Source organism: Mya arenaria, chromosome 11 (assembly GCF_026914265.1).
Source record: "Mya arenaria isolate MELC-2E11 chromosome 11, ASM2691426v1".
In the NCBI taxonomy this organism is placed as follows: Eukaryota; Metazoa; Mollusca; class Bivalvia; order Myida; family Myidae; genus Mya; species Mya arenaria.
In genome coordinates, this window is record NC_069132.1 from 70,460,050 (window position 1) to 70,511,428 (window position 51,379).

At 35.1% G+C, this 51,379-nt stretch overlaps 3 protein-coding genes across 3 annotated transcripts; all 3 read left to right on the plus strand.

Moving 5' to 3' along the window:
• Positions 1-3,453: 3,453 nt before the first annotated feature.
• Positions 3,454-4,793, plus strand: LOC128208744 (uncharacterized). Its single transcript, XM_052912290.1, has 3 exons — positions 3,454-3,459; positions 3,670-4,137; positions 4,179-4,793. Exons 1-3 carry the CDS (start codon positions 3,454-3,456, stop codon positions 4,791-4,793), a joined length of 1,089 nt encoding a protein of 362 aa, XP_052768250.1.
• Positions 4,794-20,898: 16,105 nt separating this feature from the next.
• Positions 20,899-22,528, plus strand: LOC128208745 (uncharacterized). Its single transcript, XM_052912292.1, has 2 exons — positions 20,899-20,904; positions 21,116-22,528. The coding sequence occupies exons 1-2, from the start codon at positions 20,899-20,901 to the stop codon at positions 22,526-22,528; spliced, it is 1,419 nt and encodes a 472-aa protein (XP_052768252.1).
• A 1,391-nt stretch (positions 22,529-23,919) lies between these two features.
• Positions 23,920-26,136, plus strand: LOC128208746 (uncharacterized protein K02A2.6-like). Its single transcript, XM_052912293.1, has one exon. It carries the CDS (start codon positions 23,920-23,922, stop codon positions 26,134-26,136), a length of 2,217 nt encoding a protein of 738 aa, XP_052768253.1.
• The last annotated feature ends 25,243 nt before the right edge of the window (positions 26,137-51,379 follow it).

The window sequence follows — 51,379 nt, forward strand, 5'->3', positions numbered from 1 at the left end:
AATTTAAGAGAGATTGCTCTAAAACTTGATACATCTTGTCACATGACAGAGTGTACTAGTACATTCTACTACCGCTTGGTGTATTTTCAATGAGATCTTGTACTGTCTTATAATTTTTGATTGTCAATATTTAGTCTATGCACAAGAGAGTGTTCACCACTTTACAATATTAACGTCATCTACCCACAAGATTATATTGTCTGTTTAAAGACTTCTTTTTGTGGCAACAATTTTTTCTTAGAAATAAGTGAACAATATGCAATTGTTGTTTTTCATCTTTCACTATTTAATCTGGTTTCTGATAATTAGAACACACAAACAAAATAAAGTTTTACATCTGTAAACATGTATTACCGGTAAGTGATGAAATAACACATTAAGGCAGTGCAATAACACGTTTAAAAGTAGCAGTTATGTTTGAATGTAAAAACTTTTTGAGTGTTTTGGCAACATGCCAAATTGAGACATTGTCTCCGTTATGTATCTTCAATATTCTGCTGTAGCACATCCAAGCATTGCATGTTATGAAACTCAAGTCTAAGAATGGTTAAGGCTGTGTCAATGTGGATATCAGCTTTGTAAAAACTGATTAAGGATTCTGGCTGCATGCCAGATGGAGACATTGTCTCTGTCATAGATTACCATTGATCTGTTGTAGCACATCCAAGCCAGGTCCTGCCTGTTCTGAAGTTCAAAGCAGTGGCCCAGCATATTGTGGGCTGTGTCAATATGGCCGTGTTCCGTCCCCATTGTATACACATGTAGGTTATGTAGGGCTGTTTGTGCTCTCTGGGGTTGGTGTAGTTCCCAGTATGTGAGATGCTGTAAGTAGTAAAGGAATGGGATACAGTCAGTGACTACATTGTTCTCCCACATCTCAGATGGTAATCTGTCTTTACCTTCTATACCTAACAGCATTTCAAATGCAAGATGTTGTGGAATACAGTTTACTTCTTCCTTTGTGAAGGATATACACATCATTGTGTATTTCTTCAGCATCTCTGTGTTTGAGTTGACTATCAACTTTTTCTTATACTCAGTGATAGGTTGAAGGCATTTCCTCCCATGTTTACAACATTGGCAAACTTCTGGTCTCAGGAGCCCTTCACAGTAAGTCAGTACTTCTGCAGCTTCCTCATACTGCCCTCTGCAGTACAACATGGAGGCAAATTTCAACCTACTGGACATAAGGTCTGAGTCAAGAGACCGCTGGTACCAGTTGAAGATATCCTGTGTGATTGGTTGTCCCAGATAGATGCACCTTGAAGCCAGCATGGAAGCAAGGGTGCTACATAGGAATGGGGTCATCAGAGATACTACTTCCTGTTCAAGATCACTTGAGGAATCAGACATACTCTGTAGAATAAAAAAGTGCCTTCCAATGTTATCAGCTGAATAATCCGTTATCAATCTATCTAAAACAGAAGTCAAATTATCTAATTCATCAAACAGTACTTTCTGTAGAACAACACTACAGTTTTGGGTTCTTGTGCCCACATGCTCATATGATACATTTTCAAGATTTGACCATTGAAGCAATCTCATATCAATATTGTCCATATGAGTGCAAAATAAACACTGCAGTTTTGTGTTGATGAGATGTGAAATAATGCTGCATAGGTTTGGAAGTTCCCAATTATGCAACTTTCCAACAAACAGATTAACTCCAGATATTGTGAAATGGGGACAGTATTTTTGTTTTAACCATCTTTTCAGTGTTGTCAGAAGTAGACACACACATTTCACAATCTTGTTTTCCCTCCATATTTCTGTAGGATAGTTTTCTATTGTAAATAGCATTGCTGTTTTAATATGAAATGTGCTGAATCTCTCATCAAACCAAGGTTTGAAACACGTTTTTCTCAATATTTTTGTCAGTGTATATACCTTCACTTGAACAGTGTTAAAATCAAACATTAATAACCGTTCCATTAACGAAGTTGAAAACCTCCACTGCCATTTTGAATAAGGGTAACTTGTTAACTTTGAAGGGATCATTAATGCATTAGATCTACACAATGATTGTTTAGATGGGCTCTCTGTGTAGCCCTGTGGCACTAAGAATACTCCAGTCTCCCTGGCACTGGCCAATGTTTCAGGTCTTGGCCAGTGTCCAGGGCGTGGTCTGTGGAACATGAACTCGCATTCTTCTGGCAGTTTGCTACAATGGTATCCATTGACTATGTCAATCCTTTCATCATGTGACATTGATGGGCCATGTCTTATTATTTCACCAGATTCACTTCGTTGCTGTGCAATGTCCTGGTATTTGACTCTTGTATTAGTTAATATTATTCTCCCTTCCCCATCTAGAACATCATCAGGTCCTTCTGGTTGTACTGCTGGCAGTGGGCAGTCACCTCTAAGTCTCTGTAAGTAGCAGTGTTGAGGAGGAGTGAGCTCATTCTTTAACACCAGCAGATTTGGCTTTCCATACTGCCAGGTTGCCCAGTTAAGAGCCACATGTTTCCTGTTATCACAACACAAAAGGTCAGTGTCAGATTCCATCCCAGGTGTTGAGGTGCCTTCACTCTGACTGCCAAATATGTATGAAGTTATATTTATATCACTTAACAAGCCACCAACATTGCGCATAGTCTCAATCCTCAAATGTGTTCTCCTCCTCCTTCTTATCATCCATCTGTTGACCCCTATATCCCCCATCACCCGGGACAGCCGCAGTGAAAACAGTCTCTCACTCTCCCTATCACTATCCATAGCTTGATGTTTTAAACTTAGTTTATAAGAGTCCAGCAGCAAGGCACATAAAATCAAAAAAAATATTTCATGTTCATCATGTTGCTGACAAAATGTAAACTATTAATTCAGAAAGGTCTACTTTCTTTTTTAAACACAATATTTAACCCATCCCACTTCATTGGCTGTTAACCATATACTGGAGAGGATCAATTATTTACATTGAAATCATAGTTTCTTATTTGCCATTGAAATTTACTTTACGGTTCAGAATTTAAACAATCTTGTACATGTCTATATATACATCTGTCAAAAAGGAAGCATTTAAGCATAGTAACTGTTATGTATGTTATCATTTATAGTGCATGTGTGTAGGTCTTTCTTTACATACAAATCATATTTCTTATTTGCCATTCAAATTTATTAGACCTGGTACCATATATTTTCAGTATATTGTAAAATAATTACTTATTGGTCATCTTTATCTCAATTTCAGCTTTTCTTCTTTAAAGTATATGACCTACAATTACTTATATGACACCCCATATTATTTTTAAACACGTCATTTCATGTCCAATTTTAGTTGAAATCATTGGCAAAAATACCAATTACAACATGTAAAAATTAATTATATTAAAATAATTTTTAGTCATGTATCTAATATAAAATACACCAGCAAGCAATAATAGCTTTTTAATTAATTAAAAATTAAAATGGCAAAAAAAATTAACATTGTTCATAAAAAAACTAGCTTATATGTTGGTCAGATTATTAAGAACATAATTTTATTGCAAGTATTAAATGTAAAATTAAAAATTTACTAAATTTAAAGAAACATGTACATTTATCAACTTCCCATTTAAAATTCGAAAAAAAAAACTAATTTGCATTGGTGTTTACCCATATACTTCCATCAAACTGGGCAGCGACAGCGAAAACAGTCATCCCTACCCAATACCACGATTATAACAGGCAGCGATAGCGAAAACAGTCATCCCTACACCAATACCCCCATCATACCAGGCAGCAACAGTGAAAACTGTCATCCCTACACCAATACCCCCATCATACCAGGCAGCAACAGTGAAAACAGTCACCCATACCCCAATACCCCCATCATACCAGGCAGCAACAGTGAAAACTGTCATCCCTACCGCAATACCCCCATTATACCAGGCAGCAACAGCGAAAACAGTCACCCATACCCCAATAGCCCCATCATACCAGGCAGCAACAGTGAAAACTGTCATCCCTACCCCAATACTCCCATCATACCAGGCAGCAACAGCGAAAACAGTCACCCATACCCCAATACCCCCATCATACCAGGCAGAAACAGGGAAAAAAGTCACACCTCCCCCAATAGCCCCATCATTCCAGGCAGCAACAGGGGAAAAAGTCACACCTCCCCCAATAGCCCCATCATACCAGGCAGTGACGGTGAAAACAGTCAACCATACCCAATACCACCATTATAACAGGCAGAAACAGGGAAAAAAGTCACACCTCCCCCAATACCCCCATCATACCAGGCAGAAACAGGGAAAAAAGTCACACCTCCCCCAATAGCCCCATCATACCAGGCAGCAACAGTGAAAACAGTCACCTATACTCCAATACCCCCATCATACCAGGCAGAAACAGTGAAAACAGTCACCTATACTCCAATACCCCTATCATACCAGGCAGCAACAGCGAAAATAGTCACCCATACCCCAATAGCCCCATCATACCAGGCAGCAACAGTGAAAACTGTCATCCCTACCCCAATACTCCCATCATACCAGGCAGCAACAGTGAAAACAGTCACCCATACCCAAATACCCCCATCATACCAGGCAGCAACAGGGAAAAAGGTCACACCTCCCCCAATAGCCCCATCATACCAGGCAGCAACAGGGAAAAAAGTCACACCTCCCCCAATAGCCCCATCATACCAGGCAGTGACAGTGAAAACAGTCAACCATACCCAATACCACCATTATAACAGGCAGAAACAGGGAAAACAGTCATCCCTACCCCAATACCCCAGTCATACTGGGCAGCAAAAGTACAAACAGTCACCCCTATTCATGATTTATTTTAAAATGGGTTAAATTTATGGAATTAATAGTTCCTTTAAGATGTATATTGCATTTATATATCATGTAGTGGATTATTGTTTACTTTTTTATTCAAAATATACACATGTTTAAATCAAGCATTTATTTGACTTCATTTCTGATACATAAACTACTTGTGTGTAAGATCATGAGTTTCAAAAGGTAATTGTTAAATGAGATCATATTTCAAATCTTGTATTCAAATTATTTTAAGTATAATAGGCATGCCCATAATGTATATAATGATCTGGTTTCAAAGGGAATTCCCCATACTTGGTGCCAATTAATAAGTTGAAATGAATGCAAGATTTTAGAATGCTGGCTTATTGCTCAACTTTGTACATACAAAATTGCTTTTCGTTTGTGCTCTTTCAATCTTTGGAAAAACAAAGATTCCAGCCTTAATGATTCACCGAGTGGTTTTCAACATTTTTAAACGTGACTGGGATCAGATAGAAATTAAGACCTCTTGCAAATAATACAAATATGGTTTTTTAAATACATTTTCCCAATTAAAGGGTTATAATTATGCAGTGCCAAAGATGAGGTTTATCATACTTAGGGATTTTATGCCTTTTTAGAGAGTTTCTATAGTCAAAGGGTGATAACTCTCGAGTAACTTGAGCAATATGGCTGTGTGCCAAATTTTCCAAGTTATGATGTCCATACACATTCTGATCAAATTTGGTGATGATTTAACAGACTTCTAAAGTTATTGATCGTACAAGACTGAAATTAGGTTATTTCTATAATCAAATGGCCATAATCTACAATTGCAGACATGTGAACTCTACCGGCAGTATGTAAAATCAACAGCATGTGAGACCCCCTACCGCTCTACTGCTCACCCGACGGAAACTACCGCTCTTGACAAAAATAATCTGATCAATTTTTGGCCTTAAAATTTCATTTGAAAACCCTCAATATATATCAACCATGCCTAAATACCGCATAATCTGTCATTTTAAGAAAATGGTGCAATAAACAACCTGTCAAATAACTTGACACCTAGGCCGAGATTGTTGCTGAGTTACGGCACTCAGAACCACCGGCATCCTACTATTCAGCATTCTTTGTTAATTGGCATCCTACTAATCGAAAATTAACATACACAATTTTGCAGTCGTCTACTCTAGACCTATTTGGCAGTCTGATTGAATTATCAAGAGCTCTACTTAATATAAACTTGAGATTTCACTAGCCAGACGTAAAACACCGATATTTGACAAGACTCTGAACCAATTTAATTATGGCGTATTTAATGCGTATTTTCCGAATATCTAAAAATATGAACAACCATCAAGTTTTTGTTAACATTATGTCTATCATTGTCTTTGACTTCAAAATAAAAGGGATTAAGAAATTCTATCGCTTTTGAACCCAATCTACCCACTTGTAGACCCAAATGTACCTCTCTGTCATTGCCAGAGATTCAAATGTCTGCAACTGACCTAGGCAATATGGCTTGATTTAACTTATGCCATATATAATGCCCATCCACATTATGACCAAATTTGGTGATAAGTGGACAAATGCTCCTCAAGACACAGAACATACTGGACTCCAATGATTCAATGCCTTCAATGCAGGTGAAACTATATGTCCTGTTATATGAATGCAGGTGAAACTATATGTCCTGTTCTATGAATGCATGTGAAACTATATGGCCCGTTCTGTGAATAAAGGTGAAACTATATGTCCCGTTCTGTGAATGAAGGTGAAACTATATGCCATGTACTATGAATGCAGGTGAAACTATATGTCCCGTTCTATGAATACAGGTGGAACTATATGTCCAATTCTATGAATGCAGGTGAAATAAAATGTTCTGTTCTATGAATGCAGGTGAAACTATATGTCCCGTTCTATGAGTACAGGTGAAACTATATGTCCCGTTCTATGAATGCAGGTGAAACTATATGTCCTGTTCTATGAATGCAGGTGAAAAAATATGCCCTGTTCTATGAAAGCATTGCATAAAGGAGGATATGAAGTTACATGTATGTTAACTTATTGTTTAATGGTCCTGAACAACTGTTCTAAGTATGAAGTACAAAGTAACTTAGATATCATCTTGAAAAGTAAATCATCATCATTACGGTCTTTGATTAACTTCATAGTTGTATCTAACGCTTTAGTTCACGATTGCTCGATCGCTGCCTTGAAATATCAGACACCATTTCTGAACATCTGGAATGAAAAGAGTTAGTTTCGTATGGGGCCCTAAGGGCTGATGATTAAACTAACTTTGATTGTAATGTACAGTTTTTCAGTTCGAAAAAAATCATTCAGTAATGGTCATCTTTCTTTAAGTTATCAAATTAAGTACAATCCTGAAAGCTTTCCACTCAGAGGGATACATGTTTGACGAATCTGCAACAGTTTAAGTCAGGATTTTGTGTCTGAGCTGCAACATTGGTGCTAAATGTTGGGAAAAATAGATATTTTGGAATATGTTTTCACCTGGTAGGTGGTATATATTATATAATATGTGCACCTCCCTGAGTGTAAGGAGTGCAACCTATAAATTGTGATTATGGTCGATTAAGCCTCAAGCACTCCTATGCAAACACGGAGATCTCACCCTTTTTTCACGAACTTGCATGGTATTTTAATTTTCAGACGTTTTATTAGTTGTAACCTATTGCCGCCATCTTACAACTCAGACAAAATAAACACTCAATTAAACCGATGCAGGTCGTAAAATGTTTACCCCCTTGACACTGGTAAATGCTTTTGCAGACAAATTCTGTATTTCATATAGGAGAGCTAGTTGACAACAAATGTCAAGCTCGAGTTTAAATTGAGGCGTGTTATTCCAGTGACAGTCACCATTGTACGTTGACAAATTTGCAAATGGGGTTTCATTTACATTTACATTCACCTTGGTTTACAAATGAATGTCAAAATGTAAATGGTGATAATTGTCAATAAAAGCCTTAAGCATTCATAGGCCAACTTGTAACATTATAAATTGAGATCACACCTAGTTTTAAGCGGGGGTGTGGCGGATCCGTTGTCTTGTGGTAACGCACTTGACTATCAATCCAGGGGTCGCAGGTTCGATTCCCCGTCGCATCACTAAAAATACTAATCGTCTTCCGGGAGGGACGTTAAATGGGGGCCCCGTGTGACAGTGCTGTACACTGGTGCACGCTAAAGAACCAGGGTAGCTCTAACCAGGGTTACATTCTGTCTGTGCAATATGCTTCAAAAACCTAAAATTACTAACAATCTTATTGGAGAACTCGCCGAATGGGCAAGGCCCGAGTGTGAGTATAAATAAGCTTACACGCCAACCCTTTTAAGCGGGAATTTGCTCTTTGGCAGATAAATAAGCGTAGTGGTTTCAACTCGGCTGCGTGGGCAAAACCATGCAGGGCCCTTTTCAGGGTTATCACATTGCCGGCTAAACCCTGAATGGATGATATACTTGTTAAGTGAGTATGAATTTTTTGACAAGTTTTAAAGTGGAAACAACAGCTATCCGATGAACATGACAAATAAACCTCACTAAGGCTAGTCTGTCTTGATATAGAACAAATACAAAAAAGTATGATATTTTTCTATTTATATTTGTTTAAGGATAATTACGCGGGAGAACGATCGATCGTTGTGTAGAAAACGAACTTGAGAGCGCACGAAATAAGCTTTATTAGGCCTAGTAAATCAGCATACGAACACTTTTTATCAACCGCTGTTCATCTTGAGTTATATTTAAAACAACTATGTACTAAACTGAACTTATTGAAAAAGGAATGAAATTAATACATAGTTTAGAGCAAACAAATGCATCTTTATCTTGAGTTGTAACAATCGTAACAACTCGGCCATCTCCAGCAAGTTTATATATGATTCGTTTTTGTAAAATACAACTCTTGAAATATCTTGATACTAGCCGAGGATTTCCGATTGGAATTGTATTTAACAAAAACGAATCATATACATATTTGTTTGGACGAATAACTTATCTCCGTATTCCGCATCACGTTACAGCAGTTATTTCCCTTGCTGTTTATATCAAATTGACTTCATTTATCTTATAAACAGGCTTTTTGTTCACATTTCATGGTAACTTTGGTAATATACTCTATTAAAGCCGTAAATGGAAATGAACGATCAAACTATTGGCTAGATATGTGTTTGATTTAACTAAAATCAAATGATTACAAGTAAATCTCTAAAATATACAGTCGATTAATAGTTATTCGCGCTGGCATAACGCTGTACCATCAAGGTTTAAATTTAAAAATGTCCATTTTATAATGTCCATTTTAGAATATATCAAATTTTGAAAATGTTTTCGTCTATCCCAGAGTACGTTTCCGCTTCCTAGTCAAATAGCCCCCAAGTCAAATAGTCCCCAAGTCAAATAGCCCCCCCCGTTTTGGTCAAATAGCCCCCACTCACATTTTAAATTGGTCAAATAGCCCCCCAAAAAACGCCCCCACATTTGTATGTATGCATACTTATTTATTCTAAAGCATTTTTAAACCTATGTATATTAATACATATGATAATTTTACCAAGTAAGAATATCAAACGTTTCAAAATATTACTTATAAATAATATATTAGTACATCAAATCTACATTTTAAATGCCATAAGTTTTTTTGTGATTTTCTTTATTTTAATATTGATTACGCATCGAAATTAAGTAAAAACAAGAAATTATATAAAAAAAAATTTTTTTTGAAATAATTTACATTTTATTCACATCTATGAATCAAAGTTTCCTCTTCAGACAAACAGAATGTGAGTTTAGCTAAACTCCTATGTATAATTCTTGTTTGAAACCATTGAATGTACTGGATGAGTACCTAAATAGGAACACTTTCGGTACTATTTTTGAAATATTTTTAGTTAGACTTGAACCACAACTACAAAATTTTCCATCAGCATACTAGGATTCAAAACCAATTGGTTGATATAAATGACATTTTTTCAAGATATTACCAATCTGCATGAAAAGTACCTTATTAACCGCGAAAACAAGGACTGCCATTTTTGTCCTTGGAGTACCTAAATATGGAACAGTTTTAATTTGTTTTTATGTATTCTTTTAAAATTATTGCACCATGTTCTTTTTAAAGCTGCACTCTCACAGATTTACCGTTTTTACAACTTTGTTATGTTTTTGTCTTGGAAAAAAAAAAATTTGCGTAAATATCTGCACACAAATGATAAACGATTGCTGACAAAAGATCAGACCGCAGATTTGCATATTTCCGTTCGAAAATCAATGTTTTATGGCTTAAACCATTACTAACGGTTTAAGAAAAATGCATAAAACATTAATTTTGAACTTAAATATAAAAATCTGCGATCTAATTTTTGTCAGCAGTCTTATATAACTGGTTTCATTGGATTTTCGCAAAAATTGGCTCGTTCAAAGACAAAAAATAATCATGTATCAATATGTGACTAATTTCATTGTATTATGCTACAGGCTAAGAGAGGTGTACAACTACTAACAATTGCATACTGATCGCCATGAAACTCAGTATATATTGTAACTTTGGTGCCATCTCCCGCACTACTTGCATTCCACTCCATGCTGCCTAGCCCCCCCCCCCCCCTTTCTCACAATCTACACAAGGATAGTCCATTTTGCAACCAAACACTCATAATTAATAAATATGACTTAATAAAAAATAAAAATCCAATATACACTTAAAAATTTGTCAATACGACTTAACAAACATGAATAATCCAATATTCACTTTAAATATTGCCATCCAGCACCACATTCATTAACTCAATTCCACTATGAAACTTTGCTCACAATCAATAATTTTAAACTAAATCAAAAGTAATTATTTGAAGTCAGTTATAAAACTAAGTGTGAACCCACTTTAATCTTTCTTCAAAGGATTATTGCACAATGTGATAATTTAGATGCCCTACCTTCTCTAATTAATAAATCTTTAATATGTGCAAATTATTTTTTATATTTTAACATTTTAATTATCAAACAAATCCTAGTGTTTGATTAGCAATTATGTAAATGCAATATATCTTAAAAATGTTACAACTTACCTTCAAATATAAATACAAATATCTTAAAATTTTATAACTTACCTTTAAATAAACATTCATTATGATTCAAATATCTTAAAAATATTACAACTTACATTCAAATATCTTAAAAATATTACAACTTACTTTTAAATATAATTTCAAATAAAAAAGGAGTGGGGGGCTATTTGACCAAAATGGCGGCGTTTTGACCAAATTGGGGTCATTTTGACCATTTTTTCCAAGTGGGGGCTATTTGACCAAAAGTATGGGGCTATTTGACCAAAATGGGGGCTATTTGACTTGGGGGCTATTTGACCAGGTTCCATGTTTCCGACGTTTCAAGATGGCGGATCGCATTTCCTTTGAAATGGTTCTTAAAGCTTGCCTCTTTAATGCAACAAGTTAGATGGAATGTTTAACTTCATGCAACAATGTATTATTATTAGTCTTATGACAATGAAATTTTGAAGGATATTGACTAGAGTATTGCAAGCAGTTGCCAATGTTTTCTGTTTGTAAAGTTGATCAAGAAATTGCTACATGATCTTCATTGCATGATTCGCGAGCAAGACAAATGTATAATAAAGTCAAAGCGATGTAGTAATTTATAAACTGCACCCAAGTGCACTTCAAGTGGGTGCAAAACATATTTTCTGTTCAACAGCTGATGAAGGGTCATAACTCAACATGTATTTCAGTTAGAGTTATGTGTTTCATGAGTGGCTGGTAGGGATTGTACGATGATCAGGTATTGTCGGAAATCATTTGTTTGACTTCAGAGCCTGTATAATCCAATACGTTGTGTCTGGCGAGTATGTGCATACTTGAAATTGCATGTGGATCCCAAGTTAAAGTTCAACTAGCTTCAACATTTTTCAAGTCATGATCAACTCAGACTCTATCCCATGACTATTAGAATAAATAGTTTTCACAAACTAAAAACAATAAAAACTATTTCAATTGCATTCTTTATAGCGATACTTTATTAACAGCTGCAAGTCAAAGATAGTACGTTTAGCTAATAAATGTAAAAGTAAGAGCAATCTTTATATAGAAAGTCATATACAGTAAAAACAAAACAAATACATGAACAAGTAAGGAAGCAATGTGCAATGCAAAGAATTACAACAAATAATGTTCGAACATTATACAAGGATAATAATGTAATATTTTGATACTATGCATGTTTTTGTGTACATTTCGCAATTATAATACCGAAAAATAATTTCAGTAGGTCAAGTGGTTGATATTTATCAGGCCTTCTGCTATTCTGAACTACTATAATCAGTTTTGGGCAGGTTATTTAATTCAAGTTGTTCAAGTTATTCATAAAAACAACGAATAATATTAACATGTTTATTCACAAGTGTGCATCCAATCTTCAATAGACCTAATAAGATACAAATAATTGAAACCCCTACTAAAATGTACAACTTATATCTTTAACTTAAGTACTTGTCACACATGTGTGTGTGCCTCCATTCTATATTTAGCCACAGAAAACTGGGACTCGGTGTTTACCACTATCACCATCATTATCATGTGACTTGATTTATGATATTATCAATTATCTTTAGGTTAATCAAAAATATACATGTAGAAAATAGTGTACCGCAAACTATATAGATTAAGAAAGCTTTTGAATAACGACTTTTGATTGCCCATATTGTTTGAATACACAGGTAGCTAATATTATAACTCAAGGTAAATGATCAGAAAGCTTTTGAATAACGGTGTGACTTTTGATTGCAAAAAATAATAGAATATACATATAGTTAATATTATATATATTAGTTTTCATATAGTATGTATAGTATAGTATACATGTACCTTATATTGTACCTCAAAGCATAGGTTGAGAAAGCTATAAAATTATGACTTATGAATCCGAAGAGCCTCAATTTTTTACTTAAGTAATATAAACATACTCTTTATTGTTTTCTTTACAAAGGCATGTCATAATTTGTATCAATAGAAGTTTACATACAAAAGTCTCACATGACATAATGTCATGGCAAATGACATTAGATGGCAAAGATAAAGTTAGTTTTGATAGTGAGGTCCCAGCTATTGTTCACATATGGACAAGAATTTGGGCCCATCTATTGTTCACCAAGGAATGGTAATTTAGGACCAGCTCTTGTTATCAGTGGGAATATTTCCTTCACAACTGCAAACTTGATGTTGTTTTTGATGAGTCGTTCAATCAGGCTTGTTTCTCGGAAAAGCATGGCTGTTGTGTACACACCACCCCTGAAAATATTTAAAATACATCACATACTTATCTGTTATAAGGTCTTAATGGCTTCTATGAGAATCTATATAAGAATGAATAGAAGTTCCAAAGTTTTAATACATTTTACAACAGTGTTGATCGTTCATTGCTTTATAAAAGGCTTTTATATGTTTGCTTTGCCTTAGATAATAAACTATTGAAAAATACAAAAAAATGCAAAATATTAAATGACTGGTGGGTCCATAAAGATTAACAGCGATCAACGATAGTGTCATAAGGTAGAAATATCGTGTCCTATGCACCTTTCTTTTAACTGAATCTCTGTATTCTTTATAAGAATTATTGTTATCGATACTTATTCATCATTTCTAATATATTTAAACAGTTACATTAATTACGGTACTGTTTTTTTGGCAGAAAGAACGCAGCTTTAATCATACCTCAATTTGTCTTGGGAGATTTCCTTTAGCAGAGTGCAGGCGCACTGAACCATGAAAATGGACGTGGCAACATATCCCGCTTCCGGGCCCGACACCCGCACAATCATCTGGGTGTCGGGGGCTGTGTCATGCTCTGTGTCGGCATCAGGAAGCTTCTCCTTCCAACCCTTGCCGACCACAGTGATGCTAAATGTCCCTGTCTCCATCTGTCGGGAAAATTTAAATCAGTTTCATAACAAGAGAACACCCTAGAGAGATGCCAACTCTTGTCCATTATCCTTTTTAATTCAAGGTGGTAAATTTACCAACCATTTCAGCCAGAATAAGGGGTATTGCTGCACATTCTAATGCAGTTACAGCTGTGGTCCTCCTGATATTAAGCAGAGGTTATGCGCAGTATATACTGATAATCATGACAGACTGGTAAGCTACGATTAATGTGAGTTCATGTTTTTACAACATCTACAACATTTAAACATAAGACAATATTTTGAAACAGATCAGTGATCATGTACATCATCATCATCATCATCATCATCATCATCATCATCATCATCATCATCATCATCATCATCACTATCTTCATCATTATCATCATCACCACCACCACCTCATCATCATGTTCATCATCATCATCATCATTGAATATTGTCCGGTTATCCGACCAACATGAAAAACATTAAAATATGAACACAGGAGAAGCTTTAAAACAGGTTCAGGGCGCCTTAAATAAGCAACTATTAATAAATAAAAGTTATAATAAGGCAGGCTCTGATTTCTTTAGACAAAATTTAGGCCTAAAACTTTAACCTCTATAACTTGCATAATATACAAGTGATGCCTTAAAAAATGGATGGATTTTATAATGGATTTAAATTCAACCATTAATGTTCTGACCTTGAAATACAAAAGGTAAAGATATATTTTAGGATAAAGTCATATTCACAATAACTCATTGTTTCTATTACTGTTTCACTGAAATGGTCATATCCCTCATTGTTTACTTATATCACACTTTACCTGTTTCTTGGAAGGTCCTCCTTGTTTGAACACACCGAACGTAAATATGTGTGGATACTGTGGAAAGAAAATGAATTAATGCATAAGCATAATGCATTATCGTATACTTTTTCATGACTACTATCTATTCATACATAGGATAGGACATAGATACAGCTGACTAACCAAGTATTTTTTCTTTCAGTAAAAACAGGGATCTGACTCAACAGTTATTAAAGCTGGAGATATGGGCTTTGCTATACTTGTGCATATATGTCTCTGTCAACATGGGTATACAGTTGCATTATAAAACCTAATTTTAGAGCTTCGACAACAAAGACGATAACACCAAGATTATTTAATGGTTTGATGACATGCTTTTAAATCTTAATGATAAAAAATGGGCAGAGTGAACGTTGCCAAAATTCGCGCAAAATCGGATTTTAAACACCTGTGATAGTTAAAGGTTGAGCCTAAAACTTAAAGATTGCCTATCTGCAATTTCATTCGCTGTAAATTTAGGTTGTATTCTAAGACAACATCTTAACTCTTTCCTTTAAAACACACACAAGGTAAGAACTGAATTGCTCAATATCTACCTTAGACAGGGAATGTTGACAGTGCAGTATTTCAAGAAATGTGTCAAAAAGAACTCCTCTAATCGTTCATGCCTAATTTGAGCTAATCCAACACAACGTTGCAGCTTTACGCCATGCTGCACAGTGTCCCTTACAGCTTAAGACTACTTACTTTCAGAATTAGAGCTCGTCCAAAGCTGAACTTTGCCAAGATGCCAACGATGAGTCCAAACAGCAGGGTGACCGCCAGATAGAAGAAATTTGGAACACAGGCATAAGCTGCCACTTCAAACTGGAAAATACGAACAGTCTACCTCAATGTATACATGATCTGTTATAAGTTGTCATAAAATACACACAATTATGTAACAAGTTCAAGAAATATTTATTAAGTGAGCCTTTAGCAAAAAATTAACAAAGGGCAATAACTCTAAAACTAAGAAAGCAAGAGTTACTGTTAATATGCACGGCACTTGCACTCCATGAGATCTATCTACATATGAAGTTTCAAGTTGATAACTCTCATATACTACAAGATATGACCCCGGACAAAACTTAAAACATGGAAATTAACCAAGGGCAACTACTCTGAAAATATGAAGGCAAGAGTAACAGTTCTTAAGCAATGCACTTGCCCTCAATGAGATCTATCAACATATAAAATATGAAGATGATACCACTCATAATTTACAAGATATGCTCCGGAAAAGTGAAAACGGGACGCGACGGCTTCCGCCGTGGACAAAAGTAACCCCTTTATGTCGCCTAGTTAGGCGACTCAAAAATTAATGTACTTGATCATTGCTTCACTTAGTATGCTGCAATTATTAACATGGACCTTGTGCAACTAACATTGAAAACTATATACATGTTTGCAGTACATTTAATCGGGTGACTTAGCGTCATTCCAATTATCATAAGTCAATCTGTTTTAAGTGAGAATCATGTAAGAATTACCTTTTCGTTTTACATTAGACGCTTTATTCAAGGCAGAGTATGACCAGTTTTAGCAAACAATGCAAATTATCGATCATGAATTCTTTAATGTGATTTAGAACAAATGAATGTATTAGTATTAGAATTTAGTATATCGCCGTGTGAATCAAATATTATGTTTAAAAGTATGGCAGTCATTTTGAAAACAGCAACAACTTTTGTTTGAAAACAATGTAATACAATCTAGATCTATGGAAAATCGAAGCATAATCTTACACCAAGATTAAGACAAATACAGGCTAGATTACATTAAGCAGGAAAATTATGTCACTTTACGGCTCACTTGGCTATTATACAAGTAGCTATCTAAACTTGGGGTTATATACTAAGTGCTTTAATATTGGCTATCAGATAGCTTTTATGCTTATTATGAATTAGTTGTAAATTAGTCATGATTGCTGTGTCATTAACATGAAAAGTTTTGTCTTTTTAATGATTTACTAATATTACTTCAGGATTGATCAGGAGTTCAGATACTACACAAATTTTTTATTAAAGAGACATTTTGTACTTATTGACCAATCATACAGAAATTTGTTTCTCTTCAGTATCAAAAGAAATCAAATTATATATAATTTCTCTTTTAGATGATCAACTTCAAATATCAGAAATGCCACACCATTTTGTTTATTTCATTGTTTTAAAAATTGCATTTTCAAATCAAACCTTTGATAACATTTGTCCATTGACAATTTAAAAAATCAAGACAAAACAAACTCATTATAAGTGCCTCATATGTGAAGGTCAGTGAAAGGCAAAAGTGTGTGTGTGCGTGTGTGTGTGTGTGTGCGTGCGTGTCTGTGTGTTTATGGGGGGGGGGGCGTACGCGCGTGTGGGTGCGCATTAACGCACGTGTGGGTGGGCGTGTTTATCTGTTTGGCAGTTAGCATTTCAGTATGTCGGCCTTACATTTGTTGCAAACATTTGTTGAGCAAACTACTTCTGCGAACAGATTGAATGGATTGTTGAAACAAATTACAAAGAAGCATGTGCATTGAACATTTGTGTTAGTTGCATGACAAATTCGCTTTAATACAATACAGGTTTTTTAGGTTTAATTCCATAAGAGATGGTCTGAAACTTAGTACATAGGCTCACCATGCAGTATATTAGTGTCTGACATTGGTCTCATAAATTGCGGCAATTCGGTTTAAATAAACATGCCCTTGTAGTTGATCTACACATTTACGGCTATAATTATGAGTGAGTGACTACTTCCACAGTTTAGAAGAGTTGTTTCTATGCTTTGTACACTTGCTCACCTTGGGTTCGAGTGCTAAATAAAGTTTCAATCAGTTTCAGCAAAGCCATGAAAGAGAAATGTGCCCCTTAACTTAAGATTAATTCACAGATTATTATTGAAGTTTCTGGAGCAAGCGACTTCTACAATTTAAGAGAGATTGCTCTAAAACTTGATACATCTTTTCACATGACAGAGTGTACTAGTACACTCTACTACTGCTTGGTGTATTTTCAATGAGATCTTGTACTTATAATTTTTGATTATCAATATTTAGTCTACGCACAAGAGAGTGTTTACCACTTTACAAAATTAACGTCATCTACCCACAAGATTATATTGTCTGTTTAAAGACTTCTTTTTGTGGCAACATTTTTTTCTTAGAAATAAGTGAACAATTTTCTAAAATGTTGTTCTTCATCTTTCACTATTAAGTGGGGTTTCATACAATTAGAACACACAAACAAAATAAAGTTTTACATCTGTAAACATGTATTACCGGTAAGTGGTGAAATAACACATTAAGGCAGTGCAATAACACGTTTAAAAGTAGCAGTTATGTTTGAATGTAAAAACGTTTCGAGTGTTCTACTGGCAGATTGAGACATTGTGTCTGTTATGTGTCTTTAATGATCTGCTGTAGCACATCCAAGCATTACATGTTATGAAACTCATGTCCAAGAATGGTTAAGGCTGTGTCAATGTGGATATCAGCTTTGTAAAAACTGATTAAGGATCCTGGCTGCATGCCAGATGGAAACATTGTCTCTGTCATAGATTTCCATTGATTTGTTGTAGCACATCCAAGCCAGGTCCAGCCTGTTCTGAAGTTCATAGCAGTGGCCCAGCATGTTGTGGGCTGTGTCAATGTGGCCATGTAGTGGTCCCATTGTATACTCATGTAGGTTATGTAGGGCTGTTTGTGCTCTCCTAGGTTGGTGTAGCTCCCAGTATGTGAGATGCTGTAAGTAATAAAGGAATGGAACACAGTCAGTGACCACATTGTTCTTCCACTTGTCACGAGATAGTATGTCTTCACCTTCTATCCTTCTCAGCATTTCAAATGCAAGATGTTGTGGAATACAGTTTATTTCTTCCTTTGTGAAGGATATACACATCATTATGTATTTCTTCCGCATCTCTGTGTTTGAGTTGACTATGAACTTTTTCTTATACTCAGTGCTTGGTTCCAGGTATTTCCTTCCAGGATGTTTACAACACTGCCACACTTCTGGCCCTAGCAGCCCTTCACAGAAAGTCAGTACTTCTGCAGCTTCCTCATACTGCCCTCTGCAGTATAACATGGAGGCAAATTTCAACCTACTGGACATAAGGTCTGAGTCAAGAGACCGCTGGTACCAGTTGAAGATATCCTGTGTGATTGGTTTTCCCAGATAGATGTACCTTGAAGCCAGCATGGAAGCAAGGGTGCTGCATAGGAATGGGGTCAGCATAGAAACTACTTCCTGTTCAAGGTCACTTGATGAATCAGACATACTCTGTAGAATGAAATAGTGCCTTTCAATGTCATCAGTTATCAATCCATCTAAAACAACAGTCAAATCATCTAATTCATCAAACAGTAGTTCCTGTAGAACAACACTATAGTTTTGGGTTCTTGTGCCCACATGCTCATATGATACATTTTCAAGATTTGAGCATTGAAGCAATCTCACATCAATATTGTCCATATGAATGCAAAATAAGCACTGCAGTTTTGTGTTGATGAGATGTGAAATAATGCTGCATAGGTTTGGAAGTTCCCAATTATGCAACTTTCCAACAAACAGATTAACTCCAGATATTGTGAAATGGGGACAGCATTTTTGTTTAAACCATCTTTTCAGTGTTGTCAGAAGTAGACACACACATTTCACAATCTTGTTTTCCCTCCATATTTCTGTAGGATAGTTTTCTATTGTAAATAGCATTGCTGTTTTAATATGAAATGTGCTGAATCTGTCATCAAACCAAGGTTTGAAACACGTTTTTCTCAATATTTTTGTCAGTGTATATACCTTCACTTGAACAGTGTTAAAATCAAACATTAATAACCGTTCCATTAACGAAGTTGAAAACCTCCATTGCCATTTTGAATAAGGGTAACTTGTTAACTTTGAAGGGATCATTAATGCATTAGATCTACACAATGATTGTTTAGATGGGCTCTCTGTGTAGCCCTGATGCACTAAGAATACTCCAGTCTCCCTGGCACTGGCCAATGTTTCAGGTCTTGGCCAGTGTTCAGGGCGTGGTCTGTGGAACATGAACTCGCATTCTTCTGGCAGCTTGCTACAATGGTATCCATCGACTATGTCAATCCTTTCATCATATGACATTGATGGGCCATGTCTTATTATTTCACCAGATTCACTTCCTTGCTGTGCAATGTCCTGGTATTTGACTCTTGTATTAGTCAATATTATTCTCCCTTCCCCATCTAGAACATCATCAGGTCCTTCTGGTTGTACTGCTGGCAGTGGGCAGTCACCTCTAAGTCTCTGTAAGTAGCAGTGTTGAGGAGGAGTGAGCTCATTCTTTAACACCAGCAGATTTGGCTTTCCATACTGCCAGGTTGCCAAGTTAAGAGCCTCATGTTCATTGTTTTTCCAATACAAGAAGTCAGTGTCAGATTCCATCCCAGGTGTTGTGGTGCCTTCACTCTGACTACCAAATATGTATGAAGTTACATTTATATCATTTAACAAGTAACCAACATTGTGCATAGTCTCAATCCTCAAATGTTTTCTCCTCCTCCTTCTTATCATCCATCTGCTGACTCCAATATCCCCCATCACCCGGGAGAGCCGCAGTGAAAACAGTCTCTCGCTCTCCCTATCACTATCCATAGCTTGATGTTTTAAACTTAGTTTATAAGAGTCCAGCAGCAAGGCACATAAAATCAAAAAAAAATATTTCATGTTCATCATGTTGCTGACAAAATGTAAACTATTAATTCAGAAAGGTCTACTTTCTTTTTTAAACACAATATTTAACCCATCCCACTTCATTGGCTGTTAACCATATACTGGAGAGGATCAATTATTTACATTGAAATCATAGTTTCTTATTTGCCATTGAAATTTACTTTACGGTTCAGAATTTAAACAATCTTGTACATGTCTATATATACATCTGTCAAAAAGGAAGCATTTAAGCATAGTAACTGTTATGTATGTTATAATTTATAGTGCATGTGTGTAGGTCTTTCTTTACATACAAATCATATTTCTTATTTGCCATTCAAATTTATTAGACCTGGTACCATATATTTTCAGTATATTGTAAAATAATTACTTATTGGTCATCTTTATCTCAATTTCAGCTTTTCTTCTTTAAAGTATATGACCTACAATTACTTATATGACACCCCATATTGTTTTTAAACCCATTTGTCATTTCATGTCCAATTTTAGTTGAAATCATTGGCAAAAATACCAATTACAACATGTAAAAATTAATTATATTAAAATAATTTTTAGTCATGTATCTAATATAAAATACACCAGCAAGCAATAATAGCTTTTTAATTAATTAAAAATTAAAATGGCAAAATAAATTAACATTGTTAATAAAAAAACAAGCTTATATGTTGGTCAGATTATTAAGAACATAATTTTATTGCAAGTATTAAATGTAAAATTAAAAATTTACTAAATTTAAAGAAACATGTACATTTATCAACTTCCCATTTAAAATTCGAAAAAAATAAAATAATTTGTATTGGTGTTTACCCATATACTTCCATCAAACTGGGCAGCGACAGCGAAAACAGTCATCCCTACCCAATACCACGATTATAACAGGCAGCGATAGCGAAAACAGTCATCCCTACACCAATACCCCCGTCATACCAGGTAGAAACAGCGAAAACAGTCATCCTTACTCCCCTACCCCTATCATACCAGGCAGTGACAGTGAAAACAGTCATCCCTACACCAATATCCCCATCATACCAGGCAGCAACAGTGAAAACAGTCACCCATACCCCCATCATACCAGGCAGCAACAGTGAAAACTGTCATCCCTACCGCAATACCCCCATCATACCGGGCAGCAACAGTGAAAACAGTCATCCCTACACCAATACCCCCGTCATACCAGGTAGAAACAGCGAAAACAGTCATCCTTACCCCCCTACCCCTATCATACCAGGCAGCAACAGTGAAAACAGTCACCCATACCCCAATACCCCCATCATACCAGGCAGAAACAGTGAAAACTGTCATCCCTACCGCAATACCCCCATCATACCAGGCAGCAACAGTGAAAACAGTCACCCATACCCCAATACCCCCATCATACCAGGCAGCAACAGTGAAAACTGTCATCCCTACCGCAATACCCCCATCATACCGGGCAGCAACAGAGAAAACAGTCATCCCTACACCAATACCCCCGTCATACCAGGTAGAAACAGCGAAAACAGTCATCCTTACCCCCCTACCCCTATCATACTAGGCAGCAACAGTGAAAACAGTCACCCATACCCCAATACCCCCATCATACCAGGCAGAAACAGGGAAAAAGTCACACCTCCCCCAATAGCCCCATCATACCAGGCAGCAACAGTGAAAACAGTCACCTATACTCCAATACCCCCATCATACCAGGCAGCAACAGTGAAAACAGTCACCCATACCCCAATACCCCCATCATACCAGGCAGCAACAGTGAAAACTGTCATCCCTACCGCAATACCCCCATCATACCGGGCAGCAACAGTAAAAACAGTCATCCCTACACCAATACCCCCGTCATACCAGGTAGAAACAGCGAAAACAGTCATCCTTACCCCCCTACCCCTATCATACCAGGCAGCAACAGTGAAAACAGTCACCATACCCCAATACCCCCATCATACCAGGCAGAAACAGGGAAAAAGTCACACCTCCCCCAATAGCCCCATCATACCAGGCAGCAACAGTGAAAACAGTCACCTATACTCCAATACCCCCATCATACCAGGCAGCAACAGTGAAAACAGTCACCTATACTCCAATACCCCAGTCATACCAGGCAGCAACAGCGAAAACAGTCACCCATACCCCAAAAGCCCCATCATACCAGGCAGCAACAGTGAAAACTGTCATCCCTACCCCAATACCCCCATCATACCAGGCAGCAACAGGGAAAAAAGTCACACCTCCCCCAATAGCCCCATCATACCAGGCAGTGACAGTGAAAACAGTCAACCATACCCAATACCACCATTATAACAGGCAGAAACAGGGAAAACAGTCATCCCTAACCCAATACCCCAGTCATACTGGGCAGCAAAAGTACAAACAGTCACCCCTATTCATGATTTATTTTAAAATGGGTTAAATTTATGGAATTAATAGTTCCTTTAAGATGTATATTGCATTTATATATCATGTAGTGGATTATTGTTTACTTTTTTTTTTCAAAATATACACATGTTTAAATCAAGCATTTATTTGACTTCATTTCTGATACATAAACTACTTGTGTGTAAGATCATGAGTTTCAAAAGGTAATTGTTAAATGAGATTGTCAGATATTGTATTACTAATGGTTGTGTGTAACCTTGTTCTATACGGTGTTGTTTTAATATAATAAAATGTCAGCCTCCATGTTGGTTGTTCGTACATGACATGGTGTCAGAAGTCGACGAATTCTGTCCACATAGGAAGGGAACAGATTAAATCATCAAGGCCAAATAAAAATCTAGTCCAAGCCCTATCAATCAAAACCGGTAATAGCCTATGATGGAGGGTTTACACGGTAGTGCGCCGATGATGAACTGGCAAAGTGCTGATCTTGTTTCGGCATGGAAAGACTTTTATACACATGTTAATTTCATGTTTAATGGGCCCTTGCAAGGGAAAAGTGACGAAGAAAAATCGGCATATTTGATGATATGGGTAGGCCAACGGGGCAGAGAGGTGTATAGTACATGGACTGCTATGGCAGATGAGGACAAGAAAAAGCCTGATGAGCTGAAAAGGAAGTTTGAGGAGTATGTTAAACCGAAGACAAACATCGTTTTCAACCGTTATAAGTTTCAATGTAGAGTACAGAATGACTCGGAATCCTGTGAGGAATATATTACTGATTTGAGAGTTCTAGCTGCAGATTGCAACTATGAGACACACTTGGATGACGCAATTCGAGATCGCATCGTATTTGGCATAAAGAACCAGAAAATAAGAGAGAAGTTAATTCAAGAGGGTTCAGGTTTGAAATTGGAGAAGGCAATATACATTTGCAGGTCCTATGAAATTTCACAAAAACAGCTGAAAACAATGAATGCTGAAGATCAAAATATACATGTCGTGAAACAACGGAAATATTATAAACCACCAAATCAAGCCGCAAAAGGAAAAGTGCCACAGACGCAAAAAACACAGAATTTTCAGAAACCCTACAAACAATTTAATGCACCTCCAAGTAGTTGTGGTCGTTGCGGATACAGACACACGCAAAGTCAAACTTGTCCAGCGAAAGGGAAAACCTGCAAGAAATGTGGCAGAAAAGATCATTTCGCCAAAGTCTGTAGAACCAGAGCAGAAAGAAAAATTCATGAATTAGATGAAGATGATGATAAGACTTTGATGCCTTATTTGTTGGAATGCTTTCCACAAGTATGAATAAGAAGAAGGAAAGAAATGACACATTTACAGAGAATCTGTTAGTAAATGGTGTTACACTAAAATTTCAGCTAGACACAGGAGCAAGATGTAATGTGCTGACGAGAAGAGACTTTCAGGCACTGAAAATCAACGGACCTCTGAGAAAACCAGCTGCTGCTTTGAGATCATTTTCGGGGCATAGAATGGTTCCGGATGGAATGATAACATTGAACTTACAGTGTAAAGAAGAGACACATGCAGTTGAATTTTATGTAGTAGACACAAAGTCACAGTCAATTCTCAGTGGAGAAACAGCTGAAAGTATTGGGCTGATTAAAAGAATCTACCACATAGAAGATGAATATAGCACTCTGTTCCAGGGACTAGGATGTTTACCAAGAGAAGTGAAAATTGAAATTGACAAAAATGCAAAACCAGTAGTACACCCACCGAGAAAAGTTCCGATAATGCTTAAGGACAAAGTAAAGGCAGAACTACTGAAAATGGAAAGACTTGGTGTAATAGTGAGACAAAAAGAGCCTACACCGTGGCTGAATAGCATGGTTACTGTTACAAAACCTGACAAGTCAGTGAGAATTTGTATTGACCCAAAAGACCTTAATAATGCCATACAAAGAGAACATTACCCTATGAAAACAATTGAGGAAGTTGTTGCAGAAATGCCAGAAGCAAAAGTATTTAGTACTATAGATGCAACCTCGGGATTTTGGCAACTTAAGTTAGATACTGAAAGTTCCAAGCTGACAACATTCAACACGCCATTTGGAAGATATAGATTATTGCGTGCTCCGTTTGGAATAAAGTCAATCCCAGAAATATACCAAAGGACTATGACAGAAATGATTGAAGGCCTTGAAGGAGCTCAAGTGATTGTTGATGACATTTTAGTATGGGGTAAAGATGAAAAAGATTATGATGAAAGACTTTCAGCAGTGTTAAAAAGGGCTGAAGAGTGGAATCTGAAATTGAGCGAGAAGAAATGTCAGTTTAGGAAAGATGAAGTAGAATATGTGGGTCACAAAATTACTAAAGAAGGGTTGAAGCCAGATCCAGAAAAGGTGCGAGCAGTACAAGAAATGAAACAACCAACAAATACAAAAGAATTACAAACATTCTTAGGGTTCATCACCTATCTTCAGAAGTTTCTTCCTAATATGTCACAAGTTAGTGCTCCATTGAGAAAGCTGTTAGAAAAGGACATAGCTTGGCATTGGGAAACAGAACAGAAAGATAGTTTTCAAGCATTGAAAAAGATGGCATCAGAAGCACCAGTATTGGCATTTTATAACAAAGATGAAACAGTAGTATTGAACGTTGATGCAAGTTCCTGTGGGCTCGGGGCAGTTCTACTACAAAACGAGAGACCTGTCGCATATGCCAGTAGAGCATTAAATAGTACAATGAAAAAGTATAGTCAGATTGAGAAAGAAGCTCTAGCGATAGTCTTCGGATGTAAGGAGTTTCATGATTACTTATATGGAACACATTTCATAGTTGAGTCAGATCACAAACCTCTTGAAAGTATCTTCAAAAAATCAATCACTGAAGCGCCACCACGAGTGCAAAGATTCGCGATCGCCTTGCAGAAGTATGACTTCAAGGTTGTGCATAAACCTGGAAAGACTATGCTGATCTCAGACACCTTATCAAGGTTGTACTTACCTGAAACAAATGATGAACTAGTTCCTGATCTATCAGTTAATGAAGTACAGCTTAATGCCCATCTGCCAGTTTCAGATACAAAATATAATGAGCTGAAAAGGGACACTGAAAATGATAGTGAATCACAGTTACTGCATAAAATGCTTGAAGATGGTTGGCCGCAAAATAAATCTCAAACACCAGAACCAATTCAGAAATATTGGGCAATGAGAGATGAAATTACTTCTATTGATGGCATATTGTACAAAGGGCAGAAAGTTATCATTCCTAAAGCACAAAGGAAACAGATGCTAATGGTTGTCCATGAAACACACATGGGAGTGGTCAAGTGCAAAGCCAGGGCTAGACAATTCATGTATTGGCCAGGAATGATGACAGAAATACAAGAAACTGTTCAAAAATGTGAAGTTTGTGCAATTAACGATAAGAAGATGAACAGAAAGGAAAGTATGATATCACATGACATGCCAGACAGACCATCAGCAAAGATAGGAGCTGATCTATTTGAACTGAAAGGCCAGCATTATTTACTAACTGTTGATTACTAATCCAAATGGCCAGAGGTAGAAAAGTTGGACAATTTATCCTCTGCAAATGTCATAGCCTACATAAAAAAGCAATTTGCTAGATTTGGTTATGCAGATGAGCTAGTAACAGACAATGGGCCACAGTTTAGTAGTGCTGAATTCAAAAGGTTTGCACAAGAATGCAATTTCAAGCATACAGTACTGTTAAGACCAAACTTGACAGTAAGTGCACATCGTGTTCACTATCAGTTCACTTCGTAGTGCACTTGGTAGTGCACTAGGGTAAGACAAGGGTAAGACAAGGGAAAGACTAAATGGAGACAAGGGGCTGACCAGATAAGGCTTCTTCAGTCTATAATAAATGCTATCTTTACAGTGAAACTTAGAATGATGTGTTTAGTTTCAACAGATGTTTAAATGTAAACTATTTTATACAATAATTATAATCAATTTTGACCTTTCATTTTAACAATATAGAATTATATAATTGATGTTGTTTTATAAAATAAAGTTAATTTGTCAAACATTTAGACATTTAAATGTTTTTGTTTTCTTTATAAATATGCATTGCATTATTTTCATATTAATTGATAGCTTTAATTATATAACTTTGGTTCTAAATAAAAGGGTTTCATCTTCAAATACTTTTATGACATAACATTCAAAGGAGTTCATGAGCCTTTCTTTAAAGTTTCACAAGGTGATAATTACACGTTGTTCGTTATTTGTAATAGTTATATCAAAGTTCACGCCTTATATATTGTTCCAAGCTCAGACTGTGAAATTGTTGTGCCATTGTTGATTCATTCAAAGGATATATTAACAAAGATTTTTTTCCAACTCTTCTGAAACTTTCAATTTTATGTTTATTCTTGTTTAACAAATGTGTTCGGATTTAAGGTGACAGCCTGACAGCAATCATCATCAAATAAGTACACCATTAAATATTATAGTATATTTTCTACATTGTACCCAGATTTATTAATTGCATTTCTAATTTGATACACATAATAGATAAACGTATATTTTAGGCATTTTGTATTATTGATTATGCTGCTCCATTATTTAATGAAATACTATCCATTGAAGGCTAATTTAATCCTTCTTTAAGAGCCCCCCCCCCATAGTACACTGTGTATTGATTTTTATCTTTATTGCCTCTTGCTAACTATCAAATGCTTTAGAATAAGAATATGAGTAGTATTATTTATAATATCCCATTAAAATTATTTATATTTTACAACTTAAATGGAATAAAACCCTTTTTACTTTTTTGTTTATTATTTACTCCCAATCAGTCAAATTAATACATTTGCTATGCATATATGTTTATGCAAGAAGTGGTTGTGTATTAATGAGCTAATGCTATTTTCTACTCTAAATGGCCCCAAGCCAATAAACAAATACACAGGATATTGGCTAAAAGATTTACTGTACATTACTGTAGTCTACAATAGTCTCATAAGGTAGAGATAGCGTGTTTTATGCTCATTTCTTTCAATTTAAATTCGGTACCCTTATAAGAACCATTGTTGTTGACATTTATTCATCCTTTTTGGAATATTAAAACAATATTATTAATTTTGGTAAATCTTAAATGACACTTTTCATCATTTGTTAATCAAATTATTAAGAGTGGAGATATTTAATATTTACCATGCATATCATGTATTTTAACATCAAATAGCAAGTTTAATATGAAATAATATTCATTGTAATGCCTGGTTAATGGTTGAATGCATAGGATAATTTCATCTTTTGCCATTTTGAATGTTATCACAGCAGGGTTCCTGATACTTCCTGTGTATTGTTTATTGGCTCTGACCTATTGGGGCTAACACTGTTACAATGGGTAATCTCATTACAAAAGTATGAATAAGCATTTTATCATTTTGCTGATATTCAATTAATTTTAATGCCTGGTTAGTTGGCCATTTGGTAGGACAATTCCCTTTGTGCTATTTTTATAGAAAAAGATAAATAGATATATTTAGTATCAAATGCTAAAACTAGGCTTCAAAGATGTTTCTTTATGGAAAGTTAATGAAATAAATCGTGAATATAGTTACGTAAAAAATTCTGAAAAATAGCTTGAGCTACTATTTTTAAATTATTCTAATTAAGGCAAGATCTTTTTTCAACCGCATGCATTTTTTCTTTTGTTAAAGCACATTTACTTTTTTATCATAAATGATTTTGTATTTACAGTTTGAATATATAATAGTGCTGTTCACTTTCATACGTAGGATTTAGAATTACCAAAAAAAAAATCATAATTGTTTGGATGTTACAATAGTATCACAATTATATTTATAACACTCTTATTTAAAATATTGGCTAAGAAATAATTTATTTAAGAAATGTTTTATTTTTATTTCATCTGCATTAGAATTAAAAATTGACAAATATGACCAGTAAATGACGGGTCCCCTTTTTTTTAGTTACTGGCCCGAAAAAAATGATTTACATCATCAGGTGTGGGCTGAGTGTGTGCGTGTTATGGACAAAAACAATGTGTACTTGTGATGAGTTGTTGGGAAGAAATTTGACATTTCATCTGTTCTAGCTTACGTCTGTTAAGGGAGCAAAACAGTATTATGTGTTGTAAATATTATGATAGAAATAGTGCTGTTAACTGTATATACAAAGCATTCAGAATTAATATTTTGTTATCACTTAATGACTTAAATCAAATGTCTGAATTACAAAAAATTGTCATAATTGTTCAGATGTTACAATAGTGACACAAGTATATTATATAACACACCTATTTCAAAATATTGGCTTTCAAATAAACTTATTGTATTTATTTTAAGAAATGTAATATTCTTTTTTATCAACAATAAAATAAAATTGAAAAATATAGTACATGTATCCCCTTGTCATAATTGTTCAGATGTTATAATAGTAACATAATTATATTATATAACACTCCTGTTTCAAAATATTGGCTTACAAATAAACTTAATGTATTTATTTTAAGAAATGTAATATTCTTTTTTTATCAACAATAGAATAAAATTGACAAATATAGAAACCCCTTGTCTTATAAGCCTAGTACAATGGCTTTACATCATAAAGTCATCAGTGAATACTAAAAGATTTTGTCACAAGTTTTGAAATGAACTGGTAGAGGAAAAGATCTTATCAGTGATATAAAATCAATATAGTAAGGCCAATCTCAGTGGACCAGAAAAATCAATACTGGCTTATCAAATAAACTACAGACTACATTAGTTTATCAATAGTGCACAAATTGTTCACTAGTAGTTCACTCCTAGTGCACAAGGGTGTAAAGTTTGGTCTTAACAGTACTGTACTACTACAAGTCCACATTATAGTCAAGCAAATGGACAAACAGAAAGATATGTACAGACAGTTAAGAATCTGATCAAGAAAAGTGCCGACCCCAGCAAAGCGCTTTTGGACTACAGAAATACACCACTGGAAGGTATTAAACTTTCACCGGCACAAATGCATATTGGTCGACGACTCAAATCTACATTACCAACAAGAACAGAACTCTTGAAACCGACATATGTAAACCAAGAAGATTTACTGCAAAAGCATAGACAACACCAAAAAACTCAGGCAGAATATTACAACAGACATAGTGGTGCGCCATTACAACCACGAAATAAAGGACAAAATGTTACCATTAGACATAATGATAAAATACTACTTGGGAAAGTCATCAAGAAACATGAAGCTCCACGTTCTTACGTCGTCGAGACCAGCACGGGCAGGATTCTTCGCAGGAATAGACAACACTTGAAGCCTTCACGAGTACAGTTTCAACAAGTGAGTGATTCTACACAAGTCTACAGAGATCCGAAGAAACCAGTTCAGGGAGAAAATAGTGAAAATAGTGCTAATAAGTCGAGTGTTATAAGCTCTAGTCAAGAGAAAGTTAGTGAAGATGTAATAGTGCCAGAAGATGAGAGTGAGAATGAGAAAGCTAAACAGAGTAGTGTTGAAAGATCTAGTCAAAGTGAAGAAAAAGTCACAAGATCTGGAAGAAGTGTTAGAATGCCAGCCAAGTATGATGAATAGGTGTGTAATCCAGTTGAAGTGTTTGTGTAAATGTCATTATAATGCAAAATAAGTGTTAAAATAAAGTATAGTGAAATATATAATGAGTAAATATGGTGGATAAATCAGAAGAATTCATTATGTGCCAGAGAACAAGACCAGTAGTACAGAAGAAGAGTCAAGAGTCACAGCTTTGATTTTACTATTTTGTTTAAAAGTTTGTTTTAAAGATACATTATTATCATGATACACTTAAGTCTAATATTATAATGTATATTTTATGTGTATGCATGTACTTTTAAGATCAATACATTAACAATTGTTGATATTTAGATTTAAGGTATAAGTATACCATTATCATTCAAATAATATGAAAGTTAATTTTAAAACATGATATGACAGATAACTTGTTTGATTTGTATGAATGTGAAAGTGTATGTTTGAACTGTTCTATAAAAATAGGGGCTATGAGACATACTAAATTTATATGCATTGCTTTTATTCTATTGAGATACTTGAACATGAATGAATATGGAACTGTCTTTTCACTATGAACTTAGATTAGAAGTAATATCATTTAATGTCAAGATTGATACATTTATTTATGTAACCATGGTAACATTTCTTTAGAGAGGGGGAGATGTCAGATATTGTATTACTAATGGTTGTGTGTAACCTTGTTCTATACGGTGTTGTTTTAATATAATAAAATGTCAGCCTCCATGTTGGTTGTTCGTACATGACAGAGATCATATTTCAAATCTTGTATTCAAATTATTTTAAGTATAATAGGCATGCCCATAATGTATATAATGATCTGGTTTCAAAGGGAATTCCCCATACGTGTTGCCTATTAATAGGTTGAAATGAATGCAAGATTTTAGAATGCTGGGTTATTTCTGAACTTTGTACATACAAAATTGCTTTTCGTTTGTGCTCTTTCAATCTTTGGAAAAACAAAAATTCCGGCCTTAATGATTCACCGAGTGGTTTTCAACATTTTTAAACGTGACTGGGATCAGATAGAAATTAAGACCTCTTGCAAATAATACAATGATGATCTTTTTAAATACATTTTCCCAATTAAAGGGTTATAATTATGCAGTGCCAAAGATGAGGTTTATCATACTTACGGATATTATGCCTTTTTAGAGAGTTTCTATAGTCAAAGGGTGATAACTCTCGAGTAACTTGAGCAATATGGCTGTGTGCCAAATTTTCCAAGTTATGATGTCCATACACATTCTGATCAAATTTGGTGATGATTTAACAAAGACTTCTAAAGTTATTGATCGTACAAGACTGAAATTAGGTTATTTCTATAATCAAATGGCCATCATCTTCAACTGCAGACATGTGAACTCTACCGGCAGTATGTAAAATCAGCAGTATGTGAGACCCCCTATCGCTCTACTGCTCATGTGATGGAAACTACCGCTCTTTGGCCTTAAAATTTCATTTGAAAACCCTCAATATATATCAACCATGCCTAAATACCGCATAATCTGTCATTTTAAGAAAATGGTGCAATAAACAACCTGTCAAATAACTTGACACCTAGGCCGAGATCGTTGCTGAGTTACGGCACTCAGAACCACCGGCATCCTACTATTCAGCATTCTTTGTTAATTGGCATCCTACTAATAGAACATTAACATACACAATTTTGCAGTCGTCTACTCTAGACCTGTTTGGCAGTCTGATTGAATTATCAAGAGCTCGTCTTAATATAAACTTCATATTTCACTAGCCAGACATAAAACACCGACATTTGACAAGACCCTGAACCAATTTAATCATGACGTATTTCATGCGTATTTTCAGAATATCTAAAAATATAAACAACCATCAAGATTTTGTTAACATTATGTCCATCATTGTTTTTGACTTAAAAATAAAAGGGATTAAGAAATTCTATCGCTTTTTAACCCAATCTACCGACTTGTAGACCCAAATGTACCTCTCTGTCATTGCCAGAGATTCAAATGTCTGCAATTGACATAGGCAATATGGCTTGATTTAACTTATGCCATATATTATGCCCATCCACATTCTGACCAAATTTTGTGATAAGTGGACAAATGCTCCTCAAGACACAGAACATACTGGACTCCAATGATTCAACACCCTTACACTGCAGGTGAAACTATATGTCCTGTTCTATGAATGCAGGTGAAACTATAATTATGTCCTGTTCTCTGAATGCAGGTGAAACTATATGTCCTGTTCTATGAATGCAGGTGAAACTATATGTCCCATTGTATGAATGCATGTGAAACTATGGTCCTGTTCTATAAATGCAGGTGAAACTATATGTCCTGTTCTATGAATGCAGATGAAACTATATGTCCCAAGCTATGAATGCAGGTGAGATTAAATGTCCTGTTCTATGAATGCAGGTGAAACTATATGTCCTGTTCTATGAATGCAGGTGAAACTATATGTCCTGTTCTATGAATGCAGGTGAAACTATATGTCCTGTTCTATGAATGCAGGTGAAACTATATGTGCCGTTCAATGAATACAGGTGACACAATATGTCCCATTATATGAATGCATGTGAAGCTATCATGTCCAATTCTATGTCCTGTTCTATGAATGCAGGTGAAATTAAATGTCCTGTTCTATGAATGCAGGTGAAACTATATGTCCCATTTTTTGAATTCAGATGATAATATATGTCCCAATCTATGAATGCAGGTTAAACTATATGTCCCATTCTATGAATGCAGGTGAAACTATATGTCCTGTTCTATGAATGCAGGTGAAAATATATGTCATGTTCTATGAATGCATGTGAAACTATATGTCCTGTTCTATGAATGTAGGTAAAACTATATGATTGTACTGTTCTATAAATGCAGGTGAAACTATATGTCCCATTCTATGATTGCAGATGAAACTATATGTGTCAAGCTATGAATGCAGGTAAAACTATATGTCCAATTATATGAAAGCATGTGAAACTATATGTCCTGTTCTATGAATGCTGGTGAAAACTATCATGTCCTGTTCTATGTCCTGTTCTATGAATGCAGGTGAAATTAAATGTCCTGTTCTATGAATGCAGGTGAAGCTATATGTCCCATTCTTTAAATTCAGATGATAATATATATCCCAATCTATGAATGCAGGTTAAACTATATGTCCCATTCTATGAATGCAGGTGAAACTATATGTCCTGTTCTATGAATGCAGGTGAAACTATATGTCATTTTCTATGAATGCAGGTGAAACTATATGTCCTGTTCTATGAATGCATGTGAAACTATATGATTGTCCTGTTCTATAAATGCAGGTGAAACTATATGCCCCATTCTATGATTGCAGATGAAACTATATGTGCCAAGCTATTAATGCAGGTAAAACTATATGTCCCATTATATGAATGCATGTAAAACTATATGTCCTGTTCTTTGAATGCAGGTGAAACTATATGTCCCATTCTATGAATGCAGGTGAAACTATATGCCATGTTCTATGAATGCAAGTGAAACTATATGTCCTGTTCTATGAATGCAGGTAAAACTATATGTCCTGTTCTTTGAATGCAGGTGAAACTATATGTCCCAAGCTATGAATGCAGGTAAAACTATATGTCCCATTATATGAATGCAAGTGAAACTATATGTCCTCTTCTATAAATGCAGGTGAAACCATTTGTCCCATTATATGAATGCATGTGAAACTTTATGTCCTGTTCTATGAATGCAGGTGAAACTATATGTCCCATTATATGAATGCAGGTGAAACTATATGTCCTGTTCTATGAATGCAGGTGAAACTATATGCCCTATTGTATGAATGCATGTGAAACTATATGTCCTGTTCTATGAATGCAGGTGAAACTATATGTCCCATTCTATGAATGCAGGTGAAACTATATGTCCTGTTCTATGAATGCAGGTGAAACTATATGTCCTGTTGTATGAATGCAGGTGAAACTATATGTCCCATTCTATGAATGCAGGTGAAACTATGTGTCCTGTTCTATGAATGCAGGTGAAACTATATATGTCCTGTTCTATGAATGCATGTGAAACTATATGTCCCGTTCTATGAATGCATGTGAAACTATATGTCATGTTCTATGAATGCAAGTGAAACTATAATATGTCCCATTCTATGAATGCAGGTGAAACTATATGTCCTGTTCTATGAATGCAGGTGAAACTATATGTCCCATTCTATGAATGCAGGTGAAACTATAATATGTCCCGTTCTTTGAATACAGGTGAAACTATAATATGTCCCATTCTAAGAACAGGCTTAGAAAAGTTCCATGAACAGACCTATAAAAATGCTAAAACATATCATACATATTCAAAGAGAACAAAATGTTGTTGTACGTTTTGTTATAATTCTATTCCAGAATTTTATATTGCTCTTTTCATTTACACAATAAAAGTCCAAAAGCCCTTAATTATTTATGAATCTCCTGTATAAACAAACTTCTCATTTTATCAGTTATCCTTTACATTTAAAAAAAATATAATCATTTGAATGGATATAGCCTGATGTCACCGCAACGAACCATATAGCGTGTCTTTTCTTTCTCATTAAAGGGGCATAATTTGACACATAAAGAAGCAAGAATAGTGGGCCTTCTACACATGTGCAGATTCTCACTGGTTAGTGTATACAAAGTTCCATGTGAATATCTTGAATGGTCATTAACTTACAGCCAAGTTTTTGCAATGCTAGTTCAGCTTTTATTGGAAAGTTATTAAAAAGTGTGCCTTTATTTTCATAAAGAGTTATGTAACCTAATTGTGTGAAAGCCTTGAACAACTGTGTTAAGTATGAAGTCCATGGAGTTAATAATTTTTGACATCTGAGTTAAAACCCAAAAATATTGTAAAACCAAATCAAATGCCAAAATTTATTTACGATAATATGGAGTTATGTAATCTAATTGAGTTATTGTCTTGAACAACTGCGTGATGTATAAAGTCCCTTGAATGAACTGAATGTGTGATCTGAGTTAAAATCCCTACTTGCCCCCAAATTTTAACCAACCTATCTTAGACACAAGTCAATGGCCTTAATTTGTATAATGGATGATATGGAGTTATTAACCTAGTTGTGTGATGGTTGTGAATAACTGTGTGAAGTATGAAGTTTATTGAATTAACTGTATTTGAGATCTCAGTGAAAATCCCTACTTGCCCTTAAACTTTAACCAAACTTTCTTAGTCCATCAAAGGAAATAATTTTTGTTTAGGTTTACATGGAGTCATGTCACCTAATTATTTGATGGCAGTCAACAATTGTGTAAAGTATAAAGTCAATTGAATAAGGATATATAAGTTATAAGTAAAAAAAATATTACCATAAAATTTTAACCAGACTGGATGTTCCCTAAAACCTTAACCGAAGTTCTTAAGTCAATCAGGGACCATTCTTGTTTGTAGGAGGATATGGAGTTATGTAACCTTATTGTTTAATGGTCCTGAACAACTGTGTGAAGTATGAAGTACAAAGTAACTTTGATTACATCTTGAACAGTAAACGTTTGTAAAACATAATCATACCGGTCTTTGAATATTGACTTCATAGTTGTATCTGACGCTTCTGTTCACGACTGCTCGATCGCTGCCTTGGAATATCAGACACCAATTCTCAACATCTGGCATGAAACCAGCCATCCTGAAAGAGTAATAAATGCACATGTATTTTTACAGCATATATCATATTAAGCTGTGTCCAAGGTTATTATCATTTGTTCGTGTAGACTAGGACTGGATTTAAGAGTTAGTTTCGTATGGGTCCACGTTAACATATGGGCTGACGATTAAACAAACATTTATTGCAATGTACAGTTTTTCAGTTTGACACAATCATTCAATAATGGTCTTTCTTTGAGTTGAAAAATATTGGCAAAAGCCTGAAAGCTTTACACAGAGGGATACATTTTTTACGAATCAGCAACAGTTTAAGTGAGGATTTTGTGTCTGAGCTGCAAGATTGGTGCAAAATGTTTTGAAAAATAGATATTTTGGAATCTGTTTTCACCTGGTAGATAGTATATATTATATAATATGTTCACCTTCGGATTGTAAGGCTTGCAAGCTATAAATTGTGATAATGGTCAATGAATACTTATGTGAACAACTACAGAAACACCGTAGCGAAAGGTTTAAACAAGTTCTATGGCACAGGGTAAAAGCCAAAGACATAGAACACAAAAACAAAATATCACAAACAAGAAACATGGAACAACAGCACAAATCTCCACAACAACACATTTATACCATATAATGAAAACAAGTTGTGTTTATCAAGAATTGTTAGGTAAGCTTTAAGCACTCCTATGCCAACATGGAAATCTCACCTATTTTTAAGCAGGAACTTGCTTCGTATTTTAATTTCCAGATGCTTTATTAGCTGTAATTTTTTTGTCGCCACTTCGCAGCTCAGACAAAAAACCTCAATCAAACCAATGCAGGTTGTAATATGTTTACCCTCTTGACACTGGTAAAATGCATTTGCAGACAAATCCTGTATTTCATATAATAGAGCTAGTTGACAACACTGCCAAGCTCGAATTTAAATTAAGGCGTGCTCATCCAATGACAGTCACCTTGTAAGTTGACAAAATGGGGTTTTATTTACATTCACATTTACCTTCGCTTACAAATGAATGTCAAAATGAAAATGGTGATAATTGTCAATAAATGCCTTAAGCACTCCAATGCCTCACCTAGTTTTTAGCGGGTATTTGCTCCTTGACAGACGGTTTGGGTAGAGAGATTTTTAGCTCGACGGCATGGGTAAAACCATGCAGGGCACTTTCCAGGGTTGTCATATTGCCGGCCAGACCCTGAATGGATGATATACTTGTATTGTGAGTATAAATTTATTATCAAGTTTTAAGGTGGAAACAAGAGCTGTCAGAGGAACATGACAAATAACCCTGTCTAAGGCTAGTGAGTCTTGATATAGAACAATACATAAAAGTATGATACTTTTTTATTTCTATTTGCTTACGCATAATTATGTCTTAATACTTGACTATGCATTACTATTGGAGACAACCTTTCGAGTTTGATGGAAATTATCAGCAATCTTTATTCAAACCTAAATTCAAAATACCTTAAGCGTTACATCTGGCCAAGCTTCCAAAGAAATGAACAGTTCAACAGAATTTAGATCTCCTTCAAGAAATCATGCGAAAATGTACATAAAGTAACATAAAGCAAAATTTATATTTTTAAAATTACTGGCCAAGCAAAATCAATAGTTTCAATTGTCAAACTAATTGTATACCGTTAATATAAAAAAATAAGCAGAACCAAACGACACAAATTGTAATCAAGCTGATCACTAAGTTTGATGAACTATTGCCTTAAACTGTTGAATTGCGAAGGCTACAACCATATCTTTGGGCACGCTGTCAAACCCACATGCCCCAACGATGTACACGAATGCCCCCAGGCTTTTACAGTAGATGCATCTTCTCTTCACTTTTTTCACATCTACATTGTATAAGACAGTTGTCTTTTAAAGGGACTCCTTCATCGAGGTTAGGGTGAATACAATAAGAATTCGACTTTGTGGAAACGGAGTTACAGATACTCTTGATCTTTTGAAAAGGAGTTTGTAAATCCAGCATAAAAACATTCTTTATTAGAAATTGAACATTTCCTGTCACATAAATTGATATATACAAGGGGGTTTCATTTGAACTTCAGTTGGAGTTTAAGCTTTGGAACAAACATTTTCTTAAAATTTACACAAAATATTTAATCGATGTCTGACACTAAGATACATGAACAAATCCCTTGAAACAGGCAAAACATATATATATTTCAATTTTTGTATTCGCCAAGTCTTAAGTGTAGATACAGCTGGAGTTTCATATTGCATAATACGCAATGGATTATGCCATCATTGTTGATTTCAGTATTGTGGTCTGGTTGGATAAGCGTGACGTCATTTAACCCATGATATATGATATCACTTTTATCAGCTATTCTTTAATACACACGTATGTTGTCGGTAACATTTCTTTTAGAACAGATAGTCAATTGCAGAATAAACTGCTAATTTTAATCATGTTTAATAATTATTTAAAATAATATATAAATATAAGTATTGATCACGATGCGTTATTGCGCTTAAACACAACGTTTCAATGTACAAAGTTGCATTGTATTTGGCTTTGGCCTAACTGTGAGAATTTACACAGTGGGAGAATTTATGATTGATCGCCGTTAGCTAGGGAATATGACCTACAACTGGTATCGAAGAGGTCATAGCTTTATCATGCATACTGAATGACACAGCCCAATCAGTCTGACCGAGGCTCTGGTCGTTGTATGTTTGCTGTACATGTGCACAGTAGTTAAATATTAAACATTCAACCATCACCCGGGTCTTGTTTATTTACAATTTCTTTATCTTATTAGCATACATTATACATGAAAGCATACAGGCTACACAATCATCTGAAAAATGAAAACGTGGACACAGCCTTTGATCTCTAATCAATATTTCAAAAATATTAAAATTGTACCTAAGATCTTTTAAAGTAGTTGCATAACTTTATATAAATCCACCGCAAAAACAAAAGTATCTCATTTTTGGTCAAACTGTTAGATAGAACCTTTCAATTATTATGTGGCGGGGATATGCTTAAATGTTTCCTGTAAGTAGCAAACCAAAGTATGCACTAATTAATGCAATCCCAGGACACCAATATCAAATAAACTATTCGACTATTACCCACAAAAGGCCAAACTTGACCTTCGTGATAAACGCAGGAAGTTCAGCGAGAGGACAGATGTCCGAAAAGAGACAACTTTGAAACGCTTAGTAACGTTTAGGAAATGAAAGCCCAATCGAGACATTAAAACCCTACGTCAGACAGGATTGGTCATTCACGGACGCAGGACAACCCGCACGGCTGGGAGCAAGTGATCGAACGTTGGGTAGAAAACGAACTTGAAAGAATATAAAAAATACGAAATAAGCATTATGGGGCCTCGTTAATTAAACAGAGTACAAAAACTTTGTATCTACCACTGTTCATCTTGTGTTATATTTTTGAAAAAAATAATATGTAATAAGCGATCGATTTTTTTTTGTCATTTTGCCCCCCCCCCCCCCCCCCCCCGTCTGATTTTAAAGGAATTGAAGCAACTAAACAGTTTTTAGCAAACATATAAGCAAAATTATAAAGATCAGAAAAAAACATATTCTATTTCAACCGTAGAAAATTTGATTTTATCAACTGCTTCTAGTCTGAGTACGGTTAACTTCATCTTGAGTTTTATTTTAGAAACAAATCATATGTATTAAACAAGTTTAAACCAATAACTCCTGTCCATATTATGCGTCACGTTACATCCCTTATTTCCCTTGCTATGTTAGATGAAATCGACTTAATTATCATGTAAACGAGTTTCTTACTTACATATCACGGTGACTTTGGTAATACACTCTATATAAACCGTGAATAGCAGAAAGATAAAACAATTGGCTAGTTATTTGTTTGATTCCACTTATATCCCATGATTACAAGTAAACTTCTAAAATATACAGCTTAAAAAGGTGTCCATTTGAGTCGGCAAAGTTTTGAACGGTTTACATTTAAAATTGAAATAATACGTACACGTGTTTGAAAACGGTGTAAAGAATTATATTTTTAAAATGGTGGGAAAATATATTATATTAGAAAACCTGCTAAACCCAAGCAGTTTCGAAAATTCCCTCATTTTAAGATGGTGGATGACGTTCCCTACATTTTAAAGCTTTCGTCTCTCTTGCAACCTGTAAAAAGGAATAACTCCATGCGACAATGTTTAATAAAGCAATAAAACAATGTTATACTAAAGGGTATAGACAAGAGTATTGCAAGCAGTGGACAATGATTTTATGTTTGTTAAGTTGATCAAGAGGAATAACTCTGCATGTTTTTCAGTTAGAGTTAGGTGTCTTGTAAGGTGCTCCATGGTCTTCCTTGCATGATTTGCAACCAAGAATAATCCATATTAAAGCAAAGGCAATGCAGTAATAAATAAACTATAACGAGTCCAATTTTCTATTTATCAGCTGATTAAGGGTCATAACTCGACAAGTATTTTAGTCAGAGCTATTTGACATTTTTTTTGAGTAGCTGGAAGGGATTATAAGATCGAGTATTATCGGAAATCATTTGTTTGTCTTCAAGGCCTGTAATATCGAATACGTTGTATTTGGCGAGTATGTGAAAATTTGCATTGCATGTGAATCCAAGTTACATATGTCAATACCTTTGTCAAGAGAGCCATCATGGCCCTAAATCGCTCACCTGAGTAAAAGAGTTTAATCTTTGTAATCAATATAACTTGATATTTGTTCTCAAAGAATATTGAAAAACATACTGGTCAAACATGTTGCCTGGATAATCACTGACAGAACAGTTGCCTGCACACTGACACATCTTGTTACATTTCCTGCACACTGACATGACTTGTCGATTGACTGCACACTGACAGGACTTTATTCAGTTGCCTGCACACTGACAGGACTTGATAATTGACTGCACACTGACAGCACTTGGTACAGATACCTGCACACTGACAGGATTATTTTCAGTTGCCTGCACACTGACAGGACTTCGTTCAATTGCCTGCACACTGACAAGACTTCGTTCAATTGCCTAATAATGTTCAACAAGCATCAATATTTTTCAAGTCATGATCAACTCAGATTCCAACCTAAGAATATTAAAATACATTTTTTTCATTAACTCAAAAACAATAAGAACTCTTTTCTATTATCTTCTTTATAGCGATACTTCATTAACAGTTGGAAATAATAAGTTTAGCTTATAAATGTAAAAGTAAGAACAATCGTTATATAGAAAGTCATATACAGTAAAAACAAAACGAATACATGTGCAAATAAGGAAGCAATGTTCAATGCAAAGAATTACAACCAATAATGTTCGTTAATTATACAAGGAAAAGAATGTAATCGTTTCTACACTATGTATTTTTTGTGTACATCTAGTAATTATAATACCGATTAATAATTATAGTAAGCCAAGTGGTTGATAAATATAAGGTATTCTGCTATGCTGAATTACTTGTATCAGTTTTTGGGATTTTATTAGATATGTTTTTGTTATTCATAATTATAAACGAATAATGTTACCATGTTAGTACACAAGTGTGCATCCAATCTTCAATAGACCTAATAAGATACAAATTATTGAAACCCCTACTAAAATGTACATCTAATATCTATAACTTAGGTACTTGTCACACATGGGTGCCTTCATTCTATTTTTAGCCACAGAACTGTGACTCGGTGTTTTCCACTTACATCATAATTATCATGTGACTTGATTTATGATACTAGCAATTATTTTTGGGTTTATCAAAAATATACATGTAGAAAATAGCGTACCGCAAACTATATAGATTAAGAAAGCTTTTAAATTACGACTTTTGATTGCCCATATTGTTTGAATACACAGGTAGCTAATAATAAAACTCAAGGTAAATTATTAGAAAGCTTTTGAATTACGGTGTGTCTTTTGATTGCAAAAAATACTAGAATATACCTATAGTTAATATTACATATATTAGTATTTATATATTATGTATAGTAATGTATACAGGTACCTTTTATTGTACCTCAAAGCATAGGTTTAGAAAGCTTTAAAATTATGACTTATGAATCCGAAGAGCCTCAATTATTTTACTTAATATAAACATACTCTTTATTGCTTTCTTTACAAAGGCATGTCATAATTTGTAAAAAATAGATTTTTACATACAAAAGTCTCACATGACATAATGTCATGGCAAATTACATTAGATGGCAAAGATAAAGTTAGTTTTGATAGTGAGGTCCCAGCTATTGTTCACAGATGGACAAGAATTTGGGCCCATCTATTGTTCACCAAGGGATTATAATTTGAGCCCATCTATTGTCCACAGAGGGAATTGTTCTTTCACAACTTCAAGCCTGATGTTGTTTTTGATGAGTCGTTCAATCAGGTTTGTTTCTCGGAAAAGCATGGCTGTTGTGTACACAACACCCCTGAAAAATATTTAAAATACATAACATACTAATCTGTTATATCTTATAAGGTCTTAATGGCTTCTATGAGAATCTATATAAGAATGAATAGAAGTTCCAAAGTTTTAATACTTTTTACAACAGTGTTGAACGTTCATTGCTTTATAAAAGGCTTTTATATGTTTGCTTTGCCTTAGATAATAAACTATTGAAAAATACAAAAAAATGCACAAATATTAAATGCCTGGTGGGTCCATAAAGAATAACAGCGATCAACGATAGTGTCATAAGGTAGAAATATCGTGTCCTATGCACCTTTCTTTTAACTGAATCTCTGTATTCTTTATAAGAATTATTGTTATCGATACTCATTCATCATTTTTAATATATTTAAACAGTTACATTAATTACGGTACTGTTTCTTTGGTAGTAAGAACGCAGCTTTAATCATACCTAAATTTGTCTTAGGAGATTTCTATAGCAGAGTGCAGGCGCACTGAACCATAACAATGGGCGTGGCAACATATCCCGCTTCCAGGCCCGACACACCCGCACAATCATCTGGGTGTCGGGGGCTGTGTCATGCTCTGATCGGCATCAGGAAGCTTCTCATTCCAACCCTTGCCAACCACTGTGATGCTAAAAGTCCCTGTCTCCATCTGTCCGGAAAAAATCAATCAGTTTCAATAACAAGAGAACACCAAAAAAAGATGCCAATTCTTGTCCCATTATCCTTATTTAGTCAAGGTGATAAATTTAGCAACCATTTCTTATGCATGCAGTTACAGTCATGGTCCTCCTGATACTGAGCAGAGGTTATGAGCAGAATATACTGATGATCATGACAGACTGGGAGGCTACGATTAATGTGAGGTCATGCTTTTACAATCAACATTGACCCTGACAACAATTTAACATTAGACAATCTTTGGAAACTGATCAGTGATCATCGTTAAATGTTGAATAGTCATGGTGTGATATTGTTTCACTAAATTAAATTGAAGATAAACGCCAGAGACAGACTGTCCAAAGAAGGGAAACATCTCTGGTGCCCCATGCTAACTAACCAAACAGTTTTACTACCTGTACATGTACCAACCAACAGACATGAAATGATCATCATCATCATCAGCATCATCATCATCATCATCATCATCATCATCATCATCATCATCATCATCATCATCATCATAATCATCATCAATTTCATCATCAGCATCAATATCATCATCAGCATCAATATCATCATCATCATCATCATCATCATCATCATCATCATCATCATCATCATCATCATCATCATCATCATCATCATCATCAATTTCATCATCAGCATCAATATCATCATCATCATCATCATCATCATCATCATCAGCAGCAGCATCAATTTCATCATCAGCATCAATATCATCATCATCATCATCATCATCATCATCATCATCATCATCATCATCATCAGCATCAATATCATCATCAGCATCAATATCATCATCATCATCATCATCATCATCATCATCATCATCATCATCATCATCATCAGCATCAATATCATCATCATCATCATCATCATCATCATCATCATCATCATCATCATCATCATCTTCAGCAGCATCAATATCATCATCATCATCATCATCATCATAAAATATATGATGTCCTTTACCCAATCAACATGAAAAATGTAAAAAAAATATGACCACAGGAGAAGCATAAAAATAGGTACCGGGTAAATGTCGCCTTTTATAAGTTAGTCCATTTCAAGTATATATTAATTCTGGCATAATAAATGTTATAGTTAGGCAGGCTCTGTTTTCTTTCGATGGACTCTATGCCTAAAGCTTCAACCTCTATAACTTGCATATTTTACATGTGAGGCCTTGAAGATGGATGGATTTTATTATGAATTTGAACTCAACTATTGATTTTCTACCTTCGTTATACACAAGATAAGGAAACATTTAATTTATTGGATATAAAGTCATATTCATTATGACCCTTTGTTTCTATAACTATATCACTGAAATGATCATATCCCTCAATGGCTACCAATTTCCTGTTACCTGTTTCTTTGAAGGTCCTCCTTGTTTGAACACATCAAAGGTAAATATGTGTGGATACTGTGGAAAGAAAATGAATTAATTAATGAGCAGCCTTGATCATAATATATTTTTACATGACTACTATCTATACATACATACATAGGATACAGCTGACTAACCATCTATTTTTCTTGCAGAAAAGATGTGACTCAATAGTTATTAAAGCTGGAGATATGGGCTTTGCTATACTTGTGCATATGTCTCTGGCAACATGGGTATACAGTTGTATTATAAATAAAAATCTAATTTTAGATCTTCCACAACAATTCCAACGACAATAACACCAAGATTATGTAATAGTTTTATGACATGCATTTAAATCTTGATGCTTACGAATGGCGGAGTGAGCGTTGTGAACTAAGGGCATCAGAAGAATTTAAAAAAAACTCATTTGCTGACACATTGTCCTCGCAAAATCAGACTTTAAACACGCGCGAAAGATTTCTAGTTGAGGCTAGAACTAGTGATTGCCTATCTGCCATATTATTTGTTTTAAATTTAGGTTTTATTCTAAGACCATATATCAACCCTTTCCCTTTAAAAACCCACAAGCTGTTATGAACTGAATTGCTAAATATCTACCCAAGACAAGTGACTGATGACAAAGCAGTATTTCAAGAAATGTCAAATAGAAATAGCCAACTCCTCTATTCAGTCATGTCTAACTTTAGCTGTTCCGACACAAAGTTGCAGCTTTACGCCATGCTACACGATGCCCCACACAGCTTAAATACTACTTACTTTCAAAATGAGAGCTCGTCAAAAGCTGAACTTTGCCAAGATGCCAACGATGAGTCCAAACAACAGGGTTACCGCCAGATAGAAGAGATTTGGAACACAGGCATAAGCTGCCATTTCAAACTGTAAAATATTAACAGTTTCCCCTTAATGTAAACGTGGGATCTGAGATATCACAAAATACACTCATTTATTAAACCAGCTCAAGCAACTTTTAGTTAAAGAGCCTTTGGCGATTTTATTTGCATGTTTTTGAATTAGTTGAAAGAATGTGTATTTTATGTTGAGTGCAATTCATTCTGTCGAAAGCCCTTAAGGTAACAGTAACAAATAAGTGCTTATGTTCATAATCCCAACGTTAACATTATAATGATAATACAATTTAGTTTCAATCTTGACATCTCATTTGGTCTGATGACATCATAATGTTTTAATATGTTCATGATGCCATTTCGTGTATCAAATACAAAGAGAAGTAAATGACATAAACAATGTATCTCAGACAATTAAAAGGATGTATCATGTTTGAGTGTTCATAAATGCTATGAATGGAAACGAAAAAGAACCTGTATTTTTTATAAAAACAATATTATGACTATAAACGCCGCGAAGAAACCAAATTTTTAATATGACCAGTGAAATATGAAAAGCTTGAGTCTTTTTTGTGCGTGAGTTACTAAAGCCTAAAGTTGTTTTGAGCAAACCATTTTTCTATATTTAAATACAGTTTCCTTCACTTCACTCCTCTCAAAAGCAATCTCAAGCTAATTTTTCACACAAGCTACTTACACACTATTTCATCTCTATGCATGAATTCTTACTACAGTTATTGTGTTAAAACCATGTTCATATGTATTGCAGTCATTTCTGAAAAAACTATTTGTTTGAAAACAAAGTAATTCAATGTAGATCTATAGAAAATCAAAATATAATCTTACACCAAGATAAAAGACAAATACAGGCTAGATTAACCTTATACTCAACAGCTCAAAATTATGTCACCTGTGTAGTTTGCTGTAATACGAGTAGTTAGTTGTTACCCTTCTTCAGGGTTTATATAATGAGTACTTTAAGAGGGCTTAATGTTTATCTTAAATATTCGAAAATTTGTCACCATTGCTGTGTTATCATCTGAAAAAGATTTGTCTCTTAATGTTATACTTCATACTTATTTTAACAGTATTGGGAATACTAGACTTTTTACAAAAATATTGTGAAATATTTTTATTTAAAAAACATGTGTTAGGGAATTATTTTTTTCTTCTATAACAGAAAAAATCAGTGTATATCTAGTTTACACACAACTAAAATTATCAGAATTGCGGCACACTACATTTGAAACGCATATATTCCATTGTTTTGATAATTCTATTTCGCAATTATACTAATGATTAAATAGTCCATTGACAATTTAAACAATCAAGACAAAACAATCTCATTTTAAGTGCCGCATATGTGAAGGTCAGTGAAGGGTAATGATATGCAGCTAGGCATGTGTTTGTCCAAACGGTCTAATTCCTTTTGTTGAATAGAGATCTATCTACTGATTTATATCTTTTCAAACAAAGTTTGTAATGGCGTATATTGGAGCCACACTGTGTGTCGGTCCGTTTGGCGGTCAGCATTTCAATTTGTCGTCATTGCGTTCGTTGCAAACATTCCTTTGAGCAAACAACTTCTGCGTACAGTTTGAACGGATTGTTCTGAAACTAGTTCCACAATATTACCAAAAAAATGAACAAGTGCCTAGTACATTTGTGTCAGTTGGGCATCAAGTTTGTTTAAGAATTATGGCGTTTTTAACTGAATGTCAGTTTAAAATAATATGGGATTACTTCAAAAATTTATAAGGGATTGGTCTGAAACTTAGTACACACGCTCACCATGAATAGTATTACTGTCTCGCAATGTTTTTATCTATTGCGGCAAAGTTGTAAGATTAACTTACCCTTGAAGTTGATCTTTACATTTTCGGCTATTATATGAGTAAGTGGCGAAAACTACTTCCATAGTTTAAGAGAGATCTTTTCTATGCTTTGTACACTTGCTCACCTTGGGTGCTAGTGCTCAATGAATTTTCAATTAGTTTCAGCAAAGCCATGTAAGAGAAATGTGCCCCTTAACTTCAAAGATTTTTATTGAACTTCCTGGAGCAAGCAACTTCTAAATTTTAAGATAAATTGCTCTGAAACTTGATACATCTTGTAACATGACAGAATGCACAAGTACACTCTACTACGGTTTGGTGCATTTTCAATGAGATCTTGTACTTATTATTTTAGTTATCAATATTTAGTCTATACACAAGAGAGTGTTTACCACTTTAGAATATTAACGTCATCTACCCACAATATTATATTGTCTGTTTAAAGAATTATTTTTGTGGCAACATTTTTTTCTTAGAAATAAGTGAACAATTTTCTAAAATGTTGTTCTTCGTCTTTCACTATTTAATCTGGTTTCTGATAATTAGAACACACAAACAAAATAAAGTTTTACATCTGTAAACATGTATTACCGGTAAGTGGTGAAATAACATGTAAAGGCAATCCAATAACAAATTTAAAGGTAACAGTTTTGTTAAAATGTAAAACCGTTTCGAGTGTTCTACATGGCAGATTGAGACATTGTCTCTGTTATGTATCTTTAATGATCTGCTGTAGCACATCCAAACATTGCATGTTATGAAACGCATGTCCCAGAATGGTTAAGGCTGTATCAATGTGGATATCAGCTTTGTAAAAACTGATATAGGATCCTGGCTGCATGCCAGATGGAGACATTTTCTCTGTCATAGATTTCCATTGATCTGTTGTAGCACATCCAAGCCAGGTCCAGCCTGTGTTCAAGTTCATAGCAGTGACCCAGCATGTTGTGGGCTGTGTCAATGTGGCCGTATCGTGTCCCCACTGTGTACTCATGTAGGTTATGTAGGGCTGTTTGGGCTCTCAATGTCTGTTGTAGTTCCCTGTAGGTGAGATGTTGTAAGTAATAAAGGAATGGGACACAGTCAGCGACTACATTGTTCTTCCACTTCTCATCTTGTAATCTGTCTTCACCTTCTATACTTCTGAGCATTTCAAATGCAAGATGTTCTGGAATACAGTTTATTTCTTTCTTTGTGAAAGTTACACACATCATTATGCATTTTCTCAGTATCTCTGTGCTTGAGTTGAATATCATCTTTTTTCCAAACTCAATGCTTGGAAACAGGTATCCCCTTCCATCATGTCCACAGAACTGACACACTTCTGGTCCCAGCAGTCCTTCACAGTAAGTCAGTACTTCTGCAGCTTCCTCATACTGCCTGCTGCAGTACAACATGGAGGCAAACTTCAACCTACTGGACATAAGGTCAGAGTCAAGAGACATCTGGTACCAGTTGAAGATATCATGTGTGTATGGTTGTCCCAGGTAGATGCACTTTGAAGCCAGCATGGAAGCAAGGGTGCTGCATACGAATGGGATGATCAGAAATACTACTTCCTGTTCAAGATCACTTAAGGAAGCAGACATACTCTGTAGAATAAAAAAGGGCCTTTCAATGTCATCAGCTGAATAATCAGTTATCAATCCATCTAAAGTAGTAGTCAATTCAGCTAATACATAAAACAGTATTTTCTGTAGAACAACACTATAGTTTTGGGTTCTTGTGCCCACATGCTCATATGATACATTTTCAAGATCTGAGCAGTGAAGCAATCTCATATCAATATTGTCCATATGAGTGCAAAATAAACACTGCAGTTTTGTGTTGATGAGATGTGAAATAATGCTGCATACGTTTGGAAGTTCCCAATTATGCAACTTTCCAACAAACAGATTAACTCCAGATATTGTGAAATGGGGACAGTATTTTTGTTTAAACCATCTTTTCAGTGTTGTCAGAAGTAGACACACACATTTCACAATCTTGTTTTCCCTCCATATTTCTGTAGGATAGTTTTCTATTGTAAATAGCATTGCAGTTTTAATATGAAATGTGCTGAATCTGTCACCAAACACAGGTTTGAAACACGTTTTTCTCAATATTTTTGTCAGTGTATATACCTTCACTTGAACAGTGTTAAAATCAAACATTAAAAACCGTTCCATTAACGAAGTTGAAAACCTCCACTGCCATTTTGAATAAGGGTAACTTGTTAACTTCGAAGGGATCATTAATGCTTTAGATCTACACAATGATTGTTTAGATGGGCTCTCTGTGTAGCCCTGTGGTACCAGGAATACTCCAGTCTCCCTGGCACTGGCCAATGTTTCAGGTCTTGGCCAGTGTCCAGGGCGTGGTCTGTGGAACATGAACTTGCATTCTTCTGGCAGCTTGCTACAATGGTATCCATGGATTTTGTCAATCCTTTCATCATGTGACATTGATGGGCCATGTCTTATTATTTCACCATATTCACATTGTTTCTGTATCAAGTCCTGGTGTTTGACTCTTGTATTAGTCAATATTATTCTCCCTTCCCCATCTAGAACATCATCAGGTCCTTCTGGTTGTACAGCTGGCAGTGGGTAGTCATCTCTTAGTCTCTGTAAATAGCAGTGTTGAGGAGGAGTGAGCTCATTCTTTAACACCAGCAGATTTACTGCTGAATACTTCCAGTTTCTCCAGTCAAGAGCCACATGACCACTGTTATTAGATAGCATGTAGTCGGTATCAGATTCCATCCCAGGCGTTGTTGTGCCCTCACTCTGACTACCAAATATGTAAAGAGTTCTATTTACATTACTCAACACGTCATTAACCTTGTATATAGTCTCCCTCATCAGGTGTGTTCTCCTCCTCCTAGCAATCAGCCAGCTGTTGACCCCGATATCTCCCATCACCCGGGACAGCCGCAGTGAAAACAGGCTCTCACTCTCCCTATCACTCTCCATAGCTTGGTGTTTTACACTCCTTATGTAAGTAAGTGTTCAGCAGCCAGGCACATAAGATTTTGAAATCAAAATCTTTATTATTTCACTAGGATTCCATGTTCATCAAGTTGCAGATAAAATGTTAACTATTACTTCAGGAAGGTCTACTTTCTTTTCTAAACACAATATAAAACCCATCCAATGTCCTGGACTGTTTAAGTGGAGAGAATCAATAATTTACATTGAGATAATATTTTCTTATCTACCACTCAAATTTACTTCACGGTTCAGAATCTAAACAATCTGGTTTATGCTATATATATATAGTTTTCTGTCAAAAAGGAAGCATTTATAAGCATTGCTATTTATGTTATCATTAATAATGTGTGTACGTGGGTCGTTCTTTACATAGAAATCATATTTCTTATCTCCCATTCAAATTAATTGGACCTGGTACCATATATTTTCAGTTTATTGTAAATGACTTATTGGTCATCTTTTCCTTAATTTCAGCTTTCCTTCCTTAAGGTATATCACCTACAATTACTTTAATTAAGGACGCCTGATCACCCCATATCGTTTTTGTTCCATTTGAAAGGGTTTCTTTTGCAGAAAACAAAAATGTAGAAATAGATAGAAATTTTAAACAAACAAGCTTTCTTGACTTTGAAACATTGCATAAACATATAATAGGTCATTTCATATCCAATTTTAGTTAATATCATTGGCAAAAATACCAAATACAATATGTATGAATTAATTATGTTAAATGACAAAAATAGTCATGTATCTAACATAAAATACACCAGCAAGCAATAATAGCTTTTCAAATAATTAAAAATTAAAATGGCATAAAAGATTAACAATGTTAATAAAAAAACTAGCTTATTTGATGGTCGGATTATTAAGAACATAATTTCATCACAAGTATTAAATTCAAAATTATTTATTGACTGAATGAAAGAAACATGTTCATTTACCAACTTTCATTATATTTAAAATTCCAAAAGTCACTAATTTGTATCTGTATTTACTCATAAACCCCCATCATACTAGGCAGCGACAGCAAAACAGTCACCCAATGCCCTATACCCCCATCATACCAGGCAGCGGATGCGAAAACAGTCACCCCTACTCCAATACCCTCATCTAACCGGGCAGCGGATGCGAAAACAGTCATCCCTACGCCAAATACCCCCATTACAGCGGGCAGACAATACAGTCATCGCAACCCCAATTATAGCGGACAGCGACAGCTAAAACAGTCATCCCTTACAACAATACCCCAATCATACGAGGCAGCGACAGCGATAACAGTCATCCGGGCAGCGACAGCCAAAAGAAATATCCCAACCCCAATCATAGCAGGCGGCGACAGTGAAAACAGTCACCCCTATCCAAATACCCCAGTCATACCAGGCAGCAACAGCTAAAACAGTCATCCCTACACCAATTTCCCCATCATACCAGGCAGCGACAGCGATAACAGTCATCCGAGCAGCAACAGCATTTTGTTTATC

What these genes read in the sequence shown, in the direction of transcription:
- LOC128208746 (XM_052912293.1), top strand. Translation starts at nt 23,920, where the DNA reads ATGAATAAGAAGAAGGAAAGAAATGACACATTTACAGAGAATCTGTTA.
- LOC128208744 (XM_052912290.1), top strand. An exon ending in CATCATACCAGGCAGTGACG is followed by an intron (nt 4,138 to 4,178) that starts GTGAAAACAGTC and finishes CCATTATAACAG; the next exon opens with GCAGAAACAGGGAAAAAAGT.